The 72,089-nt window shown below is 34.1% G+C and overlaps 1 protein-coding gene across 1 annotated transcript; it reads left to right on the forward strand.

The window, feature by feature from the left end:
- The first annotated feature begins 15,424 nt into the window (after positions 1 to 15,424).
- Positions 15,425 to 42,085, forward strand: LOC124356568 (protein O-mannosyl-transferase TMTC2-like). Its single transcript, XM_046807647.1, is given in 12 exon segments — positions 15,425 to 15,608; positions 19,184 to 19,287; positions 27,590 to 28,298; positions 28,761 to 28,928; positions 28,930 to 29,551; positions 32,076 to 32,190; positions 32,336 to 32,421; positions 32,774 to 32,985; positions 33,836 to 33,961; positions 38,210 to 38,294; positions 40,826 to 41,004; positions 41,084 to 42,085. Coding segments are annotated over 11 exon segments (2,568 nt in total). The 5' UTR covers positions 15,425 to 15,608; positions 19,184 to 19,186; the 3' UTR covers positions 41,249 to 42,085.
- Positions 42,086 to 72,089: the final 30,004 nt, after the last annotated feature.

The raw sequence follows: 72,089 nt of genomic DNA on the forward strand, positions 1-72,089 counted from the left end.
TCATTTACATATCGAACCTTCATCTCAATTTCACATTTATACAGAATCAAGTTAATTTATTTAGTGACGGCTTAAATTGTGGCAACCCAAAAGTTAGTCCAGCCTGATGAAAGTATCCGTAGATGAAACGGGACTAATGGGGTTTCACGTGCACCGGCTGGGTTGCCGTGGTGACCTGAGAGCTTGTCATACCTTCATTACCAGCGGCCGGCAATTAACACGTGCCGTGGGCAGTCCAACTACAAGGGCCATTGAATAGTTGATTACTCCTGGTAAGTTAATGGAGAGTATGCACTTCAGTGGGCCACCACAGTTATTACAATACAAGAGATATTTAGCGAAGTGCTATTTGTGGTAGGCGTGGAACTGATTGAAATAATATACAACACAATTATATTTAAAATGTACAACAGAGGGTTGAGAAATAGTATAGTTAAATTTAATTCATATGACTATAGCAATGATATCGGATTTTATGAATTTGCCTGATGATAGAATTATTGATTCCGAAAGGCCTTGCAATGAGAAAACTAACATTGGAAAATGTGTATTCATTTACCAGTGCTTCATTTAAACTCTTCCAATGCTCCAAGATTCTTCATTCAATAACACCGGGAGTCAAAAAAAAAGAACTTCCTAGTTTTGAAAAACTGTTATTTATAGTAGAACACACACATTGCTATGACTAATACTTGAAATGAAAGGGGATATAATCAGCTTTTTAACAACAATAGGTCTTAATCTGCGACCAGTTTGTAGCCTTGTAGATATCCAACCGGTATTTCGGTTCCTGTACAGATATTATTTAGCAGATCACGTGTGTGACTGTTGCTGCTGCTGCGAAGATTATTTACGCTAGATGTACCTACTTTTGATTTTAATCCTGGAAACGTAGTATTAACACTGCTGTAATGCACGGCTGCGAAGTTTTCATTGTTTCCATGATTACATCATTAACCATGCATTAAAACACTTAAAAGCTTTCATCTTCAATATTTATTGACTGATTTTTATTATATAGTTGTTTGTTATATCGTTATTATATTATTATAACGTTTTTATTTTAATTGAGAACCTTTTATTATTCTTTAATAATTTTCATAATCTTATTAGTTTTTGCGGTATTAAGCTTGAAAGAGTTTACTCGTACTCCACCTTAAAAGGTGATATGATAATAATATTAATTTTTCTCTGACTTGAAACAACAAGAAAAATCATTGTAAAAAAAATCAAAAAAGGAACAGATACAGACAGACTACAAACAAAAAGAGAAGAGACAGGCCAATTTTGCAATTAGCTTTTCGCTCCATTGATCAAGGGAACAATATCCTAGAATTTGGGTAGGGATTTTTGTTACACGCTGCTTGTATTTACATTTTCGTATTATGGTCGTTTTTGATTCTGGATGATGTCATTAGGGAGAATCCAAAAAATCTTCCGGTAGATCCGTAATGAGGCCGTGATTTCAATGGTTAAATTCATATGAAACGAAGCATAGATAAGTATTGTTTGTTGTATAGTATTATTTGACGTATATTTAACGACCAAATAATGCATTTACCTGAACCAAAAGAAAGCCTGAAAGCCTTTGACTCACTCTTTATTAGATTCCTGTTACAAATCCAGTAACGCCGGGTGGATCGTGGGGTCCTGGCCGTCTACTCTGATAGTTTCGTATTTCCTCCACTAACAAGTCACATCCCCTGACCATTAGGACGGTCCATCTCGTATCGACCGTTGACTCCCCTTTCAATCTGTCGGGTCCATTTCACCATTTCTTGCCAGGCCATTGGCTTGTGTTTAGCAAAATACTCGTACTTCGTTTTACACCAAAGCCTCACAAGGAGGTAACCTATTATATATAATAGCACTTGAGTTTTTTATGTATGATATCTTAATTTATTAATTAATTTAATATATGCTATTGTAGTACCACCCTTGTTGATAAAGTGACTATGGTTTTCAACCTGCAAAAGTGGATTCTCAGACATGCCATACATTAATCTCAAATCATAACTAAACTTAATGAGGTTAAGTGGTAGAGAGGGCTTTATAGTCCTAACTTCGCCCCTAATAAAGGCATTTTTATTACATTTCATTTTTTACCCGTTAAACGTTTGTTATTGCCGAGGAAAAGTTCGAAAGGAAAATAGAATTTCGGGCAATTGTTATTTTATATGTTACTAGCCTTAAACCCGCGGCTCCGCTCGCGTGGCAGTAGAGAGGGCTACATCAATCAAGCATCGAAAAGAAATACTAATTTTATTATAACGTTTTTCCCAATTAATTTATTGCTCTACTAATACATCGTAGCATATCATAAAAATCTATTATAAAAGTTAACATTGGCAAACACCTTCCCGTTGCTGCAACACATTCCTAGTGCCTCGTTTGGAAATTTCCGTGCATGGCAATGTGGGCAAGTTACATTCATGTGACCGATATTCATTTTTGGGTGTTGATTGTAGTCTGCTGAAGGATCGTAATTAAAAGCTTGTTTATACATGTCATGTTGAAGTCGTGCATCGCCTGATCTGTTTGCAACCGCTCGATTACTTTGCATTCTCAATCTATCATTCAAATTTGATGTTTCTCTTTCTTCTTGCGACAGCATCATTCTTGATGCTGATGTTCGTATTCGATTCAATTCGTTTACCTTTGCGCGCTGGTCGTTGCTTTGATTATTACGAATTCGTTTTGTTGCTATCGCACGTGCGCTGTGACGGCTTAAAGCACTTTTTTTTCTTGGCGGCATTATGTTATTTTCCAATAAAATTCGTCAAAAAACTGCTCAAAGGAATTCTGTAAAAAAAAAATGTTGAGAAAAACATTCTTCAAAGAATATTTACATGAGAAAAACAAAAATACTTGCCTATTTTTTTTAAACCTTTTACTGATGGAAAATAACACTGTTCTTGGAAATTGTAAAAAAGATATCAAATCACGTTTATCAAAAAAATTTGACATTTGTGACACGTTGTAAATGTCAAAAAATGTTTGTTTACATAGAAACGTCAAAAATATTTATGTTTACTTAGTTACTGTCAAAAATAACAACAATTTTTTTGTCGCATTATATATGTTTACAAAGAACAGCTGATTAAAAATTTGAAAAGACTCTTTCACTTAATAACATATGTTTGCTGCAATGCATTTCTTACGGGTATTTCTGTAACCAGTGGGGCGGAATCCTGAATCGGGAAAGGGATAAAAAGTATCCTATAACCTTCTACAGATCAAGACGAACAAATTAAAAAAAAAATTAGGCGAATCCGTCCAGCCGTTTGTGAGTGATGCTGTTACACACGAACAGTTTTCATTTTTATATATATAGACAAAATGTAACACTACGTTTCGAGGATTGAAATCTTCTCTCTTTTTTGAGCAACTAATATTCATTAAGGATTAAACATTTAAGCATAAACAATTTAATAATTTCTTATGTAAATGAAAGAGTATGCATATGTTTTAAAACAGTCCAACAACCAATTAACCCAGTTGCTTGGGTTTCTTAGGTGTCATACTCCTCCATAACCTTCTACAGGGTCTAAACAGTGCGAACAATTTCATAATTTAACAGTCTTCAATTGGTGGTACCCCAAGAGGCTGGGATGATGAGACAAAGAACATTCTTAGAGATTGGTGAACTCTACAAACAGGTCAATATGATTTACTGTCTTTTAGACACTAGAAACACCTAGATACCAATAACTAAAAGTAGCAAAGAATTCCTTTTCAAGAATTTATGGAGCCTTGAAGGTCTCAAAAGGTTTTAGTTTCCAGAGGCCGAATGCTACCACAATTACCAGAAAATTCGAATGGCTGGACCTATAGCTACTGGAGGATTAAACTTATCAATACCGAAAGTGACACAGCAAACGTTTCAAAATTAACCAGATCACAATGTGATGACATATATTCCTAGCCAGATTTGTCAATGGCAGAAGTGAGTAGGCCTTAGAGACCAAATCAACCAAAAGATACGCGGTCCTAGAGGAAGACGTTCCCGGAACAAAGGTGGAGCATTACTTGGATGACATTAATCCATGTGTTTTCAGAATTGAGAAACTACTCATACACACTGAGATTACAGCCTTTTAAGGCAGATGGATTAGCAGGCCAGGTGGACGTTTTAAAACTTATCTTGAGCTGAGACAGATAAGACTGAATCAAATAAGACTGATATGACAGTGAGCTAAATGATTTATCTTTATTTACACTATTTTACGCTATTTTAGGTTATTGTTTTCCATAAATTATCACTGATTTATGTCTTAAGCGACCTTTATCAAATCCCCCAATAATTGTATAAGTTCATATTGTTTAGTCCAATTTTCTGGTGAACAACTAATTCTGTTGAACGAAACGAGATTTCCCCCAAATTTGAATTCGAATCACGTGAAATTTGTTACGGCAGATTACAAGTTTTCACACGAAGTACGTACACTTTTGATACAACATCCTAAAAAAGTTACGTGCAAAAGTGTAACACAGGGAAATAATTGCTAAATACTAAAAAATGTCTAAGAGATTGCAGCCAGGCAAGATAAATGCTGGACTAGATAAGAAGGGACGCTCTTATCTGTAACTCCTTATCAATCTGCGGCAAGGCGATCCGATATCAACTGAAGTATCTACAGCTTATAGTGAATAGTAGAAGTATTTAAATAGTATTTAAAGTATCAAATAGAAGAAGAAGCTTGGCTGTATTCACCTTATTGACCCTCTTTGATGAAGAGAAATCTATGTATCACGTTTCTAAAACCCTTCTGTCAAGACGGACAGACGCAATTTTAAAAGGACCTGCCTGGTTAGTAATTACAACCTTTGATTTATTAATACTGTTTTGCAAGAAAGTAGCCAGGAAAATTTGGGGGAGGGGAGAAACAATACAACTGACATTTTCCCAAATTGGACAGAAAGCAAGGCCCCATTTTGTTCCTTAAAAGGTTATTGACCCTTATATGTGTTGATAACGATCTTTCAGAAGTCAGTATCACAGAATTATTTTAATACGGGGTTCCGTAACCTTTGGACCCCCTCGCTGGCTACGTCCTTCTGTTTTGCAGTTGAAAAAACTGTAGCATTTTGTATTAAAGTTATTTAGACTCTGCCTTCTATTACTGTTGTGATTTTCAGGAGATTACTCTAACAATCTCATCAGATTTTCAAAAGATTACCAGTTATATATTCACGCTTCACGCAAATAATCTAATTTAATGTAATAAAATGGTAAATGACCTCGAATCGAGTGATAAGACGAAGGCAAACTTATTGCCCTACAGCTAACGATGGTTCTTGTGTATTATTATTAAATACTCTTGAAGTTGTTTAGTAATGTTTAGTGTTTCATACCTCCCTAATATTATAACAGCAACGATAACACACGGTCTCGACCACTTTAGCTGCGGGATGTGTGCATTATAGAATGTTCACTCTCTCTCTACCCACACCACATAATGTTTGTTATTGTACATGTACACGGTTGTTTATCACAGGACGGATAAAATATTCAGACGTAATCAGCTCTAATGGATTCCTCTGTTTTGTGCTCACGGTGGAGCGTTTCTAATGCCTCTCACCAGGATTAATATTGTGTTTTTGTCGCGCTGAAAGGAAAGCTATCCGTTATCGGTGTTTTATCGGAATATGGATTTTTAAGCGGTGATTTTTACTGGAATAACGTACAGAAACCGCTATTACTGTTAATGATAACTCAGTGTTTGCTAATGAATTGATAACCTCCGATCTGCAAACCAGAAACCGCTCATTATTTGCTCTCCCCGCTCCCATAATATTAATATTGAACATTCCGACCGTGTCAGATAATAATGTGAACTGTTCGGAAATAAACAGAGATTATTTTAAATGGTATTACTGTACGAGTACCAGTTCCACCGATTATCTCATTGCGATGTTTTATTAACGGTATGTCAATTCCCAACTCAATTCAATCACCGTGTGTACTTATTAGAGAATTTCGAAATGAATTGTTTCGGTTGACCTAATGTAGTGAAACTAAGCTTGGAATTACATGAAAGTACCTATTTTAGGATCTAATTGTCGAACACATTTTGTGCGAGTGTTTTTCAATGGTCATGTATAAAATATATGTATTACATAACCCCTTTAGAACACATAATGTTCTGATTCCAACACAGCTCTTTATGTGTTGAAAGATATAAAGGTATAAAGAATGCGTTTTGGGAGATTTATTTGGAAACCGTAATCTATTTTATGATTGTTTTTTGGGTCAAAAATTATTTTAAGACTTAATCGTCTTTATAGTTTAAATAGCTACCGATAAAATAAAACTTTTAAATTAAACTCAAAGATCTTTAATAAAAATCAATGAGAAAGATTAAATGAACTTGATGTACATAAATATCTGCATAAATTAAAAACTTATTACGCGTATAATATAATATGTATTGACATTTCCTTCTTAAAAACCGTGTAGTAGGTAGGGACAAGCTGTGAAAGCAAAACTTAGTAAATAAATACTAAACTTAAGAAATAGTTTTTAAAGTAGTTATTGGCTCTTCACATCCAGCGGAAGATGATCTATCTACATGGAGTTCGAAAAAGAATTAACTTATGCATAGCTCAAGATAAACATTATTATAAAAGGGAATGTTTAGTACAGATAAAGGGTAAGGGGAAAATCCTGGTATCAGTTTTGTAATTTTAAGTTTGTATTTTTATGTTGGGCTTTGGACTTAAGTTGATGTAAATCTTACATTACACTTTAAAACTATGGTATCTGTAGCTTTCCTAATCTAGGGATAATAGCTTACAATTTTATCTGGAGATAATAAGATTTTTACACAAAATACAAAATAGCAGCTTGCGGCAAAAGGTTTCTCGACCTATATTTATAGAACATTTGTTGTTTGAAATCATAAGTACTATCAGCCACAGAAGTTTTGATACCCTTTTCTAAACACTCTGTATGTGAATCAGTATTTATTGAGTAACACTGAATTTTACTAAAGCTCAATTAATTAAGAAAATTAGTGTTTTGATTATTACAGAAGTTTTTGATGTTGATGTTGCGATAGTTTTAATAATTGAAAGACTCGTACAATCGATTTATATTTGCCAGATTAACGAAATTGCCACTTTGTGTAGCATGACAAGTAAAATTGATCACTCTTTTGTTGAAGTTCACCTCACTACCTAAGACCAGTCTATCTCAGGATTGCTTTTTGGGTCAAAAATAATCACATGCGTACTCACGTGCTTGTAATCTGGACGAAGCAAGTCAGTACAGTTACTACCATTGTTTGTAAGCAAGTCAGTACAGTTATTACCATTGTTTGTAAGCAAGTCAGTACAGTTACTACCATTGTTTGTAAGCAAGTCAGTACAGTTACTACCATGGTTTGTAAGCAAGCCAGTACAGTTACTACCATGGTTTGTAAGCAAGCCAGTGCAGTTACTACCATTGTTTGTAAGCAAGTCAGTACATTTACTACCATGGTTTGTAAGCAAGCCAGTACAGTTACTACCATTGTTTGTAAGCAAGCCAGTACAGTTACTACCAATGTTTGTAAGCAAGTCAGTACAGTTACTACCATGGTTTGTAAGCAAGCCAGTACAGTTACTACCATGGTTTGTAAGCAAGCCAGTGCAGTTACTACCATTGTTTGTAAGCAAGTCAGTACAGTTATTACCATTGTTTGTAAGCAAGTCAGTACAGTTACTACCATTGTTTGTAAGCAAGTCAGTACAGTTACTACCATTGTTTGTAAGCAAGTCAGTACAGTTACTACCATGGTTTGTAAGCAAGCCAGTACAGTTACTACCATGGTTTGTAAGCAAGCCAGTACAGTTACTACCATGGTTTGTAAGCAAGCCAGTGCAGTTACTACCATTGTTTGTAAGCAAGTCAGTACAGTTACTACCAACGTTTGTAATCAAGTCAGTACATTTACTACCATGGTTTGTAAGCAAGCCAGTACAGTTACTACCATTGTTTGTAAGCAAGCCAGTACAGTTACTACCAATGTTTGTAAGCAAGTCAGTACAGTTACTACCATGGTTTGTAAGCAAGCTAGTACAGTTACTACCATGGTTTGTAAGCAAGTCAGTGCAGTTACTACCATTGTTTGTAAGCAAGTCAGTACAGTTACTACCAATGTTTGTAATCAAGTCAGTACATTTACTACCATGGTTTGTAAGCAAGCCAGTACAGTTACTACCATTGTTTGTAAGCAAGCCAGTACAGTTACTACCAATGTTTGTAAGCAAGCCAGTAAAGTTACTACCATTGTTTGTAAGCAAGCCAGTAAAGTTACTACCATTGTTTGTTAGCAAGCCAGTACAGTTACTACCATTGTTTGTTAGCAAGCCAGTACAGTTACCACCATTGTTTGTAAGCAAGTCAGTACAGTTACTACCATGGTTTGTAAGCAAGCCAGTACAGTTACTACCATTGTTTGTTAGCAAGCCAGTACAGTTACTACCATTGTTTGTTAGCAAGCCAGTACAGTTACTACCATTGTTTGTAAGCAAGCCAGTACAGTTACTACCATTGTTTGTAAGCAAGCCAGTGCAGTTACTACTATTGTTTGTAAGCAAGCCAGTGCAGTTACTACTATTGTTTGTAAGCAAGCCAGTACAGTTACTACCATTGTTTGTAAGCAAGCCAGTACAGTTACTACCATTGTTTGTTAGCAAGCCAGTACAGTTACTACCATTGTTTGTAAGCAAGCCAGTACAGTTACTACCATTGTTTGTTAGCAAGCCAGTACAGTTACCACCATTGTTTGTAAGCAAGTCAGTACAGTTACTACCATGGTTTGTAAGCAAGCCAGTACAGTTACTACCATTGTTCGTTAGCAAGCCAGTACAGTTACTACCATTGTTTGTTAGCAAGCCAGTACAGTTACTACCATTGTTTGTTAGCAAGCCAGTACAGTTACTACCATTGTTTGTAAGCAAGCCAGTACAGTTACTACCATTGTTTGTAAGCAAGCCAGTACAGTTACTACTATTGTTTGTAAGCAAGCTAGTACAGTTACTACCATTGTTTGTTAGCAAGCCAGTACAGTTACTACCATTGTTTGTTAGCAAGCCAGTACAGTTACTACCATTGTTTGTAAGCAAGCCAGTACAGTTACTACCATTGTTTGTAAGTAAGCCAGTGCAGTTACTACTATTGTTTTTAGTACTTCGTACCATGGTACATATACATACATGTATTTCAGGAAGGAATGGTGTGTTAATTAGATTAATGACACATTGGATTTTGGAGTGATTGTTTGTCATATTTCCAAGGCTACTTTAATTACTTGTAATTGTTTGTTATCTATAGAAAACAAATCTTTGATGACTTTGGTATCTGATTCAATAATAATATGATGCAAAACTAAAACCATCAATATTTCAACATATCAAAGTAGGTATCTTTTAAATAAAATATAGATATATTAAGTACTCACGAAAAGTGGAGAAATCACGTTTTATGAGATATTGCATTAGGGAATCTGTAGTTTTGGAAACTAATCTACCATGTAGACTGTTTCTGTAGTAATATATATTATATTATCAAAGGATTAACCACCTGTTGTGTGAAGGTCTTCTTACAATGGTTTAATTTCTTCTGTAATAAAATGAAAGTATTTTAATTGCTATAAGTAAATGGAGCCTTACGTACAAGTTCATTTGCGAGTAATTATTTCGCCAAACAGATATTCAACTGGGACTCACTGTAGCATTGCTTATTACTCCTGAGATAGTAGGAATGGGCAACATACAGTTTTATTTAATTCGGAACAAATAATGTAAGAGTAAGCTTAATAAGTACTGTTGTAGATACTTCGGTACTAAATTGGTTGTCTGGAGTCATAATTATACTAACCGCATTAGTTCTTGTTCGTAAGCATGATAATTCTGAACTCGCCTCGTTTTCTGTTTTAACCTTTCCGAATAATCATTTTGTACAAGACTATGATTAATTATGTGATTCAAATAAAATAGCATAAACATCCCAGAAAAGGACGATAAAGCTACAATTTAAAACCTATATCTTGGATTAGATTGAAATTATATTAAGGCATTCAGAAAACGATGGTTATATAACTCCTTTAAATAAAGAAAAATAATTACTGTAACTGATTTTTGAGTAAGATAAATTCTCTCATTTCATTACTTCTGCTCCAAAGTTAGACTACTATATCACAGTAAGTTGTATTCATACAATTTTCACTATTCACTATTCAACTGTCATATTTTGACTCAGCAGTTTTATTATAAACCAGTTGTAAGTAATAGATTTAGAAGTAAACGGGATTTTTCAGTTTGGGCGGATACATAAATATTTTCAATTTAATAAAAATTATATTACTAAATCTTTTGTTCAACAAGATTTTACTCCTATTTTACATTGTATGTATGTGTGTATGTAAATTGTATTTATCTTATGTTCAATACCTATTTGTAATATTTATTCCTTTGCAACACATTACTTAAAAAAATAATATTACATTTAAAATTTTTGCTCACGCAGGATAAGGAGCTAAGAAACCTCTAGTAGAAAATAGTCCTAAAGGACCTCTGCACTTGCTTTCAGAGTGACACGATATTCAGGATGGTTGGGGAAGGGCCGCCTACTGTCGAGATCCCATGAGGAGGGGTAGCAGGCAATGTCTTGGCACTTTGTAAGAAGACGACACTAACTCCGTTACAGCATCTTTCAGTCAACGCGGATAGGGAACAGCGCTATAGGTAGCTCCACCCACTCCAACAGATATGCATCCTCTAGTAGACCTATCGATTCACCTGCGTGGTTTACCATCATAGATATAATATATTTCAAAATAATCATTAACTTTCCATCCCTGTACTTCAAATTTGCAAAAAGAACCAGATTATTATATATGACTCCTCAGCTGGCAACATGAGAGGAATTAATGAAAATTAAAGTGAGCTTCAGGAGAACTTCAACTTTTCCAGTGCAATATTGACGTATGTCTCTTCCCGCAGTTTTATCCCGCACGAGTCCACGGTTGTATGAAACCATAGCACCGCGACACCCTCTCCCCAAGCGTTTGATCATCTACAATTTGTTCCTGGGCATGGCAATGTTCACAGTCTCTTTTCAAACTCTGATCATTGTTCGTTCCCTCCCCCCGGCATCAAATGGCAGCCAGGCCACCCTCCCCTCCCTCCTCCCTTCGAGTCGTTTTAATTTATAGGTCTGAAAGGAGCACGTGGCATTCAGTAGAATTGACGGCGTTTCAACTCACCGGAATTGAAAGGTCACTGATTTAATTAAATACTTTAGAAAACACCGTTTTTAGAGAAGATTGTTCACTATATTACAAGACGATTTCCAACAATAAAGTCGAAATTCCGGGACAATGCGTTATTCAAAATATAAATTGAATAACTCAAACACTTGGTCGTGGTATTGTAACACGATGAATAACTTTGGTGCTGGTAATCGCATTAATCGCTAACAAACGAGTTTCATATATTAATATAATAAACTATTATATTGGTTTATAAACTTTGTTCGACTGCATGGATCTCTTTATATTGTTGCCGCCAAAGAAATTCACATAAATAGGAATCAATTAAGTCTCTCCTGGTTCCGAACTTTTTCCGGTTTCGCATTTTTGCTGACACCTATTAAAGACTGCATAGGTAGACCGGGACCTGCGCCAATACCAGATAAAACCGGATTTTGTGATAAGATAAGGAACAATGAATACTGGTCGCCGCTCACTAATTACTGCTTACCTACTTTCGTGTATTGATTTAATACAGCTCTAAAAATGTGTTCATAGCATTAATCAGAGAAACACAATTATTAAACGTAGAAAACGTTTAAAGAAATGAGGTTGTATAACGCAAAAGACCCTTACAAACTTACGCAGAAACAACGAATATTTGTAAGTGTATTTACAAATATATATTTAAAAAATAGTTATACATTTTTATTATTATTTGGAATATAAATCAGAAAATATTGAATAAATATGTAGAAGATTTAAGTTCCTTGCACTGTAGAAAGCCAAGTGCTTCACACAAATTTAACTACTCTATCATTGTGAAAATCCCAATCAGGACCTTAATTCGTGAATCCTACAACCTAGACAGCAGTAGGAGTTCTACTCAAAACAAATACTGTACTCTGAAACAAGACAGGTATTCGAACTAAGAGGATAGTGCGTATTTCACGAGAGCCTCTTAAGCGGGTCTATTGGAAGTGCTCAATTAAAATAACGATTAGTGCACCAGAGACAAAGCCGATTACATTCCCGTTAATTAATCCCCATTCACTGTTGCTATGGAGACGGGGATTATTCCCTCACCCTCTCTCCCTGTGCGGGGACTCTTCGACAATTAGAGGGATTCTTCCTTAACTGATCGGCTTGCGCTTTAATTAAACGTCTTTGCAGTTAGATATCTTTGTTTATCTAACGATTGTTTACATCACTTCTTTAATCGATGGAAGATAAGTTAACTTAGTATCTTTCCATTGTTTATTTTGTGTTTGTAATTTGATGAAAGATTTTCCAGTAATTTTTTTTAGATAATAAATATTTATTTTTATAAAATTAAAAGAATATTATTCATTCAACATTGAGGTGAGCTGAAAGACTATTTAAATTATAGCGGTCATTGTATACTAGTAATCTAGCACACAAATCGGGTTTGTGTCTTCACTTGGACAAAAGATCTAAAGGCAAAGACTTTTTAAAATCACCTTTACAACACCGTTAACAGTCGTTACACCTGATAGCTTTTGCTTTTTGCCTTAAAATCCTTGCAATTTTACTCATTACCACACGTTTCTCTGTAAAACAGTTACGTTGTCATGTATCAAAGTGACACTACATAGTTACATTGAGATGCTTGATATAAAAAAAATAATAACAAAAAAATATTAAAAAAAAAACAGCAAAATAATATTTGTAATTAGTGATATATTATATTCTTTTGCTACTAGACCTCATTCCTACGTTGCTTTAGGTCCCAGGCATACCAGTAAATCAAGAGAAGTCTTAGCGATTATCGTTTTATCTAAGATATGAAGTTTATCATTGAGTCAGATCCATTGATGCAGGTAATAATAAAGGATATGTCAGATATCATTTCAGGTATTATACCTGATTTAGCTATAAACATATCTTAATTAAGGTATCTATCTACAGATCAATTAAGGCGTACAACTAAGATCAAATTAGATTTCGATTGAATGGCGGCAGTTGGAATTCAGAGAATCTGTGTTATCGCATTTTTACTACCGAGGCTAGACGACATATCCGAATATCTGAGGTAGTATGCAATATGAACATGATATGATCTAGATCATGCAGTACCTCAGCTACTGCCTTACCTCGTACTCAACTTAGGTACACATCTGCACTCTGTAATTCTGGCCAAGTGAAGGATCAAACACACGAATACACTCGACAAACGATATGGTCTCTATTCTTAAGTAAATTTGTAAGCTATTAGCGAAAGAGCAATATGTAGAATTTTAAATAATGAGAGACGAGTAGCTTTAACGATTTAATGTTACTGAAAAATGGTTTATTCACAATGTCCTTTCCTTAAATATTACTAAACCCAGTTATGCCAATCTCCTTAAATCCTCAGTCATGTTATGTTTTAACCAATCTGATTATACATAGCCGTGGAAACCTCAGCAGTAGTACATGTACTAGAGAAACGAAAAAAAGAAAGTAATGTAAATTATCTTGGAGCTAATTGTAATTTTCGTTTGAAATGGTCAGATCAAATTGAATATTTGAAACAAAATACATGAAAGTACATTTTCGTCTATAAGAACATTACAGATATTATTGCTGCTCAAGAAATGAAAAGGGTTTACTATGCATACGTGCAATCTTTTTGTATTTGGGGTCATTTCTTGGGGGGGGGGGGGAGGAGGCAGTTTACAAGTGTAATCTTAAACAATTGTTTGCAGTTTAAAATCAATTTTAAAAGTAGCCTTTAAAGATTTTCATAGATTTCTAATTAATATTTCACTTCTGCAAATTAGCATTTTGACAAAACAGCATGCTATAAAATTTACTTTAATTCTCATATACAAAATTTTGATGATGTGTTTTAAAGAGCTCAACACACCCATTATACATATTGTCCGAGATCTACAGGAGTTCTTCTTCTACAATTAACTAAGTCATTTTCAAGCACCAACTCTTACTACCTAGTTCACAACTTTTTGTAAATATCAGCAAACATTTTCCAAATTAAAATTTTTTTTGAATGAACTTTCCACATTTATTAAGAAAAGTTAACCAGTGGTGGTGTACATTTTGTCTGCTGAGGAGGCAGAAGCAGTGCTGGCTACGAACTACGAGCGACCAGTCTGACTTGGCCACCCCCCCCCCTCTTCATTATCCGTTATCACAAGACAGGCCCATTTTAATCTCCTGTGATCCTGTTATTTGTGTTGCTTATATATCCCATTCTAAATCAATATCATCTCACACTTTAGTACTTACAATTGAAGTTTACAAATTTTTTTCAAATTTCATTATATTTTTCAATATCAGTTTTCAATTATAACGTTTATTATATTGTATTATATTTTTAGTAACATTTTACGAATTAGCACAGTTACAAATCATTAAAGCCAGTTCATAGTGATAATTTTAAGGAAGTCGAAACCTCTGACAATGAAGGACAAGAAAATGGTTGTTTAAAGAATTAAATAAATATGCATGTTAACCTCAATACATATGGCTACAAAATTATAAAAACTGAAAATATCGTTACAAAGATATATATTACTATAAATTCAGACTTTACATTCTTTTAATGCAAAAAAACTAGTTATTGACAAAGTGTAATGTAAAAAAATCATAAATACGTACATATTAAAACGTTTACAATATTTTTATAACACAGAGGCTATTTCAGTGTAACCTAAATATTGTAAATACAGTAATGTTCATATTCAGAGCTGTTTGTGCTGAAGATAAGCGACATGATGTGTACATCTATCAAAAATTATGTAAAAGTTAAAGGCCGCCATACACGTACCGGCAAGCCGGGCAGTCGTGCCTGAACAGTCCGCCGGAGACCGGCGGAAATAAATGACTAAATAAATAAACGAAATAAAAGAGAAATAAATGACTACCCTATTGCATACTCATAAATGTTTGCTAGACCGGCTGTGTGCGCACCGAATTACGTCTAATGCCCATGTGTTACGATTAGTTTCCCATCAAAACCGTAAGTAGGCTTACAAGGGTCTGACGTCTGACGAGGATCCGTTTTTGTCCCGAGAAGACAAACAGAAAGTGTCGGGGATAAAAAGTGAGGCGCGCAACAGATGTTGACCGCTCAGTCAACAAGTGGTGTTGTACTAGTGTGAGTGTACGTGTGTGAGTGTACAGCGCGTGTGTGCGGGTGCGCGCGCCGCTATCGATCCCCCTCTCCGAGCGTTAACTCAGTGGCTGAAGGCCTGTCGGTCTGGGATACTCCTTGTCTCCTTCATTTTAATTTATCCTTAATTTTTACGTAATATGTGACGGTTCTAAACGTTAACTGACATGACAGTTCATCATTTCCACTGATCGCGTGTGAATTTCTAAACCTTGTTTAAACGCGGCGCGTAAGTAGTAAGTAAGATTAATTTGAAATTAGATTATATATTACTTAATATACTAAAGATTTCTTGGATGTACAAACATTTTCCTTGAATTAATACATTAATATGCTAATGACTCATTTTTAAATTAAATATAATATTAATACATAAATTCTGTAGTTGGCATAATTCGTATCTATTTGCTATTGGTCTAATAATAATGGCGTTATAGCTTATAAATCCTATTTAAATACTGTGTTATTATCTGTGTCCCTATCATTATTTGTTTGGCCTAATGGTATAAATTGTTAAACAGAAGTATGTGTATATTTATATATTTACAAATCTCAATTATTGAGTTTTTGAGTTTGTTTTGGTGAGTTTTCCAATCATTGTTTTTACGTTACAGAAAGTTGATATCTTATACTAATTATTACACTAAAACAAAATTCTTATTTGATATTCTAAGCATAATTATATATTTGTGACATTATTAATTTGTTGGTTGTGATATTAGTGTTATCAAAAAGTAACTAATAAATTTCAACCAAATAGTTATTCAATTGTTAGGAATTTAGATACTAATAAGTTAATAGATAAGTAACAGTTTCGGAACATATGAATATAGAATACAGTTTCATTCACAACTATATATTTATCTTAGTAACCATAGAATATTATAGCTGACAATCTTACGTATGTATCATACAAGTGTGTGTGACAGATACATTTTTGTTCGGTTTATCTCAACTTCACGCAACTATTTAACGATTGTTTCTTGGTTACATAATTTGAGTTAAGAACTTATACAATAACAAAATTTAACTCTTTTTATGCATTTATTTATAAAATAGTGCAATAAAATTTTGTGGATACTATAGTCGTATATTATAATAACAGTAAGCACATATTATCTCATTTCTTCACGCTTGAACTTAATATTTCTAATAATGATAATTATATTTGCGCTAAAATTTAAAAAATTATGTATATGTTTATAATTTACAATCTATTGGTTTTGTTACAAGCGATACAAATACATATGTGTAAATATTAGAAATTAAACTATAGCAACAAAGTTCACAAATATTATAATAAGTATAATTAGAGCACAATTTTCATCATGATTATATTTGTTACATATTAGCCGAAAAATAATGTTAATATAAACAAAACGTTAGTTCTATTAAAATATATGAGTTTTAAGTTGTAGTTTTTTAAATTATAATATACGTCCAAGAACAACATCACCTTCGTCCTTGGTTACAATATGATTTAAACCTACTGGAAGACGTCAAATTGATCTGGAGAGTCTTTAGCATTGCTCTCAGCTGTCGCTTATCACTGATAGTTTCAATTTTTGGGATAAGACTAGTAAAAATAATTTAATAATAATTACGAATGATTCGATTACTATACAAACGTTATTAGAAGACCATATTTCCATAACAAAATAGCTATAAAAAGTAGTATTTTTTGTTGGGAGCATAAATGTTAAGAAAACTGCATGTAAAACTTCAATTTTATTATTTATTGCATAAAATAACTGATTAATCCTGTTTAATGTTTAGCTCAATCTTTAAATTCATCTGTACGATAAAGCCGCTTGCATAATTCGTAGTTGCTAAACTATTTTTTCCGGATCGAACCAAATCAGAAGATTCGATTAATACGAGTATATTAGACTAAAAATGGCGCCCGATGTTAATGCAAGCTTATCTCAAGGTTTTAATTATGTTAGCTATGTTTAAACGTAGAATGACCAGAAAACCTACACCACTCTTACATAAGTTGATCGCGGTTTCAGTTGAAAGTTCAAAGTCCAGTTGTTGCGGTATTGAATCCACTGGCTAATCCAATTATGGCCGTGTTTCGTGAGTCGGAATCACCGATAACAAGGTAAACCACAGCAATAATCACGTTGCTCTTTAATGCCAGAGGAGTATGACGACAACACAATTACCAAACGTTCCTATTTCCTGCAGAGAGACTAATACACCACCTGCTTTTGTGTTGGCAGTTGCAGTTTTATAACCCAATTACCATCGCTGCTGCAATGAAATCAGCTTGTGATTTCCATTGACATATGTCACTGGAATTGCATTTTTAACTCGATCATTCATTAGCGGATAAATTGATCAAGCCTCATTACGTCAGAGTTGGACGAGTGATGTAATTATGTTATCGAGCGGCGAACAGTCATAATACAATTACTCTGAGTTTAAAATTGAGTTTCCAAATTCACCTGTCCAGATTAATAGATAGATTTGGTTATAGAGTTTGAAATTCATTTGGTTGAGAGAAACAATAACATTTAGTCTGATAGTAAGATTGGACTTATTGAGGCTGAACTAATGTGTTATTTAAGTTATATTTAATAACTTTAATCATAATTTGAGGTTGTTTATCATACTCGATAATTCTAGATATAAATCTTGTTCTTGTACCGCCTAAAATCAAACAATATAATGATCGTCTGATTGTGATATGATAAGGTTTACCCTAATGCATTATCGTCGGAGATCTGATGCGAGGTGATAGATGGCTAAGTCATAAAGCCTAAAAGTTATAAACAAGTAAAGATTTAACAAACAAATAGCAAAACAGAACACCAAGCACAATCGCACATATAAGTTGAGGGTGACAAAGAGAAATTACAATCAAAATATATTTAATTTTAATATTTGCTACCAAAAATAGAAAGGACAATCTCTCAGGCAGCACAACTAATCAGAATGATAACACCGCAGATTGGCCAGTACCAAGAAAGATATAACTTATCTCATTGGCCACCTGCAGTTAGCGCACCTCTCCGCAGCTTACATGTACTATAAAGAACGATCGTGTTTTTGTTGTGTTGGATACTATTTGTTTATTTATTTTTGTGTTGAGCATTAAATTTAGTGATTAAGCTATTCATCACCATGACTACAGAATTTTTGTATGTCAACTTAAAAGGAAGATCAACAATCAAATTTGAATGCGTTAGGAAAATACAGGGTGTGAGGTCTTAAGCACAAAAACAAATTCATAAAGTAAAAAAAAAGAAAGACAGACCGTGAACTAGGTTTGGTTTACATAGTATACTCTCAGAAAGGAAAGGAGTACACGGTCTAATTCCCATGTTACACTTCAGGTCTGGAACCATGCCTGACGAAGGAAGCCTTTATTGCTAGGAAGCTTGATCCCGTATGACTAAAGTATTCCCGTTTTTAGTTGTTGTATTCTGTCAATACAACTAAAAACTCAAAGCATTATGGGGTCCATATCAAATTGGAAGCACCAGAACGTCTTAGTGTTATTTACAAAGTACGTGTGAATTTAACACATTATAAACATCAGTTACACATGTAGTAAACTCAATAGTTGATGTTTTGTGTCTTAGAGAACAAGTTTGAAAACTAAAATATTTGACTTAATATTTAAGTAAAACTCATAAATAAATAAATTTATAACAACTACATATTTTCGGAATGTCAGTATAAACCTATGTAAAAACATCAGGTAAAGAAAAATATATATTTTCGAAATTATCTAAAAAAAAAAAAAACAAGGAAGTGATTTTTACAGCAATGGAGTCTTCATAAAGATTGTGGAATGTTGCAGGATATGGGCCTATTGTCGCTGGACTGGGATGGATTCGCTGTGTGTCTATTGGCTGTAGGCGTCTACGTCAACACCCTCGGCCACGGCTTTGTCTACGATGACAAGTAAGCAATAAATAATAATATCTCGCCCAGCAGGGGTCACTTCTGGCTGGTTTATACCTTCCAGTTGAACCCACAAATGGGCACAGCAAAAACCGATGTGTCAATTAAATCTGGGCAACCTTATGGATGTCCAGGAGCGGCACATCACTAACCGCAAATGTCGAGATTCTGGGGTTCATGGGCAATTCGATAGGTCTATTCTACTGTGGGAGATGACTGTTGGAGTTGGTGGGGTTTGTTCCCTAACCTCAGAGGTTCTTGCTAGTCTCAGCAAGGGTGTGCCACCCCCTGCCTGCTTTGACTGAAGAGGCTGGTTCAGAGCTGGCCTCCCCTTCTTCCAGGGAGACATGACTTTGGGATGTAGTGCCATGATTCTTCCTCATGGATCTCGATAGGAGGCGGCCCCTAATCCCTAACCTTATCCATCCTGAAAATCCTGTCACTCCGAAAGCAGCGCAAAGGTTCTTACAGAAGTAAGTGCAATTTATAAGCTTCTTGTCCTAATAGAAAAAAAAAACAATGAAATAATGTCCTATTATAGAAAATTACAATTAAAAAATTCAGTATTAACTTGATAGGTCAAAGGCTGTTACAGGCACACAAATTTAAACTTATTTCTCTGTTATTGAACCCTTAAGCTGATTCATACAGGTTAGGTTAGGTGAGATAAGATAATTATATAACTATTATATAAATATATAAAGGTTATGGCCCATCTTTTCCAAAACGATGGAACATCTATAAATTATTAGCTTTTCGAATCTGTCAAATTTGTATTAGTATTTAAACAGAAATAATCTTCATGTAAGTCCTATTAAAACCAAAAGTACTACGTTTTCTATCTGCAATAATAATTTTAATATTGACCCTTTACTTATCATAAACGAAATTGAGGTGCCAGCAGAAAATAATGTCAAATATCTCCCGGCTTATATGGGATCCGAAAAAATGGAACACAAATTATTTAACAATCTACCAAAATACCTTCGCTAGGAACAAAATCCCTATAAATTTAATTACATACTTAAAAACTTCCTGAAAACAGAGCTTGTTATTCTGTTGATGTTTTTTCTCAATACGTCATAAATTTTATGTAAATGCTAACAGTAATTCGAATTTATTTTATATTTTAAACTCAGTTCAACATGAAAAAAATTATTTTCATGTTTAGTTATAAGTGACTTGTGTAATACAATTGTAAAACATTTTCAATCTACAGAATTTTCCATTAAGATAGGTTAGGTTCTACACTGTTAAAACTACGGCGTATTCTTTGAAATTACTCGAGACAAATGGAAACGTTATCTCTTTAACGACAATGGTCTTACAACCGGTCAATTAATTTTGAAATACACAAAATCGCCGTCTCTGATGTAAAAACTTCTACATGATAAGCCAACTCTTCCAATAATTAATGTATTTATAGTATGCGGTATGCAGTTCACGCGCGTACATTCCGGGGGCTTGTAAATTCTTTTACAAGCACGTTACGGGCTTTGTCCAATATCATCTGTCTAAATTTGGCAAAGCTAAAACTATTAGTTATTGATATAAAGCGGAGTTCTTGTCCTACAATTTAGCCATTTCTTCAAATATAAACATTTCTTATCGACAATCAAATATGACAATAACAAACCATTTATCTATATTCAACAACATTAAGTTGTGTTATCACTGTTAGTTTTGAATACAAATATTTTTAACTGTTTTTGATAAACGTGTTTACTACAAATATATTAATATACAAAAATAAATGAAATAAAATTTGACTGAATTTAACCAATCTTGGAGATCTTGAGACTAAACGTTTCTAATTAAACTTAGAAATAGTAGCTGAATCTGGTTCCCTTAACATCAAAAGATGTTTAAGAACAAAACTATTTCGAAAGTTGCTACATAATTAGAAACAATAATACTCTCTTTCCGAGATTCTACGTAGTAGAACGCTACCTGATAAAGTAATCGATTCATCGCAGCCTTCACAGTTTGAGACCGAGTTAATGACGGCTCCGCTTTACGGTCGTGACGCTATAAACGCTATGTATTTTTACCTGATATAGTAATCGATTCATCGCAGCCTCCACAGTTCGAGAACCGAGTTAATGACGGCTCCGCTTTACGGCCGTGACGCTATAAACGCTATGTATTTTTACCTGATATAGTAATCGATTCATCGCAGCCTCCACAGTTCGAGAACCGAGTTAATGACGGCTCCGCTTTACGGCCTGACGCTATAAACGCTATGAATTTTTACCTGATATAGTAATCGATTCATCGAGCCTCTACAGTTCGAGAACCGAGTTAATGACGGCTCCGCTTTACGGCCGTGACGCTATAAACGCTATGTATTTTTACCTGATATAGTAATCGATTCATCGCACCCTCCACAGTCCGAGAACCGAGTTAATGACGGCTCCGCTTTACGGCCGTGACGCTATAAACGCTATGTATTTTTACCTCTCATCTCCAGGTTCGTATATTCTTATCTCTCCCCTTCAGAAGAGGTTCCCGCGCCCGAACCGCTCCGCTTGATAAACGTTGCCTGTTTTTTATAGCGGTATCAACGTTTCCAATTTGTGGCCGCCACATAAATTCCTTATTCTATAGCGCAATTCAAACAAATTCATGCGCATGGTATCAACAAAATCAAAGTAAATAAAGATGGCAGCTTATATTCTGAAGAACCTAATATACTAGTTAAAACTATTTAAATTATTAATTGTAAGGGATATATCATCTTAGCCATTGTTTAGATACTGCCCCATTACACATCTTATTCAATTTTTATCCATTTTATTATAATATTACATATGTAGTGCATAAAATACATAGTACAATTCAGGATGGTTTGTTTAGTTATAATTTACATGGGATTTATAATAATAAAATAAATTAAAAATGCACCTTATGCACAAAAGATCTTATTTAACAAAATATTACGATTCAGATACCAAAAATGATAATTTCAAAGGAATGTTAAAATGTGTTTTGTAGTTACAAACTATAAACTTTGATTTTCACAATTATTATGCTTTCCAAAGTGTTCTTTAGTTTGAAACTTATATGCATTATAAAATAATAAATAAAATATAATAAATACGTTATGGTCTAAACAATACGAAACGAAAATAATGATAATTAAGTTTAAAATTGAAATTTGAATGGACTGAGAAACGATCTTACAGAAAATAAATTATTATATCCTACAAAAAAAATAAATTGTCTCAGTCCTCTGAACGATAGGTTTAAATGATACTTAGACTAGTCAAATTCTATCGTTGGGCATTAACTATCAGAAAATTGAACTAGAAATGAAGGTTCATTGAAAATTTCTTGTTTATTGGTCAATTACTGGTTTTCTAGATGATGTGCGGACAGACATAAATATATCATAGACATTCTTCCAGCTACTCATGTGATCAGTTTCGCAAACGCTCAGCCAATTACTTAGGAAATACGATATTTGGAATTGACCTAAGCCAGAAATGGACAGATCAGAATTAACTAGAGTCTCAAATTTTAGCTTAGATTAAATAATTTCAATCTCCATTAATTACTCTTGCTGTCTTGAGTAAGATTGATCTTTCTTTCCATGTTGCCTTTTAATATATACAACTATCAGATATATATCACAATATCTAATGATATTTTTATACCTCGAAATTTTAGTTTTATTTGTTTATAAATAAATATTGTTTTTGTTTTGGTCTAGCAGGCTGTGCTGAAAAAGAGGTACAGTCTGCGCCTTGTCTAGTCGTATTCACATATAGTGTACTCGCGCCCCTAACCGAGACAGAAATTATCAAGATTGTAACGCCTCCCAATTCTCTTCCCCTCCCCATGGTCTTCTTTCTCCTTAGGGATTCTCTCCCTCCAACCAAACCCCAGTTTCCTACGACTGAGAAATTCTACCAGTATTTCTTAACAAACTCCTATTCATAAAATAAATTACATTCTTACAACATTGCTTATAATTTTCATAATTTTAGTATTTTTATGTATTAATTTTTTAACGAATAAATAGATAAATTTCACCTCCAAAGAAATGTATCTACAATTTATATATAATATCCAGTAATTATGTGTAATAGCAAGTGCTTTTGGTCAGCGTAATTGTTGATGCTATATTTATTACTTTATCCAGCCATAATACAGTACATATTATCTGATGAAGTTAGATAACTATACTTTATTAATATTTTATACAACCATTTTGTTAGGTTAAGTTAGGTTAGGGTAGGTTAGGTTAGGTTGGGTTTTGTCTCTTGCTTCCCACCAATCTGAATTTTTACTGTGACTAACTTAAGTTACCTATTTTCATAATGTCTGGTATACATGATGATTTATTAGTCACAATGACTGTAAAATAGAAATTAGCCCTTTATTGTGGTTATATATCAGTTATTTCTTATCCTTTTAGATATATAGACTGAAATAAATTAACAATTTCCAGTCACTCGAGTGTCAGTTAGGCTTCGATAATGCTCAGCCAATTTAAGTTATGTATATATCTCATTTTGTTAAAGATTTTTTAATTTTATTTCTCAAATATCTTCTTACATCTAAAAATAGACTACATATATATATATATATATATATATATATATATATATATATATATATATATATATTCCTTAAACAAATGTTTTACAAAAAACTAATCTTTAGTTGTTGAAAAGAAATTCTGAAACTATCGGATCTAGGGTTGAATTTAAAATACCGTTTTATTTCTAATTATTTGGCAGTCAATATTAAGATTCAAGATTAGGCTCATGAATGATTGCCTTTTGAATCACAGAAAAGTCATCTAAAATGCGAACCAAAATAATTGACAGTTCAATACAATTTTATTGTAGGTTTTATTTGATATTTCGAAATGAAATTCTAAGGTATATATTTTACAACATTTCGTATAACCGACATAGATCCTAGAGGTGGTGGTGTTCGCCTGGTGGAAGGATATAGTGGAAGGACACCTCGATGTTATCGCCAAGATCGCAACATGAGCCGCAGCACAGCACGTGGTGATGTGAGGGCGGTGTGGCTGTGAGGCAGTAGACCGTGTGATGGGGCCCGCCCGACCACCGCTCTCATTCAATCAATTTATCTCTTCCGGTCTCCATCCAGGACATTGCAGAACATTTCATTATCCAAGACACAGCGTTATTGAGTAAATAGGTCACTGGAATTGTCAGAGATTAGTGAATGATAAGATATAGCAAGTTCTGTAATCAAGGACACAAGTAGAAATGACCTGTTTTCCGTAATTGGAAATTCCGCATTGTTTGTGTTTTTATAGATAAGATAAGATAAGATTGTTATTGATCATTAAGGCATTGCTTGCGATAGATCATGTCCCAAGACTAACAATAAAATAATATCAAAACAATGTAAATTATACAGTCATCAATAGATTTCGCAATAATCTACATGCAAAATGATATTATAATAATACAATATGTTAGTGAAACAAAAGTGTACTATTTTAGCAGAACGATACACTAAAAAACTATCCCATTGATGTCAGATAATAAAAAAACTATCACATGCCTTAAAATGGCCTTTCTACCAGTCACTTATAAATTTTAATCAAACCCTTTTAATCTTACTTAATGTGACACTCTGAACATTCAAAGGCAATTGAGTGAATACATTTATTCCAACGACCACATATGAAGATTGAATTTTAGAAAGTCTTGTGAAAGATTTGCTGATCAGGTTAGCGCCCCGAGTATTGTGAAAATGAATGTTCTTGTTTAGTGTCAGGTTTTGAAAATTATTTTTGACATGGATCAAGCACTAAAAAAATGTAAATATTGATAACCGTTAAAATGGGTTCTTTTTTTAAACCGGCTTTCAACGAGCATTGAAATGAGCACCCGCTACAATTCTCATGGCTTTTTTCTGAGACATTTAAAAAATGTATCAATACCAGATGCATTGCCCCACAAGAGCAGACCATAACTAATGATGCTCTGAAACAGTGCAAAGTAAACCATTCTTAGAGTATCTTTGGAAACATAAAGTTTTAGTTTTCGCAATAAATATACCACACTGCTCACCTTAATATGAACATAATCAATATGTATATTCATTAAAAGACAGCATAGGATCAAGAAAAATTCCTAATAATTTTACACTCTCAATTGTTGTTTCTTTCAAAATTGCTCTATTCTGAGTAAATACCAAGTGTTGGGTCTTCTCTGTGTTCATAAATAACATATTAGCTTTATACCAGACATCGGCTTGACTTAAAATAATTTTAAAATCATTGACAACTAACTTTAATGAAGGTTGAGTTGTAAAAAAGTAACGTCGTCAGCAAACATAAGTGATCTGAAATTGGCATAGGCGTCTAAATCGTCAACTAAGACTAAAAACAGAAGCGGACCCAGAACGGAATTGAATTTCCGCATTGTTTGTGTTTTTATAGTATATTTATTGCATTTGTGGGGTGTTTTGATAATACCAATAAATGCATTACTATTCAAAGATTTAAGCTATTTTACGTTAATCTTTTAAGTGTAGCTAACTGCAGTTTTATAATTAGATGTTAGAACAAGCTATTAGTAGACGTTAATATAAAGTTATACACCCTCAGTAAATGATATTTGAAATTTTCAAAATTATGTTCTAAAAATATTTATTCAAATTAGGAAAGTTGGACCTTCGTGTTAATAATAAACCGTTTAATAATACATCAAATCAAATATACTCTCAAACTTACAAACTAATAAATAAAATAAATTTTACGTAACTACAAACTGAGGACAGACATATTTTTTTAAGTAGTTGTGGTTGGATTAAGGCAAGGCAGGTGTCACTGTCACCTTGTTTAACATCAACGAGTGAAGCAGGGTGCAAGATCATTGTATAGAATTATAGAAGACAGTATGTAAATGATAATCAGGCGAGTGTAGGATTGAGATGAGGCACGTCCTGACGTCAAAGGCCCATGTCAGTGCCATTTGCATAGCAAGCAGCTGCCATAAGTGTGTTCAGTAACCCACTTAGTCGAGTTACCCCTCGCCATCATGCCGCGCCACGCAACTTCTACACCCAAGACAATTTGATTTGTAACATGTCACGCGTGGGATGGATTCGAAACAGTCACTCCGAGGCTAAAAACTTAGTGAATTGTTTCACCGCTTTCTTGGTATGGCTTTAGATATTAGCCTTAGAACCAACGTTTCAGTTGAACGCAAAAAATTACAAAATCGACGTTGCACACGAAGACATGTCCAAACGTCTTGATTCGATTTTTATTATGGTGGTGCAATAAATACAGGGGTTGAAAACACCTTTTTATGTTTAATTCATTACGCTTTAAGGTAACTTCTCTAACTCTCTCTATTTTTGAAATTTGTATTACAAGCGAAATTAAAGCATTTTAAGTAGAAGATGTAGGGATATTGTAATTTGCAATATTAAAGGTTGCTTTAAGCGTTGGTTTCACATACTTTAGAAGCGTATACTGGGTCCTGTAATAAAGTACGAGGTACGTGGACCTTTTCTGGAAGGCAAGGACTTGTAACACTACCGGCAGCTATAGGGAGCGGGGCAGCCAGCTTTGAAGAACGAAACAAAATCTCTGTCCACGGAAGTATTCGACTGTATTCACCCGGAGACTGATGCGATGATCGAGAAGAGCTAGCTGAAGTCTTCTTCTAACCATTCTAAAAGCAACAAGTAATCACCAGTAATCAAACAGCTGATCTAGCAACGAGGTTAACAACCCAGTCCTCGCAGAAGACAAGACCAGCTGTGGCCGAGAACAGAAAAAAGGGTCAGCACAGCTACTGACCCGACCACCGGCCAACAAAATAAAAGTGGCAAACGCCACAAATTAATCGCAAATGGTCGAAGAAAAATAAAATTTGTAGGGAAGATATACATGAGGTACAACTTCAGGGAATTACAATTATGAATAAAAAATTGCTACTAAAAGAAAATCAAATACATGTCGTTTTATTAAATAATAACTGTTTTGATGTAATCTGAATTTAATTTAATTAAATCATAAATAAATAATATTTGACACTCTCTGAAGCTTTAATTCGTGTACAGGCCACACAACTTCACATGTTTATCTTCCAACCGTTTCTATTTTGGCTGGATTACAAAACGCCAAAATATGTTTTAATGCCTGTACTTTCACGTGGAGTGTTGAAAAAAATGTTATATTTATTATATATTCAGGAAAGTGATCCTAAAGAGCTATACATTTATCAGAAAACTATTGCCAAACCTAAAATTGATTGCACCATTAAATCCAAAAGTAATTAAATTCAACTTGTTTCAGTCGAGCCATCTTGACCAACCCAGACGTACAGGCCTCCAGCCATCTCACCGACGTCTTCCACAACGACTTCTGGGGCACTCCCTTGTCTTCCTCCAACTCGCACGGTTCCTACCGCCCCCTGTGCACCCTCTCCTACCGCGTAAACCACTGGATCTCAGGGTTCCAACCTTTCGGGTTCCATCTGGTCAACATCTTCCTCCACGGGCTCGCCACTCTCCTCGTCCTCGTGACGGGCAGAGGTCTACTCCCCGGCAGAGCCTCCAGCCTCGCCGCCGCCCTCTTCGCTGTCCACCCTGTCCACGTGGAGGCGGTCGCCGGACTCGCGGGTAGAGCAGATGTCCTTTCTTCGGTGTTCTACCTGATCTCGTTTCTGTGCTACCAAAAACACGTGAAAGTGCGCGACTATGTTCTTTCAACAAAGTTACCAGTAACAAAAGAAGTTTTTGTGAGAAGTACAGTGACACAAAAAAGAAGTGCGTACCATAAAAGGACGGAAGAAACGAATTTTACTAATGAAAAATACGTGTTTAATTTTAAAACTGTTTATAGCATACCTTTATTCCCTAAAGGCGAATCAGTTTATTTTAGCCTTTTCTTGGTGTTTTCTGTCTGTGCATTGCTGAGCAAAGAGCCAGGAATTACTGTCATACCATTGGCAATCTGCTATGACATTATCCTGCATCTTCGTTCAAAAAGACTACCCACACGAGTAAGTCCTGATTTGTGTTAATAGTATATTAATTTGGCCTTAATTACAATATAACACATTATAAAAGACGAAAGAGCTTGTGTTTTATCTGAAGCTTACTATATTGAAATTTACTTAGAAATTGAAATAAAATGGATTTTTACACATTTTTATAGTATGATAATAGCAGGTTGTAAAGGACATTTATAAAAGTAATTAATTGTTGACCTAATTTTAATTTAAATTTTAATGTGGATTAAGTAAAACTTGCAGTACATTACTTCATAAAATTTAATTAGATTTAAACCCGACTTTTACAGTGGAATACTTTCTTTACACTTAGAGACATACACATTTTATATTGCATTTACCGTATAAAGTAAGGATACAGGCTACTTTACGTAACTTAATTTAACATAATAACATAATAGTTAATATATTATCTGTACATTTTAACCTAAAAAGATGTATCTTTCCTTTCAGGGCCTTGGAGCATTTTGCAGTGCCTCTGCATCCTTGATTTACTTCAGTTTGATTCTTCTCTGCCGTCTATACGTTATGGGACTTCATACTCCCAGTTTTTCTAAGGCTGACAATCCAACGGCAAAAGAAGCGTCTATTTTAACCAGAACCCTGACATTTTTGTACTTGCCCGGTCTTCAACTTTCTCCTACTAGTCTGTCCCAGGCAGCTTAGTTTCGATTGGTCCATGGATGCCATTCCCAGGATAACCTCCCCGTTCGACAGTCGTCTACTTCCGACTGCCTTGTTCTACTACATTTTATACTACACTGTACACAGCTGCGTGCGGCACTACCGAAGTAAACATCACAAGAGTGTCATGAAACGCCAGTGCTGCAAAGTCTGCAAACAGAATCCCGAGGAGGATCACCACACCATCTGCAAGATCGTGAACAACAACAACCTCCCCGCTAGCTGTCACTGTAAGAACTCTTCAAACCAAACCTTGTCTAAGAATTCGATCGTAACGATGTGCCTTGCTTTTATAATTCTTCCTTTTACTCCGGCGACTAACTTGTTTTTCTACGTGGGTTTCGTGGTGGCCGAGAGGGTTCTGTACCTTCCGAGTGTGGGATTTTGTATGTTGGTAGCCCTTGGTGCGCATGCGCTGTGGAATCACTACAGAAACTTTGTTCTTGGCGGTATCCTTCTTCTACTAGCTGTTCTCTCGGCACGTACTTTTCAACGGAATAGAGATTGGGCCAGTGAAGAAAGCCTTTATAGATCAGCTGTTCACATAAATCCCTCCAAAGGTTGGTATAACATTGAAATATTTCACTTTATAACAGCTAAATTCATGATACACTAGTATAGGTAGAAATATTAAGAGATACTTAACGTTAACCCATGTATTTAGGTAATCTCTGGCTTGCAATCACCCAATAAGAGGTTTTATCGTAACTGCAGAAAAAAATAATTATACATACGATAAAGAAAAACAAAACCATGTCTACCAAATATCAAAACCTTTTGTTAGTAAGACGCAAAATAAAATAAAAGGTTCAATCAATTTCTTTGTGTAGAGGCAGTGGATGATTACAAATGAAAAGGTTTTACATAAAATTTGACTGTGAAATAACTGAAACATTCTGTATTTATCCTCTATCTAATTTAAGCAATATGAATCATCTCAACACAACATAAAACAAGATTTTTCATAAAACTGGTTTTTGATAATTGTTATACAATATTTACATTTGATTCTTTGTATATACCAAGTGAACAAAATATATTTTAAAATATATCTCCACCTGCAAAGACTAGAGATCACTTTTCAGGTTTTGTAACGATCCAGGTGAAGTGTTACTTAGAACAAAATATGTAATATATTCTTATAAAAATATTATTTTACTATATTTGCACATATATTTCTGGTCTATACCGTGAAGGTTTTTTATTATTAAGAATATGTTAAACAAAGGGTTTAGTAAAAAAATTAAAAGTACATATTTTTAAGTTCCCCTCCCCCCAAATTCAAAGTCACAGGGGCACAAGCCCTCTTCCTTAATGTATTTGAAGGGCAATAAATTGCCACAAAGTTTATTTTTCATTGACTAAAGTATAAACGTTATAGTAAATAATAAAAAAAAACTTAACTTAAAAAAGAGTTTGCATGCAAAATTGCAAATCTACAGCTACATGTGTAGTGTTACCTATGTCACATGATAAAGTGTCATATGATTGTACTCATTACGTTTAAAATTTATTTATTCTGTGACTTTCTCATTGCCATCATGGTTAGCTATAAATTAATATAAAAAGGTTTTGAAACACCCAGCAAAGTCCTATGGAGCGTGAAATGCACCATAAATTAAATCAATGCGACTTACATAGAATTTACTTTTTATGCGAAATTTAAAATCTACAGGTTAGTTTGCTCTCCATATATCGTGCGGACAGACAGACAGGCAGAAATAACATTTTTTTAGATCCTCAAGTGATAAGCTTCCCTAAATATGAGATGATAACCCAACAATTCCATAAGGAATCTCACAAAAGTACATACTTATCCGTTCTAAAGTATGTTTTTAACAGGCAATGTTGCGTTGCAAAATGAAACATGAAAAAGATGATATTACGAAAACCAGCGTTTAAGACAATGTTTTGCACAGAGTGAAGCAATAGAAAAAAATTTGAATCTAATTTAAAACATTTTAATATTTAGATATTCTTTCAATTTTACAATGAGATAACATGTTTTGGATAGCATTTTTGTTTAAGTAATATAATAATTATATATGCATAGCTTTTTAACAGACTATAAATTGTAAAAACAGTTTCTCATTGAACCGGCGTAATGTGATTGTTTTCACATTTTACCGTGTTGGATAAATAACGGAAACGTAACTGAAAAACCAAACAAGTAGTGATGGAATTTCCAAATTGTTTACATTAGTTTAGGTTTCATTATTTATTAAATACGTTCGATAAACATGATAATGTTTGTTTTGTTTATTACAGTTTGTAAATAGTTTGAACGCTATAATTAATTCATATTAAATACCCAGATTCATTCTAATCCATTACATTAAAACGCATTTATATTTATTGGGTAGTTTCAAATAAAACAAATATACACATGATGTATTATTTTATAACACTTCATGAATTCAAAGGATAACAATAAAAATATGCCAAATTTAGGAATCGCCACACGAAGCATGAACAAATACGTTAGACACAACCTTTTCATGCTACAGTAAATCATTCACTTTTACCTAAGTATATTATATTATAGGCATTATTGCCAATCGAAATAACAATTAAAATTTAGCGAAATTCCATTTCGCGATAATGTTAATGATAACGTCTGTTGCAGCTTACGGCAATCTTGGGTCAATCTTGAGCACGGCAGGACGCCTAGAGGAGGCTGAGACCGCTCTGAGACGTGCTCTAGAACACAGGCCCAATATGGCAGATGTCCACTACAACTTCCATTTCGCGATAATGTTAATGATAACGTCTGTTGCAGCTTACGGCAATCTTGGGTCAATCTTGAGCACGGCAGGACGCCTAGAGGAGGCTGAGACCGCTCTGAGACGTGCTCTAGAACACAGGCCCAATATGGCAGATGTCCACTACAACTTCCATTTCGCGATAATGTTAATGATAACGTCTGTTGCAGCTTACGGCAATCTTGGGTCAATCTTGAGCACGGCAGGACGCCTAGAGGAGGCTGAGACCGCTCTGAGACGTGCTCTAGAACACAGGCCCAATATGGCAGATGTCACTACAACTTCCATTTCGCGATAATGTTAATGATAACGTCTGTTGCAGCTTACGGCAATCTTGGGTCAATCTTGAGCACGGCAGGACGCCTAGAGGAGGCTGAGACCGCTCTGAGACGTGCTCTAGAACACAGGCCCAATATGGCAGATGTCCACTACAACTTGTAAGTTAGCCTTTGCTAAAGTAACTGTTTGTTACGTAACTTCTTAAACGTACAGACAATTCAATCTCTAAATACGATCTTTTCAAATATACTAAAATATCACAATAAGTTACGTTTGGTTTTAACAAAGTACTGGATTTTACAGGGGTAACCTATTGAATCGTCAACAGAAATTTAATGAAGCGTTGATCAACTACCAATATGCAATTCAATACAGACCATCTTTGGCAGGTAAGACTCCTTCAGACTGTAATTTTTTAAACTTAAATTATATAATTGTCGCTTACTGACAAAATTAACAGATTACCTCATACATTTGACAAACATATTACAAAAAACGTTAAAAACAGATTTATATTAATTCACGTACGTATTTCATTACAATAAAAGTACATTGTCTTGGTTTATGCCTTGTCAATTTAAAAACGTGTGTTTAGTTACCTAATTTATCTGGTACTTACAAGTACAGCAATGTTTTACTGATTTTACGCATTACTTCCTCATTAAGGCTTGTCTGTAAAATTGATATTTTCATTTTTTCTGTTGTGATAGCGTTTTATAATTTAAATTTTTGCATTTCCAGTGGCGCACCTGAACCTCGGCCAAGTGATGGAGACCCTGGACCGCTGGGAAGAAGCGGAAGAAGTTTACCGCAAATGTTCTCAACTTGACGTCACCGGACTGAAAGATCCAAGGTCACATGAAGAGGCAAGAGCAGCCTGCCTCCGCCAGCTGAGTCGCCTGTGTGACGAAAGAACATGCCAGCCGGAAGTAGTGCACTTTTTAAAACAACAGGTACATATAATATGTAACTATTTTAAAATGTACTATCCAGATGGGTTGAAAACCGAAATAATTAATCCAGTTATAGATCCAAAGCTGTAATTTAAAGTAGGAAATAAGCACAGTTGCTTTTCTAATCATGCTTTCTTTAGTGATATTTGTTTACGTCTAATGTTTATATTAATGAGTACACTTCTTAAATATATTGTTAGAATGTATACACACTTTCCGCTATTGATAAGCGTTGAAAGGAACTGTAAGGTATATTTCTTTTTACTTCGCAAATATTTTTAAATTCTTTACTTTTATTCCTCTTAATAAATGTGAGGAAATATGTTCGATCTCTTATTAATACACTGAAATCATTGATGAGATTTTAGTGCTTGATTACTGAGTTTTTTTTTTTTTTTTTTTTTTTTTTTTTTTTCCTTTGGGATATTGGGGTGGATTCATAGATCCTCACACGTCAACCTGAGCTTATTGTGTGCCCCTTTGATGTTAGAGGGGTAAGCCTATCTTCGTGCCCTTAATTAGGCTAAGAAGCTTTTCCCCGATACTAGCATCTGGTTCGTCGCCTGGTTGTTTATCACAGAAAAGAGCCCTTCTCCTTGCTCCCAGTCTCTCACAGTCCAGTATTATGTGTTTTGCAGTCTCTTCAGACTTATTGCAGAGTCTACACTCCGAGTCCTCATTTCGTAAACCTAGAATGTTTAGGTGTTTCCTGAAGTGGCCGTGTCCAGTGATCAAGATTACTGAGTTAGTAAAATATCTATTAAAAACCTTTCACTTAATGTTATTAAAAAAGTATCGAAGCGTATATATTTTTCTTGAAGAATAATAAATAGTTCTTGTTTTTTTTCAGATAAAATCCCAGAACAGCTTATTAAATACGAGAGGTCATTCTTCATCTTCAAGACTATCGTTTAATTCCATTACTTCGGAAGACAACAGGAGGTCAGAAGGCTACACGAAGCTTGCCGCTTTAAACGTAATGATAAATTATTGAACTTATTTATTTAGTATAACATGATTAATATACATTTCGTTTATGTCATTAAATCTTTCTTGAGCACAGAGAGTGAAACACCCATAGGATTTTATTTATAATTCATGCAATATTTATGTTGTAACCTAGTTTCAACCAACGCTTGATAAGTACAATGAAATTTTAATTAATGATATGGCATTGTGGCTTTTTTGAATTTACAAGACAAAATGCTTGATAGAAAAACTATGTTTTTAAAATATATTAGATAGTTGGTTATAAACAACTTTTATTCTTTTACTTCTTATGTCCCTCTTAAGGTTTCAAGATGGTAAGGCTTTTAAAATTTTGAAGTAAATAGTTATACATTAGTTATTATGTATTATAACAAAAAAACCATCTTTTATTTATTAAGTAATTTACAATAGTGTTTGAAGGATTTTGTATGTCTAGTAAGACTTTAAGATCGGGAATAAAATTGTGAACATTATAACTACTATTCTTAATTATTCTTAATAGGTTTGGATAAATCTAGGTATAGGAGAGTATTTGATTATTGCTTGTTGAGTTCGTTAACAGTGTTAATCAATAAAGTGTTTCAAAATGGCAGTCATTCGCATTTGGGCAACATTTTTATCTTGGGTATTTCCCGATATGAATCGAAATTAAAACTTTTCTAAATTTGTCAAGCAATCACAATAAACATTTATTCTTACTTATTTTCCGATAATTCTTCAGGTTTCAAGATTGTGGTACATTTTGCAGACGCTATAGCTAGCTATGAGTCACTTTCTATTTTACTAGGGTTAGGTTTACAAACTCTTTATCTTCTTGGGGGAGATAAGGCTGACATTACCTGAGTCAAATAATACGCTGACCTGTTAGTGACGCTGAATTAATTTAAAGCGTTGTTAATTAAAAGCATATACACTCCCTAATCTATCTTCACAACGCACATTTATACTATTTACACATTCGCTGCTGACAAAAATTTTTTTGGTTATGATAAATGTGGGAAAAACTTTTTTACTTACCCAAAATGAAGTCAGAGCAGCCAAAAAAGTTGTACAAGGTTGTCCAGGTAACCCCACAGCCAGATTTGGTGACGTCATAACTGTGACGTCAGCCGCACCTGACGCCGGTCCCCGCTTAGTCAGTACCACAGGGCACTCACGGAAGCCATTGTCAATTGCTCAAGTAGTGAACAAAATTATTGAAAACAGTCCATAAACATGGACTGAACTCACATCGGCAGAACTCTCTGAACTTGAATCGTCCTGTTCACTGATAAGTCTTCCACTAGTTCATTGTCGTCCTCCATATAGCCTAAATACAATAATAAACACACATACACAGTCACCTTACACCATACACTACACACAATGAACAATTCAGCACAGCCAGCGAACGGAAATTGCGAACCAAGAACGGATTGCGAATAAACAACGTATGAAACATTAACGTCACAACATTAAATTTCACGGCAACTGTTAGGCTCAGACTAAGACATTGGCGACCAAGCGAGCAGATGTCTGCTGTTGTTGTCATCCGCGTGGCGCGCTAGTATCGCATTACAATTTTTACCCGCAGCGTGTATTATAACATAAGATATTTAACTTACATTTAATACTTGTATTAATTTCTTCATGGCTAAACGTAAAAAAACAATTAATTACATACAATTTTAAATATTTACAGAGCAAATTTTAATATAAAGCATGAATCCCGTAAATTTGATAAAATTACGTAAAATATTATATAAAAATCTAATGGTGTCACCTGTGTTTTTGAGTATGTTATTCAATCACGTAAGTATTCCTGGACCGTATGAACTGGAATTTTGAAGGACATACTTACGGTCCATTATTAAAGTCCTATTCCTATTTTGAAATTCCCTCCGGGTTGCACCCCTTTGGTCTTGAAAAATTAGTAGCCTTTAAAGTACAAAGTACATGATTGGACCTTCCCGGGATTTGAACCCGTGTTCTCTCGGTTAGAGATCCGAAACAATAACCATTGGTTTGCACCTGTATGAGCACTTCTGGTTTGAGTTAATTATATTTTGATGCTAATGATGAGTTGAGCCTTCTTGCCACGATCAAGGAAATATGTTAAGTGTGTATTTATGGCCATTACAATGTACTCCAGTCATTGTACAAAAAAAAAGTATTTCTTTTGTTCCGTAGTTGAATTTGTCTTTTTTCGAAATCAAGGATATATATATGCGCGCGCGCGCGCGCGCGCACACGCACGCACACACGCACGCACACACACACACGCACGCACACACTCACGCACGCACGCACGCACGCATGCACTCACGCACGCACGCACGCACGCGCACACACACGCACACACGCGCACACACCCGCACACGCGCACACACGCACACACGCACTATGTATATATATATATATATATATATATATATATATATATATATATATATATATATATATATATATATATATAGAGAGAGAGAGAGAGAGAGAGAGAGAGAGAGGCCCTGAAAATCACACTTCGTTAAAACACAACTAATATAGATTCCATAACAGTCTCAACAATTATTATAGTCAAGTTAGACTACTTTGTCTTTTATATCTGCACTTCTAGCATTTACTCCCTACTTTGCTCGCAATTTAGTAGACGTTGCACGTGTATGACCACTGGGGTTTGAGTGAATTATGTTTCGACGTCATTGTTGAATTTCCCTTTTTGCCACAATAAATAAAAACGCATAAAATGTATATTTATGGCCGTTGCAATTTACTTCATTCTTAGTATTTTTTGTTCTATGGTTGATTTAGTCTTGTTTTCCCATCAAGAAAATATATATCACAGATAAGAGAAACTTACAAAAAAGTGTTTTATAACAACTTTAAATTTACGGTATTGTAAAAGTTAGGTAGTATATTTGTCTTTGATATCTAATGCTTAATATTTACTAAACATCTACAGACAATTGTACATTAACAATGACACTATTTACGTGTTTGTTTCTCCATAAGCTGAACAATACTGTAACTATATTAGAATACTTAAAGCTGGAATTATTAGTTCAAAAGCACAGTCTAGCGAACTTTTATTAAGCATAAATCTTGTAAATTATTTCAATAGGAGTCTTCGGAGTCAAATTCAGGCCATATTTTGTTTTTGAGAACATTTTCTAAGGAAGAATTCTAAGGTAGAGCACTCACCTAATCGCTGAAATAAAAAGAACGGCGTGAAAAGTAATGGTTACTCCTTTGAAACTTTACATTCTATAAATTTAAAACTTTTTAAATATTTGTTACATTAATTAAAAATATGGTTGTGCTGTCGTAAAACAATGTTTATACATAAGTATTGATTACATTTGACAGGCGCTTTCAGTTAAAATTTCACAAGTTTACAAACCAAGATGGGGATGTTTATTACTACTTTAAAGACCGGTGGGGCGTAGCGCGGAAGAATTTTCGAAATAAACATAAGCCTACATTCTTCCCAGCAACCGCAAATGTCCATGTAAAATTTCCTTGCAGTCGATTGAATAGTTTAAGCGTGAAAACAAAACAAGGGAACAAACAAAAGAACTCTCGCATTTGTATTATTATTAGGATATTTATGGACATTATATTTATCCATTAGCAGATCGTAATGTGTTATAATCACCTGTAAAAGACTAGAACAATAAGTATAATATTTTATACACATTTAAACAGGTAAAAGTAGTCAATGTTTGTCATTGTTCATTTTTTAAAGTCAGTTACACTTTACATAAGTCACGCTACGTGCAGAAGCTTTGTCTGGGTTTGGGAAAATATTATTTACATCATCAGTGTCTGAATTGAAAAGCTAAGGATTTAGACTTTAGGATTTATCTACTCTGGCCTAGAATAGTTCAGTAGTTATTGAAATGTTTGGAGTTCTCTAATAAAATATTGTTAAATATTATGACAGGAATCCGAGAAATTACAGAGGTGCTTTATTTTTAAATCTATAATTGGTCAAAAGATTGAAATATCCTTCAGGGACTATCACTTACCTCAGGATTGGTAGGAATGGCATTGAAAAAGAATATGATCATAGTGTCCCTGTTTTTATTTATTTATTTTTTTATAAAATTGCTTGCGTAGCTGTGGTTAACTGATAGTTGCAAAAAACTCAGGTTTGAACTAAAGTTAATTTTCGTTTCAATTAAAGCAGTATTTAACATAGTTTAGAATCCACTTGCTGAAAAATTATTTGGTTGAAACAAGTGCATTTTTTCAGAAAACAAAGGCCTCAGAATCGGAGGAATTGTTCCTTAGAGCCATACAGAACTCGCCGGACGATCCTGCAGCCTACGTAAACTATGGTAAGTACCATCATGAGTAAGTATGATATGGTAGTGATATCTTATGAACCTATAATATGATACAACATGTACTCAGTTACAATAACACAGGAAGTTCTAAATTTCACGATGGAGTACATTGTATAAATATTTTTGAAAAAACACCGGAGGAACAGTTACTTTTGTTAATGTTTTATTAAAACTTGACCGTACTTCCCAAAGAGACGTCGGTGGGATAAAATAAAAACATATCAATGTGGAAACAATTCACAAATAACTGGGACATATCACTATTTAGGTGAGATGATAAACGATGATTTATTGATTAATGACACACACAATGCTTGATTGGTCAACAAATCAGAACATTTAAATATTTGTACTTTTCTTCGAAATTTAAATAGTGTACACTTTCAATGGAGATTGCGTTCTGGGCTGTATTTAAATGGTTCAACCCAGAGGACAGTAATTTGCATTATATGCCTAATTACGTAACATAATAATTAATTCAGTAAATTTATAAAAAAAACTCACTTTGTTTTTTTCCATTTTTTTGAAATAAATTATGGGAAGGCACTTGGCAAAACAAGAATAAAGTCATTACTGTTGCCTTAACGTTTAAGAACATTGCATGTATTATAGGACATTCACAGTTTTGGCCTTAACATCAAAATTTTAAATAATTGCCTTTTAAGTAGAAATTGTACTGTTCTCGATGGTCAAATTTCATAGTTATATACCTGTACGCCATAAAAAAATATATAAATACACTTGTCGGAATTGAAACTACTTTATTCATCAGTTACAACTACTAAATTATTAGCATGAAGATACTTACTGACATCACTTACGCCATTTTATAACAAGTACGTTACACACTATATCAATGAATTAGCTGATACAGGTACGTAATCAGTTTATTAAATTAGGTTACAAAATAAGTTAAAAAACTTGCGCGAGTTACATTTTTATACACCATATGTTTTTGCTTAAAACTATTCATTGATACCGTTCAAATATTAGGTATCCTAGGTTAGATTACATGCAATCATTAAAGGATTTCTAAAGGTAAAGGTAAGAGTCCGGATTTGAATTTGAGATTCGGCGCCCTTTAGACATTTTCATTCCCTTCAAAGAATCAAAAAGTGTATGTGGATAAATACATTCAATATTTCAATTTTTATATTGTAACGATAACTAAGAGTTCCTATAGTATGGAGTTCCGTTAACTTATGGAAATCAGAACATTTTAAAAAGTTATAATTTCTAGCCTAAATTGGTTCCATGATTTCTGGAGCAATAATAATCTTTGTTGATAGATAAACACGGGACTAACAAAGCCAACCAGTCATGGAAACACGGCGTTAAAGCTACTAAATAAAGGCAGTAATAAAGGACGGGAACACAAAGTAAAGCCTAACACAATGACTAAGGACACTCCGAGCCTCTCCTCTCCTCTCATTAGTCATTTTGTTCCAGTTAATGAAGGTTTGTGTTGTGTAGCCGCACCCAAACCCCCCGCCCCCCCATCACCCCCCACACAACCCCCCGTGGTGACAACCACTGAGCTACCATTCTTCTTGTCCCACTTTTGTAATTAATTTTGCTCGCCCCAAACAGTTTGTCATAATTGTGGCCTTTTGTCGTGACGTCATGACGTCACATTGCGTCTTTCACAACCTCTAAAAACAACAGTTTGCCAAACCGTGTAATATGGAATGTGAGATCTTTGATGGCCTTTGTGTGTTGTTTTTGTTAGGTACTGTCCCACTAGAATTAACTAATTTCCATCGTTATTTTATCGTTTACACCAATAGCTTTACATACAATCCAGGCTTTTATTAGTTTCAAGTGTAATTGATAAAAGAATAAAATTTATTCTTTTAAAACTTAACACTATTAATATTCTTAAAACTATTTAATAGTTCCATTTATTTATGATCTGATGTAACCAATTTTTCTCACGTAGGTAACAATTGATAATAATGCTTTGTTCCAGAATAAATACAGGTATTTTACAGAGTTGTATAAAGGAATTACACTGCCACAGTTTCAAGTTGAATATTCGAAATAAGAATAATAACATATAACACTTATTGACTTTACGTAACATAACTAACCTAATCATTAAGCTGTATACTAATTTAACTTATCAACTTTCATCATTATTACCTACGGTTGGTCGTAATTACTAATTCAACCTTTTTTCTTTCTTTCTTTAAGAGAAGAAGGTTGATATACTTGTAATAATTAAACTTTTAATGATTCTTACTTTTGTTTAACTTAAATTGTTCATATTTATACCTACTAAGTAATCAATACTAAATTATAGATTAGTGACACTTAATCTATAGATTTGTCGTTTATAATGCTAACCAGATGCAGATTTGTCATTTATAAATGAACGGGGATGCTATTGAGGACTTTAAAACAGTAGGCTACTCTTAAAATTGTTTTGAAAACCCGAAGAGTAAATACAGTACTACAAGTTTTGGTTAGCAGAATCTATTTATAAACATTCCGTTCGGTAATTCCACATACACTGCCTACAGGGCAGTTGTTGGTCCAGCTGGGGAAGGTGGTTGAGGCGGCGGGGGTTTACCTGAAGGCGGCAGAACTTGCCCCCCGCCAACACGCCTTGGTGACCAGTGCGGCCATCGCTCTCAGACAAGCCGGCAGGTTAGCCGAGGCCGAGGTCCTGTACCGGCAGGCCCGAGACCTGAAACCAAATGTGAGTAACACGTCAAACTTCGTGTACACATAACTGTCAATGGAAATCTAGAGACTGACGTTGTTTATGTGGTTTTTAGGACGCCACAAGCCACAGTAACTTGGGCGCCATATTCCACCTCCAGGGTAAGTACCGCCAGGCGGCCAGTTGCTACAGAGAGGCCCTGAGGCTCGCCCCCGGGGACCACATAACAGTCACCAACCTCCACAAGCTGAGAAACCTGTTGGCCAGGAACAAGAGGTGATAACAACGGACGTGCTGATACTACTACTACACGACACACGTGACGTACGATTCTCTAGTCAAGCCGTAAGGGAATCTGCATGGAAGAGAAAAGAGATTATCTGTTGATAAATCTCATAAAATACAACTGCCATGTAAAATGGAGTCAAGAGAAAAATAATTTCTTATTTATAATTGTCGTACATCGAATTAGCCACAAACACTGACCTTTCAAGACAAATTTTAACAATGATTGTTTAAGTTTATAAATTAAAGGAGTTACTAAAATGTAGTAGTCCAATACAACGGGAAAATTAATTTCATTATGAAGTGGAAAATTAAATACTTCCCTTTTAATTTCTAAAAATGGGATATTGTACTATTGTAAATAGTCTAAATAATTTTGTTAATTAAATCACTTTTACCATTTATAAGCATTAGGACATTAAATCATAACACGTATGTTTGGATATGCTGCATCCATAAGAAAACATGGTTTTAAATGAACAGTTTACAGAAGTTAAATAATGTATAACTGCAATATTGTATCAAACATTACAGGTGGAATCCAAGACTTATCCATGGAATCTATTTACTTAAATTATTACAGTTTAAACCTGTCAAAATATACTGCTTGCAATTAAACATATTCGTTTTAAATTTCAACCTACATGTACGAAAGTAAATCTTTTCACTTTTAAAAGTTAAAGTACAAATCGATAATTAAAAATCTGTAAATAATTTGTTGTTAAAACAGTGATATAACTTTTAGCAACTGTACATTCTAATGTAACGCATCGAACAAACGCTTAACATATCGTCTGCTTTTTGAATGAAAATAAAACAATATTTTTATAAACTGCTGTTTTATTTAGTCCTTTTGCAAGTATAACACAATCTATATGTTTACAGGAGAGTTGTATTAGGTTTTTTACGAAATGCTAATGCGCCGTCAGCATATTCTGCTGGTGAATGGGACCAACTCACCGGCCCAAGCATTACTCCCTCTCAGATTATCAAACCAGTGTAAGTTGAATGCGTTTCCAGTGTGGCCAACGAGACAGCCAACAATGAAATCGACTGTGTGCTGACACAGTTTATCTCTCTCTGACTTTATGAGAGACAGGTGTTGGCCCTTCCATCGATGTCTTCTTGCAAGAAACGCTTATACATATTCAGCAGCAGCAGCTATGGACGGGTTCAAGCTACCATCTTGAGCACTTCCTCCCGGACACCATCAGTCCAGGCGTCTTACAGGACCGCATCCCTCCGAAGGCCGGGAAGAATTGGAAAAAGGGGATCTTGCCAGGATCGACTGGGATATCCTCGTATTCCCTGACCGGGTAGGTTTGAAACAATAAACGGGTCGGTTGATTCAAAACGAAGTCTGCGCATTTAAACTCTCCCCCAAGGGTCGATGTTCATGACCTTTATCAACTCGGTCCACTTATCGCTTTTGCACATGAAGTTTCCTCGCTTCAAAGCCCTCCTTGCTGTACTAAAGTAAATTCTTCGGAGAAGTTCTCGTTTCACCAGTACCTGGAGTTCTGCAATTCCTTGGCTATTCTTTTAGGCATCGACGCGTCACAGCCCCTTACACCAAGCTCCGTCGTAGAGTTTACAGTGTCGCCGGCGTTTATCATAACTTCCAGGATAGCGTCCTTCTCTTTAAGATAATCTCAACTGGCAGTCTTTAACTTAGCTTGGCGACTTTCCAACTTCCAACTCGTTAGCGTAGTCCAGATCTGAACTTCTGATTCCTGGGCACAATATTGACGGTTGGATACTGGTGGTTAGACCCAGTAAAGGCCTACTTAACCCTGAAGTGATTATTTAGAAGTCGTTTTCCACCGCTAAAGTTACACCCAGAATGGTTAAGGTTTATCCCGGCCGTCGGAGACCGGTAGTGTATCCCAATAAACCACATCCAGACCAATCTATGCAGCCATATCGAGAATGCGACGGCATATAATGGTGCGCCTATTCGGCTGGATCAAGAAGACTATCAGCATCACGGGGTCAGTTTCTAGATCTCTAACGATCGGCGGCCTTGATTACCTCGCATGAGGTGGGACTGTGGAGGTCTCGGATTTCTAAGGCCGCCGTCGGCTTTAGCCTTTGGACATTGAAAAGGTCACGGTTTCTGGTTTCCCTGCCAAGTTCTAACAAGATACCTCCAGTTCTTGTCTTCAGTATGGCCCAAAATCCCAGTGCCCGAGTCATCAGGTTCTACTTTCCCCCGAATCTCTTTTGGTAGGTCGGCATAAGTCCTGCTAGTCGATACTATAAGGACCACCTCCGGACGGACCTTCTAGTGGGCTTTTTGTCTTGCTAGTGTCATCTTGGGCAATATAGAAGCAAGCTTTCTCCGATTTAGCCCTCTGCTACTTCTTCTTGAGGTTACCCTTGCTGAGGTCTCTGACTGTCTCCGTCCTCAGATTGATATTCATGCAGGGATCTTCAGCGGCCCCTTCTTCGTGTTGAAGGTGAGTCTGAACAACCCATGTATCGTGGCCGTTCTTTTGTCCACAACCGCCTTCTTTTCCTCAGTGGCTGCGGAGAGGCGTTGGGCAAACCCTTCTTCTTCCGGGACCCCTGCTCAACAGGATGGATATTCTGATTCATCACTGCCCTTTTCTGTCCCATCGCCTTCTGCCCGATGGATCAACATCCCTGGAACCCACTCAGTGAAGTAGCCCACTCCCGTCTTGTACCGACGTCACTCTATGATTAGTCTGACAGACCGCCTGCACATACTATGACCGCCTGTCTTTTTGAGTTATAATAGTACAAGTAAAAGTAATTGAAATAGTAAAAATGTAACATAGGGAAGCTATTCTATGCGCAAAAATCCATCCGAGTAGGTATTAAATCCATATCAATATTAGTATTTAGGACTCCAATTAAGACAATGATGAATTAGTCTCAGTAAGAGCCAGTCTGTAACCATCAATCACTAACTTTCTCAGATTGATAACACTTATAAATATGTCATAAGTTTCCGTGAAATATAGGAATTGTGCGATACAAAAGTCTGCTTTATCCCGTTACTTTTATAACTAGTACTTTTTAACATTTAGCTGTAGTTAACCTTGGTTAGTTTCTCAATTGTTGTTAATGTCATAAAATTTATTAATTTGCAATTGATAATGGTAATCACTATAGTACTTAGTATAAGTAATAAGAATGAAGTACCTTAAGAAGGAAGAGTGCGTTGCCTATCAAGTTCTTTAATGAGTTAAAGGGACACAATCGACTGCGAGGGCAAAGCTTAAGGTATGAAAAGGGTCCAAGGTTGACACTACCAGATTGTGTAGCCACGCCGCTCCGTATTTTCTCTCCTACAGAGAGCACATATTACTCTCGAAGGGATTAATTAGCCAATGCCAATCGTATAGTCCATTGGGATATTGAATATTTATTAATAAAGACTAGGAAATGGAGAGGAACAATAATTATTAGTGTTATGAACAAAACTTTCCTTTGCAAGCACGAAGCTAAATTGCGTACTATTTATTAGAAAGGATATTTGGAAAAAGAAGATAGTGTTAAAACAACTTCACGCCATTGAGCTTTTTTATTTTTATTAATAAAGCCAGTAAATTTTGACAATGAATTTATACTTCTCAAAATAAACTCAATCATATATTAAGATAAAAACTGTTTTAATTAAGTTAAAATAATTAAGTATTAAGATAAATTCTTTTATTCTGTGGACTTGTTGTAGTACTATACTACGGCTTATTATATTGTATCTGTATAATGTTTATTATTTTCCTTTGACATTTATTTAGTAGGTACGTGAACTACTTAGCATAAGAACTTCACTAACCACTTCAGTGTCAACGATACACTGGGAATATCCCGAGGGATGGGCGGGAAAGCTTGTGTTCCCAATGTAACTTGATATTCGTAGAGATATGAGATGCAGGCAAATTGGTATCATCGTATTAATAGCCCATGAGTGCGGTGATACACGGCAGTTAACAAAACCGATGGTTGCAGTATAATGAGCGTCCACCACCACAATCGAATCATGACTCGATTTATCGAAATTCATGAGTATCGAATTATCGATATTCAGGACTATCTAAAAATACAGAAAGCAAAATGTTGAACCAAATTACGTAATATACAGGGCGTTTCAAAAAGCACTTTACAACTTTGACAATTCATATAAATTTTATTAAACAAGGTACAGAGCTGGTTTGGTGTTATTTTTATAAAAAGTATATTTCAAATGAAAATATACTTTTGATGGTTTCAAATCTTAAAAATTAATATATTACTGATAATTAAAAAACTATCTACAGTACAGTATATTTATAAAATGTTACAAACAAAACAATGTGACATTTACTTACTTTATACTAGTTTCAAGAATAAACGTGTCTGACCCCTTGTGCGACACAGAACACACGCACATTGTCTTTGTACTTGCCAACATTAGTCACATACCAAACACATTATTTGACTTTGAATGAATTTGGAGCAATAATTTCAATTGAACTACGTTTTAGGTTTTCGAAATTGTATTTTAATGAAGCTATATAAAGTTTTGGGTTTTATAATGTAACTAAACTATATTTTAACTAAGTTTGAGCAGCGTAATACTTAAGATTACTTTAGCCAATATGAAATATGATTTCTGCATTTATTGATGACGTAAAACCTATATTCATTAAAAGGTCATAGTTTGTTTGGTTCCAACTAAAATAGTACATTACTTTCAGTATATTCATAATGGCAAATTTAGAATGTTCAAAGTATAGTCTTCTTAAGTGCGGTTTTTGCAACACCGTGTATGTTCTAACTTTTCTTGCAGCGAAACACTAATTGGTTTTTACCTTTTACTCTAGTTTTTTTTATCTCCTCACTACAAGCTGGACACTTCGGAATTTAAAACATGTTCTAATAAATTTTGAGACAGTAATTGCATGTTCATCGCCGAAGTAACGAGCCTACTCAGTACGTAAATAAAATAAACCAGCTGGCAATGATTAATTATGAACATAATATATAGGTCCAATATTGTATTCGATAATTTAGATATTTCTAATCGATAATCATGATTCGATTGTAGTGGTGGCCGCGTATTATACTGCTACCCAAACGGCATACTTTTAATTTTATTGTGAGACTCGTTGCTGGTGAAGCAAGTACATACCAATTTTTCTATAAACCTATTGCGATAGAATACCATTAATGTGTTTCTATTCCCAGTTCTAGGGTAGTGATCATAATTCCATGTCGATGCCGGTATGTTCTTAGTGCAATTGTGAAATAATATTTAGGTGATGTAACAATAATGATTTTATTTTAACACTAATGTGTGGCTGGCGATACAGAATACAAAGTAGTGCTGAGGTCAAACTTGTTATTAGCTTGTTTCGTAGATTTGAAACTTGATGGGTATATTTCAGCTATTACGCATCTAACTAAGCAAAAATATAAATTATAAATACACATATTAAACTTCTAAAATATTAATGTATCTTTAATCCGATACTTCGAAGTGACAGCCACACATGGAGTCAACCTTTCTTCCAAATACATATAATTTGATTGCATTTGTTAACGTTGTACTAAACTTATTCTTTATCAATATAAATGTTTAGGTGACAGCATATGAATGTACATATGCAGTGGCAAAAAGGCAGAAGTTTTATTTCTCAATGACTCTAATTGTTATTAATTGAGAATCAAAACTAATTCTACAGAGCCAAGCTACACCACAATCACCTTGGACAAATTGGTCTTCTAGTTAGTTTAATACATCCAATTGAAGCAGTTGTGGCAATTGCGGTCCCTCTCTCTTCAGAGCTGATTATTGTTACTGCAAGTCAACAAAAACTGTCGTGTATTGTTTGAGGGAGTGCAACAAGCTTTTTGGCAAGAAATCTACAGATTCTTAACATAACAATGTTTGTCCCTTACCTTATGTTTTATTAGTAATTTTTAAATGCTACACTGTGAATTTTACTCATAAGCTAATAAAAAACCCTTATTTCATTTTTTATAAATATATGCATCTCCACTCAACAACTGCATTTCCTCTGCATTGCTTTTGATGGTGCATGGATTTGGACCAAAATTATCATGGGTAGTTAGTAATGGACTTACATTCTCTATTTTAAGAATTTTCTGAGACTAGGAGTTTCCAAGCACAAAGATACTATAGACGGGAAACTTTCAAAGGATATAGTTTCTAGAGGCATTCAGCTAGTAAAAGCAAAGATCATTGGGGAACCAGGAGCACACAAAGGCTACAAGTTATAGGTTTCTGGGTATACTATGGGAATGCAGACTTTTCGCACATTTAAAAATATTGCAGGGTTAATCTTTATAAGATCGGAAGCTTCAAAATGCTTGGAGTTCCGAGAATTTTTAAACGTTAAGATTCTGGGAAAATCCAGAGTTCAGAAGATCCACAGAAGAGTCGGAAACAACAAAAATATCGGATATAAAGTAAATTGACATTTCGATGGCTATGACCTTGAAAGTTTCCAGAGACTGCGGGCTTAAAGGGATCAAAACTGGCCGGGAAATTGAGAGTTCCATGAGTTCTGAACTTGGGATGTCCAGACATTTTTCAGAGGCACGACTATTTCAGATAACAGGATCTGAACAATTGTAGTGAACGGAACATTAAGAGGGTGTACAAAATACAAACATTTTGCTCCCAGAGGTTTTAACTGATCCAAATACATCGTAGGAATGTCTTAGATCGGAAGCTCATTTGGGGTAGGAGCTTCTCAAAGCCGGGAACACCATCAATAAGAAATTAAATCTAAATATCAAAAGTCGGAAATTTTCAAGGACTGTATATTTTTAAAGGACATAATTTCCCTTACCCCAAAAGCTACTTCCTAGAGGCCGTATATACCAATAATCTGGGAGCTCTCTGGAAGCTCATATATAAAGAAACCTCTAGAAAATCCTCAGAAATCATGATCTCTTAAAGCTTCTAGACACAAAAATCATTACTGGCTGGATAATATTAGAGGCTACACCTCTCCTAGAATTTTCATTGACTTCAGGAAAGAAGAAGAAGGTGCTTGAGTTGAGGCAAGTAATAATGTTAAACGAATATTGAGTTATAAATTAAAAAAATAAACTATGAGGAAAGATGACGTTATTCCAGATACAATTTCTGTTTGAAACCAATAACAGTTGAACCTTAGAAATATTTATCAAGGAAAACAAATTATGGAGACCAGTCGATCAGTTATTAACCTTATAGTCTTAATCTTACAGTTCGCTGTAAGCAATATATTTCAAGTAGCCGGTGTATTCCCTGGGGAATTATTACTTCGTAATAACTAGTAGTGTAAACTAGTAATATTTGCTTTGACTACTCGTTGAAGCATAAATTTTTACCACTAGTATTTTTAGGGGTAGGGGTGACAGAGAGTTTCAGAAAAAATTATGATTTAATTTCGATTGAGAAATATATATTTTTAGTGATATCCTTTCGAATGATGTTTAAATAGATTTATTTATAAAATCAAATATATCTCTTATTTGAAATGTGCTTACTAATCTAATTAATTAACGAATTTGACCTATGGCCTCTCGAATCGGCTTGTCTGCTCAGTCACAACCTTGCTAGCTTTTGCTTGAAGTGCCACGTTGTTGTTTTAAAGAATGCATTTATTTTTGATTTCAGATGTGGAGAGCGCGTCCCATAATTTTAACATTTTAATAACGAATGTACAGTCAGCGATCAAACTGGAGGGAAAAGTCTCCTTGAATTGAAGTTATTAATGAATGTGTTACACAAAATTAATAGTATGCGACGATATCATTTGCTGTGTATATGTACCAAGTGCCCTACGAAGGAGGTTTAAAAGTTTGATTTTATATTACTTGCCCATTTATGCACCGACCGTTTTCAAACTCTACACAATTCATTAAATAGGCTTTAAAATATTCTGTGAAAATTAAAGCTTCCTAACAATTGTATAAAAAAAATTGTGACGAATTAAAAATGTTACCATTTTGCTTCCTATAAAAATTCATTTTTTGAACTACCTGATTTGATTACTGCGATGCAGTTTTAAAGAACAGCTGTTTAACAACGCTCATTGTTGAAAACAGTTGTTTGATTGAAGAATATTGTTTGTGCTCTAAAAACATAACCTAAACTCCTCCATTACAGTTTTACTGATATCGAAGTTCGAGAAATGGATTTTAATGTTGAACAAAAAGTGAAGTGTTGTGTGTGGACTATTGCTTTTGGCAACATTACAAAAGCAATTAGAAAATTTCAGGTGATGAGGAATTAAAGTAATCAATTAAAGAGGAACTTCTCTGAATACCGCAGAATTTCTTTGTAAGACCATACGATTCATTTGTTAAGCATTGTTATCAGTGTATCGCTGTGGATGGATTACAGTTCGAATAATTTTAGACTGTAATTGTACGTTTCTTATAAAAGGCTATGTTCTAATTTTCTAATTGAAATGATTTATTTCTCTAGAATATAACTATAAGTAATTTTACAAAAACAAAATATGTTTTTTTTTACTGCTAGGGAGCTGAAATTTCCCACAGAACATTTTAAAACTATAATTAATGAATTGTGTAGTTTGAAAATGTTGAGTGCATTAATGGGCAAGTAATATAAAATCAAACGTTTAAACCTTTTCGTGGAACACCCGGTATTTTAACACTATTTGACTCCCAATATTTAATTTACTGTTATATTTAATTTTGGTCTGCGTGCTGGATCAATGTTGGAGTAGGAACGATTAGATTTTGTTTTGTATTTATGTTTATTGATTATGTGACCGAGATGAGTTTGTTGTAATAAAAACGTTTTTCATTTAAGTTTTTTTTTTTTTTTTTTTAAGGATAATCTTCAGATTTGTACGGCAGTCCATAACAAATAACATTGTATTTTACGAAGCTGTGGATATTCTGTTCAAAAAGGAATTATTCCTTAATTGTCAACTACTTTTGTGAATTCCAATTCTGGAAAGTTAGAAATGGAATATCACACGTTGTGGGAAACCATAATCGAATCTAAAATAAATAACTGAATTAAATTAATTTACATGAATAAGTGTAGTTATTAGTTACAAGGTTTACTGTTTTATATAGTATTGGGTTTAATAGGAATTATTGGTCAGTGGTCGTTCAGTTAATTTGACCACAAACTGTTTAACTTTCGTCCATTTGGCTTTGTGACGTACTATCGAACTTTATTATTATTGAACCGTTTATAGCTGTTTCACTATAATGTCAAATTATAATATGTATGATCCATCTAAGGACCGATATAATGTCCAAAATCTGCATACAATAAATAAAGTTCATTATTATTTTACTGTACCTTTGGTGTCTAGATAGCTCATAACAACAAATGGGACCAATTACAGTTGCTATTTAACGTAATTTATAACCCCTCATGAAATTAAATATGTAAGTAAATGTAAAGAGTGTGACGAGTCAAATCTCACGTAAGTTTAAGTGAACAGAATATTTGTTATAATGTTATGTAAGTCTAATATGTTATTCCTTAAATTAATCGTTTTAGCAAGTCAAATCAAACAGCAAATTTAAATTTATTGAATATGTATCAGCAAGGTCAGGTCTGATAATCTTATTTTGAAGTCGCAATCGGATTTGCGAAACCCGGTTTATGTGCGCATCTATTCCTGGTAGCATGACAACAGTAGCTTTAGTCATAAGTCATGACTCAAGTCATAGGTCAACAGGTCATAGGTCACGAGAGGTCATAGGTCAAATTCGTTAATTAATTAGATTAGTAAGCACATTTCAAATAAGAGATATATTTGATTTTATAAATAAATCTTTTTAAACACCATTGGAAAGGATATCACTAAAAATATATATTTCTCAATCGAAATTAAATCATAATTTTTTCTGAATCTCACTGTCACCCCTACCGCTAAAAATATAAGTGGTAAAAATCGATGCTTCGACGAGTAGTCAAAGCAAATATTACTATTTTACACTACTAGTTATTACGAAGTAATAATTCCCCAGGGAAAACACCGGCTACTTGAAATTTATTGCTTACAGCGAACTGTAAGATTAAGACTATTACATATTTAAGTAACGCGTTTACATCGATATGTGACAGAAAATTGCCGTGCTGCTGAAAAAACATTCTAAAACAAGAAACATGCCGGTTATACACATTGCGATCTGAGTGTGAGGGAGTAAGAGGTAGAAGGGGTAGCTGCGGGGAGTCTACCCTTCGCCAGAATACTCTACTGAATACCTCGCGTTTAATTAGAGACTCCCTTAGTAATCTGGCCCTTTGTAAGGTAAGTCGTTAATGGGTCCATCGTCTATAGTGCTTCACTGGCCCGTGCTAAAGCTCACCATTGAGTGGGTGAATTGGTTATTGTTTGAATATTCAATTACACGATTTGTACTAATAAAACAGCTTTTAAAATATGCCAAGTGATTCGTTACATAGTTATGCAAATGGAATTTACGTTAAGGCCTTCTTTCAAAGTACATACTGTTATTTATAATTTAAGGGCTTACAGATATAGGCTAGTATTAATTGGTGGCAGGATTGTATGTCATATAGACCGTACTGCTTGTGCTAAAATCGTGATTTGACCGCTTGATGCGGCCTGGACAGAAAAAGCGGAATAGCAGAAAGAACGATATCGGAGGACCGCTTGTGTGATAATTATACGTATTTTCATTTCATACTACACGAATTGAGTGCTCTTTGGGTGTTGATCAAAACTCAACTAACTTCACCGATTGCACTTTTTATAATCGTGTTTATAACAAAAATACCAATTTAAATAATGTGTGAGAATTATTTTTAAATATCAATCCATTTAAAGTATTTAGCCTTTTTGTTTCGTTTCAGCCACCGCTGTAGAAAACTAATTAAGACAATACAGCCTATCAAAACCACTATTTTTTATTCGTGGAATCTATTATTTCTAATTGATCACATTAAAGTCCAAGTAAAAAAAATGTCTTATTTTACCAGGCGATGTTAGGGCTAAGAAGTCCTCTCTAAAACTTAACCTGGGGACCAACGGCTTAAAGGTGACTTCCGGACCACCACCAATGGCCGGGCAGGTGGACTGCTTGCAAGGTCAAGGTCGCTCAGCAGTCACTATCCAAACAGCAGCCACGCTCGACGCTGCTTGATTCAGCTATCTCGCCGTACCCACTACAATGCGCAATTGGCATTTTTAATTTGTTTCCATTTAATTGGTTACCTGAATTTGGAAGTAAAATGTTTATACTTGTTTATCCTTTGGGTTACAATAGAACTGTACAAATGTTTTTGAGAAGAGCCCGAATTTTATTAGAGGATATTTACTGATAGCGTCTCCTAACAACGCAATGTCTCGTCGGAGATCGAGAACGAATATGATGATGGGTTGTAACACATTTTAATACTTACTGGACATAATGTGTGGACACATGTTTTGGAGATTTAGCTATATTTCAGTAGCTTCACGCAACATTTTACACAGGATTGCCGAGTATGTTGACTACTTTTCACAACTGTATAAGTGCATAAGAGGTGGCTAATTTTATTATTTCGTAGGGAACAATAGCACATAATATTTTTGTATTGTAGGTTTTAGTGTGACTTAATCTAGGCGACAAATTTTTTCCAAAAGTTGCAACATTTTAAGTAATTCGTATTTAAAAATTTACATTTAATAAAATTTACATTCAATACCCCTAATGTATCACTTTTAATTCTACAAATGTAACTAATTAATTAATTGTATATTCATGAGAGCTATAAGCTAAACAATTAGACAATGGTGTTTAATAAAGTAATATTGACATTAAAATTACATTCTTTATGTAACCTGATCATATAAGCTGACAAATGGACAATCTTACCATAGTTATTTAAATACTTTGCATAATCAGGAATAATGAAAATACATTACAAAGTTAGTTCACCTTCTGCTTTGTAGGGAAGTTCACCGAACTCACAAGGCACAGACCACAAAAGGCAAATTAATTAATTAGTTAAAGTAAACTTCCCTTAACTTATCCTACCTGAACAGCTCTTTGTTAGCTTTATCTTCTCGGGTTCAGCAGTATTTCAGATATTTTATATGGTGTTTTGTCTTTTATTTGTCATACAGAGAACTCTTTTACGCGAAGAAATGAATACAAATCCGTTACGTGTATTATGAATAATAATTTATTATGATGTCTGATATGTGAGAATACTGAACCTATTGATATATATGTATATATTGATAGAAGTGGACACTACACTAAAAATAAAATAGTCAAGAAAATATTACTTTTTAAAAATTGGATAATGTCAGATATATGTATCTTGCTATCAATCTGGCGGCCGTAAGTTTTGACCATCATTTGATTGCCACCTCAAATAAAAGAGTATATTAAAATATTTTAAATATATCTTGAAAATTAATTAATATAAAATATAAAATCTCATATTATATAACTGCAGATTGACTAATAACAATAACTACGTACCTTAGTCTAACTGTTCAAACTGTAGTCATACACTACTGTAGTTTCGACTTTTAATAAGTAATCTTCTGGTGTCATAAATATTTACATGACTATACAACTAAGGTCAAAGAATTCATTAACGACAACAATAGTATTAGTGAGTTATCCGAGGATCCTACTGGAACATGTCAGAATAAAATTTAAAACAAATTCACGAATATTAGCAAGTATAGATTTACTGAAGATGTAATCAAATACCTGCGTATGATAAATCCACCAGCTCCAATCATGCGCGGCTTACCTAAAGTTCATAAGGATGTTATTCCCATTAGGCCTGTCGTAGATTACAAATCAGGGCCACTTAAAATTGGCTAAAACTCTGGAAGCAATCTTGAAAACTCTCATTTAAATAGATAACAATTTCAGTTTAAAAACTCCTTTGACCTTATAGAAAAAAATAAAAAAATTACAATAACAAAATTACATTATATGTTAACACCATTTGATATCACAAATTTATATACCAATTCACCGGTTTCAAGAAACGTTAAATAACCATCTAAAGACATCTGATTTGTGCCAGAAACAATATCTGAACTAATGATTCTTCTGTAAGAGGTTCTGAAACGAAACTATTTTGAATTTAATGGTAAATTTTTTACACGCAACATGAAGGATTGGCGATGGGCACCCCTTTATCTGGCTTTTTATCAGATTTATATATCAATCATATAGAAAACTAATACATAATTTCGGATGTAAATAAATAAAAGAATAAAATATTTTTTTACCATAGATAAGTAGATGACAATATTGTACTTTTTAATTGTAATACCCGCCAGTTACATCTTTTCCATAAATATTTAAACATCATTGCCTCCAATCTGAATGTCACCATTGAAACAGATACAGCAAATCAACTGAAATTTTTAGACCTCACCCTAGATAAAAGCAACAGTAATTTTGAATATGGCATTTACCAAACATAGGTGGTAAACATACATCAGACCAAACTATCCATTACACTTCATATCATCCATACACGCCAGAAATGGCCGCTTATAACTCCATGATTTACTGACTTCTCAAAGTACCACTGAATGTAACCAATCATAGCAAAGAATTAAATATCATAGAACATACTGCCAAGGCTAACGGTTATTACAACACTTTGGTGAACAAAATACTACTCGGTAATAATAAGGTAAATGAACAGCAGGACAAGAAGTACATTTGCGTTGAGTGTAGCCCGATTATACAGCGTTGCACTAACAATACCTTAAATCCCATGGCTAAGACAAAAACCCACAATAGGAAAATTTTAAGATGTAAATCTTAAAATTTGGCCAACAAAGATCAGACCTGCGTTTATAAACTAACTTGTTCTGATTGTCATATTTTTTACATCGTACAGACAGACAGGTCGTTTAGCCAAACAGAGCATTTCCCAAAACGAAAATTACATAAACAGTCTTTATCATTTACTCAACACTTGATGGATAAAACCAATTCAATAAACGGAATAATGGAAATATATAAGTGTTACATCAGTGTCGCAAAGGCAGCAAATTAAACACGCTTGAAGTATATATGACATTTATGAACATTCTAAAAGGAATTTATTAGGTAAACTCATGTTAAACGAGAAGCTAAAATTCAGCCTCCATTATTTGTTCAACACATTACTCCATCGCAACAGCGTCTCGCCAACCGACCGATCAGCTGATAACATCGATGTACCAGGAACTGGTATCACCTAGTGTCAGTTGTCCTGTCTTCTGTCGGCCGTGATGTTTTGTGTTTTGTTTAATATTCGCGTGTGATAGGCCTATAAAGTGTTGTGTTTCTCGTACTATTTATTCGTTATATTTGTACTGTGTCCATGAATTTAAAGTACGATGACTCGAAATGGAATATCCTCGCTTTAGGCAATATTTTTTTGATAATTGCTCAATGAAGTCCGAGGAAGCCTTTTATGAAGAAGAATTCGGAGAAGAACGAAGAATGGTTTAGAATTCCGAAAAATAAGGAAAAACGTTACGAAACATAATCCGAATTTAATTGACAGTCAACAGCTGTTGACTCATTAAGCAAGTCCACCCAATACGAGTATACAGAAACCTGTGCTTAGATTTAAATTGCACAGCAAAGTACATAAATCTCGATCAGTAATGTAATAAAGATAAAAAGACAAGGTTATCCTGTTCAAGGTTGCGCCAGTGACGAATTAAAAAAAACTAACGTATTGAACATACTTTGTTGAAAGATCTTATTAGGCCATACTATTAAGGCCCACCTTATAACAGCTATACATGTTTGTAAATAATGCTACATGAAACTGGTTGGCTTTCTTAACATTAATATATTGCATTTTAAAGTTACGTTTTAAGAAAACAGAGGAATGAACACTAACATGCCTCAACGAGCCATTATCTCTCGAAAGACCTTTTATAACTCAAAACCTATTATAAACCGAAAAGCATGCCCTTTTTAATAGAAGTAGGGTCCAAAGACATAAATATATATAAATGTTCATGTCGGAGCAATAAAGGAAACTCAAATTGACTCCGTCAATACAGTAGACTGAAAGTGAATTGAAACGCCCTATATATATATATATATATATATATATATATATATATATATATATATATATATATATATATATTATTGATCCAGTTAATACAGGAAACAGAACTGTGACGCCATAAATAAACTCTATTACAAGTGAATTTAAACGGAAAGAGACATTTTTTGACCAAGGTAAAATATTTAGTCCTAAGCATGAAAAAATATCTTCTTCATCGGAGAAATGAGGCCAACTCAATTATAGCAACTGAAATATTTGAGACCAGTAATAGAATGTAAAGGCTGTAAATGTAACGGGGACTATGTATTTTCTTGATCGGAGCGACAAGGCAAACTCAAGTGTGGCGTTGGCAATGTAGTGCATTCGAATCGGAAATATATGCCTCTACTCGTAAAACAATCTGAAATATTAACCAATAATAATTTTAAATAACTTTTAATCCCTTAACTACGAACAGTACAATAATGAGTACTAGATATATATATTACCATTATCATATGGGTCAATCATAGATGCTTATATTGCGAAGGCATCGAGTTCAAAAATTGCGTATGAAATTGTGGGTAACTTCTAGTTTGACAATAAAAATTTTAAAATGTTTAGTGATAGGATTACAACTTAGGATGTTCGGTATTTCATTGTACTTGGGTTTTAGAACCCGTATGTGTTTAATTAGTTGTACGGTATTGTACAACAGACAAAAAGTTTTAAAATTTAGAGAAAGGATTACCCATGTTCTTCGTTTATTAAGAATAATTTGAAAAAACTAACTTTATATTCGACGCCCCCCCCCCCCCCCACCCCCCCCCCCCCCCACCCCCCCCCCCCCCCACCCCCCCCCCCCCCCACCCCCCCCCCCCCCCACCCCCCCCCCCCCCCACCCCATAAGTGACTGGTAGAAAGGCCATTTTAAGGCATGTGATAGTTTTTTTATTATCTGACATCAATGGGATAGTTTTTTAGTGTATCGTTCTGCTAAAATAGTACACTTTTGTTTCACTAACATATTGTATTATTATAATATCATTTTGCATGTAGATTATTGCGAAATCTATTGATGACTGTATAATTTACATTGTTTTGATATTATTTTATTGTTAGTCTTGGGACATGATCTATCGCAAGCAATGCCTAATGATCAATAACAATCTTATCTTATCTTATCAATAAAAACACAAACAATGCGGAATTTCCAATTACGGAAAACAGGTCATTTCTACTTGTGTCCTTGATTACAGAACTTGCTATATCTTATCATTCACTGATCTCTGACAATTCCAGTGACCTATTTACTCAATAACGCTGTGTCTTGGATAATGAAATGTTCTGCAATGTCCTGGATGGAGACCGGAAGAGATAAATTGATTGAATGAGAGCGGTGGTCGGGCGGGCCCCATCACACGGTCTACTGCCTCACAGCCACACCGCCCTCACATCACCACGTGCTGTGCTGCGGCTCATGTTGCGATCTTGGCGATAACATCGAGGTGTCCTTCCACTATATCCTTCCACCAGGCGAACACCACCACCTAGGATCTATGTCGGTTTATACGAAATGTTGTAAAAATATATACCTTTCCTTTGATTCAAAAGGCAATCATTCATGAGCCTAATCTTGAATCTTAATATTGACTGCCAAATAATTAGAAATAAAACGGTATTTTAAATTCAACCCTAGATCCGATAGTTTCAGAATTTCTTTTCAACAACTAAAGATTAGTTTTTTGTAAAACATTTGTTTTAAGGAATATATATTTGTATATATATATATATGTAAGTCTATTTTTTAGATGTAAGAAGATATTTGAGAAATAAAATTAAAAAATCTTTAACAAAATGAGATATATACATAACTTAAATTGGCTGAGCATTATCGAAGCCTAACTGACACTCGAGTGACTGGAAATTGTTAATTTATTTCAGTCCTATATATCTAAAAGGATAAGAAATAACTGATATATAACCACAATAAAGGGCTAATTTCTATTTTACAGTCATTGTGACTAATAAATCATCAATGTATACCAGACATTATGAAAATAGGTAACTTAAGTTAGTCACAGTAAAAATTCAGATTGGTGGGAAGCAAGAGACAAAACCCAACCTAACCTAACCTACCCTAACCTAACTTAACCTAACAAAATGGTTGTATAAAATATTAATAAAGTATAGTTATCTAACTTCATCAGATAATATGTACTGTATTATGGCTGGATGAAGTAATAAATATAGCATCAACAATTACGCTGACCAAAAGCACTTGCTATTACACATAATTACTGGATATTATATATAAAATTGTAGATACATTTCTTTGGAGGTGAAATTTATCTATTTATTCGTTAAAAAATTAATACATAAAAATACTAAAATTATGAAAATTATAAGCAATGTTGTAAGAATGTAATTTATTTTATGAATAGGAGTTTGTTAAGAAATACTGGTAGAAATTTTCTCAGTCGTAGGAAACTGGGGTTTGGTTTGGAGGGAGAGAATCCCTAAGGAGAAAGAAGACCATGGGGAGGGGAAGAGAATTGGGAGGCGTTTACAATCTTGATAATTTCTGTCTCGGTTAGGGGCGAGTTTAAAGAAGACGAGTACACTATATGTGAATGCGACTGCACAAGGCGCAGACTGTAGGGTCAATCGGGGCTAATGTGAAACACACAAAAATTTGGGGTTAATGTGAAACATGTAAATAATTATTAAGTTTTTGTTAGATGGATATCTAAAAAAAATGTCATTTTGTAGCTTGTATATTACTTAGTTTAAACCCATTTTAAACATACATAGAATCCACTTATGTATATACAGAAAAAAATAAAAATCATAGTCATGGAATTTTACGTAAAAAAAACTTTTAAACGGAATGCAAAAACTTTTTCTCAGTCATAAAAAATAACTATCAAAAACCCAATAACTAAATTGTTAGGCATTCTAGAGGAGTTGGTGAGTATTTTTAGCTATTAATGTTTGTCTTAAGTCTAACATAACCTAAAATATTAACCACCAAAGTTGAGGGGCTAATATGAAACAGTGTTTGGGGCTAATGTGAAACAGTGGTTGGGGCTAATTTTGAAACGCTGACCAGGATTATTTAGAAACAAAACTTGAACAACACTATTCTACAACATAAAATTTGTATCCACCCACCACATTTGAACACAAATAAATGCATATCTTTTTGATTTTTCATGCAGCTTCTTTTTTTTACTCTGTGTTAAAGGTGGGAATTTTTATCAGCTGGTAGTTCCCAATCAGCTGTTTCACAATATTGTCTAGTTTCATTACCATTTGTAGCTAACCTCAAAACACCCGATGTGTAACTAAGTGTTGTGTTTGTTATTTTTGAAAATGGTGCGCACTTACAAAAAGAAAGGAAGTAGAAGAGTTTATCCAGAAAACATTTTGGATGAAGCTAAGAAAAGAGTAACTAAAGGTGAATCATTGCGTAGTGTTGCTAAAGTACTCAGTATTGAAACAACTTTCTTGTTTCGTTATTTAAAAAAGTGTGAAACTGCAGTTGATTTAAGACCTCCAGGTCACAAACATGCTTTGAGTAATGAGATTGAAAATAAATTAGCTGATCACTTGAAAGTCATGGCTAAAAATGGTTTTGCTCTGAGTAAGACTGAAGTTTTTGGACGTTGTTAAGGAATATGTTGAGCAAAATTCGTTAACTGTTCCATTCAAGGACAATCGTCCAGGCCATGATTGGTACATTGGTTTTTTGCAAAAGGCATAAACTAAGCTTAAAAAAAAATGGAGCCTCTGGAGAAAGCACGCAAAATAAACACAAGTGATCCTTTTCTAATTTATGAATTTTACGATTTGCTTGAAAAAAAAAATAGAGGAATTGGATATTGCAAATAAACCATCACATGTGTACAATCTTGACGAGACATCATTCTGCTCGGATCCCTCAAGAGTCAAGTTTGTATCAGGCATTGGCCAAAAAGCTCACCGTACTCAAGAAGGAACTGGTAGGGACAATACTACTGTTACTGGGCTGTTGTAATGCAGCAGGAGTAGTTCTTCCTCCTTTAATAATTTTTCAAGGAGCAAATTTATGGTCCTCTTGGAAAGGGCAATATGATTTGCCAGGCACCTTCTATGCCTGTAGTGAAAAGGGATGGATGACATCAAATATATATTTAATGATTTTTTTGTGAAGTTCTGCCAAGAAGTGAAAGAGAGACCTCTTCTGCTGATTTACGATGGCCATATGACCCATCTAGATGTTCACACTGCTATGTATGCTAGACAGAATCAGGTTACAATAATTAAACTTCCAGCACACACTACAGACGTTCTCCAACCTTTGGACACAACATGTTTCAAAACATTGAAATATGCATGGGACTTAAAAGTAACCGAGTGGTACAGACTGAATCAAAGAAAGATGCAAAAGAATGAGTTTGTCGATTTACTCTGTCAGGTTTGGCATAATGGTTTGACACCAGATAACGTTAGAAAAGGCTTCAGCCATGTAGGCATATTTCCATGTGATCATGCTAAATATCCTGTATCACGCTTTGATGCGGAAAAGCTGGCCAGGTATAGAGCTTTTTAAACAAACTGGTAGGTCCAACTGTGATGGAACCAAGAATGCATAACAGCTGAATCTTTTGAAAATCCAAATACTGTCACTGAGTCTCTGTCTCTGGGCAATGTAACACCTTGCACTTCGACATCAGATAAGCCACGAGATCTAGAAGTATCATTGTCTACATCTGATAAAACAATGTCTAAGCCTAGTACTAGCAATTCCGAGTCTCTTATTGGATCACCTGTAGGTGATGGGTCACAGTCTTCTTCGTCTTTTGAGATGTTACTGCTCCAAAAAATTAATAGAACTCTTGCTCCCCAAAAAGAAGAGAAAAAGAGTAGACGCAAGCTCAAAAGTAATTACAAGCGATGAATGGATTGCTGCCGAGCAATTGAAAAAAGAGCAAGAAAATGACAAATTGAAAACAAAAGAACTGAAATGTCTTGGTAAGCTAAATAAAGGAGAAAAAACTGCTAAGAAATCTAACGCAAACAAAAAGATTAGCCTAAAAATAAACAAAAACCTCCTATCATCTATTCCTCTGGGTAATGGTAATCCTCTAACTTCAAATGCTGAAAGTAAGAAAAACCAATGCAGAAAGTTAGATGAAATATCGAGTGGTAGGCCAACAGTAATTACCCAAACTGACAACCAGTTGTATCTAAAAATGGAAAACAGTAGTAGGCCCATGAAAAAGAAGCAAAGAAAGGCAGGACATATCAAGATAGAAATAGATGAAGATACCTCTGATAGTGATGAACCGTCTCTTTGTGATACTGACGAGGAATCGTTAAGTGATTTAATTTCCAACTCCAAAAAGGACATAATCAACCCTGTTGCATATGAGGCACCTGTTTTTCAGGAAAATATAAAGAAAGGGACTTTTGTTTTAGTTGATGTTAAAGGTGGTAAGAGGAAATCAACCCATTACAAATATGTCTGCCTCATAGAACATGTCGATATGGATGATGGTGAAGTTACCGTACAAGGCTTAAGGTGCTGCAATGATGAAATTACCGATTTTGTGTACAATGAAGGGGACATATTCAATATTGATTATATGGATATAGAAGCTGTGTTACCTTTCCCTTTGACCACATTCAAAAATAGAAAAATTACCTATGTTTTCCCTGGTTGTGTTAATGTTTTTGAACAATGAATGAACAAAGATGTTGATTTTATATCGTGATTTCTGATTTTTAAGCTTTCTATTTCTGTGAACCATTATTTTTGGCCTAATTTATAATAAAACATTTACAAATTTAAAGCTTGAGAGTTGTTACTAATTTCCCTTAGATTATTTATACCTAAATCCATTTCAAAAAAAATTTTATCCTTCCTTATTTTCGTATTAATTAGTGAAATATTTTAGTTTCCATATTAAAACATGAAAAAAAATCATTAAAGATAAAGTTAAGCAAATTAAAGGTTATGGAAATAATAGATTATATATATTTCTATAAGCTGATATGTTTTTAAGTAATCAGATGCTCATAATATGGTAATTATTGAGATGTTTCACAATAGCCCCTTGGCTGTTTCATAATAGCCCCTTTTCTTGGGGCTAAAGTGAAACACTGTTTATTTTTTTCATGATTTTATTTTATGACATAAAACATTATTGATACCATTAACTTATAGAGGAAACAAAGCTACAAATTGCTGAATTTTTTGTTTGTGGGTTTTAGGGCAAATAGATTAAAAGTTATATTGCAAAGTTTACTTTTTTGTTTCATATTAGCCCCGATTGACCCTACCTCTTTTTCAGCACAGCCTGCTAGACCAAAACAAAAACAATATTTGTTTATGAATTAATAATTCTAAAATATTAAAGTATAAAAATATCATTAGGTATTATGATATATGTCTGATAGTAATAAATTGCATTTATTAGAAGGCAAAATGGAAAGAAAGATTAATGTTACTCAAGAAAGCACGAGGAATGGAGATTGAAATTATTTAATCTAAGCTAAATTTGAGACTCTAAGTTAATTCTGATCTGTCCATTTCTGGCTTAGGTCAATTCCAAATATCGCATTTCCTAAGTAATTGGCTGAGCGTATGCGGAAACTGATCACATGAGTAGCTGGAAGAATGTCTATGATATATTTATGTCTGTCCGCACATCATCTAGAAAACCAGTAATTGACCAATAAACAAGAAATTTTCAATGAACCTTCATTTCTAGTTCAATTTTCTGATAGTTAATGCCCAACGATAGAATTTGACTAGTCTAAGTATCATTTTAACCTATAAGATTGTTTCTCAGTCCATTCAAATTTCAATTTTAAACTTAATTATCATTATTTTCGTTTCGTATTGTTTAGACTATAACGTATTTTATTATATTTTATTTATTATTTTATAATGCATATAAGTTTTCAAACTAAAGAACACTTTGGAAAGCATAATAATTGTGAAAATCAAAGTTTATAGTTTGTAACTACAAAACACATTTTAACATTCCTTTGAAATAATCATTGTTGGTATCTGAATCGTAATATTTTGTTAAATAAGTTCTTTTGTGCATAAGGTGCATTTTTAATTTGTTTTATTATTATAAATCCCCTCTAAATTATAACTAAACAAACCATCCTGAATTGTAGTATGTATTTTATCCACTACATATTTAATATTACAATACAATTGGTAAAAATTGAATAAGATGTATAATGGGGCAGTACCTAAACAGTGGCTAAGATGATATATCCCTTACAATTATTAATTTAAATAGTTTTAACTAGTATATTAGGTTCTTCAGAATATAAGCTGTCATCTTTATTTTACTTTGGTTTGTTGATACCATACGCATGAATTTGTTTGAATTGCGCTATAGAATAAGGAATTTATGTGGCGGCCACAAATTGGAAACGTTGATACCGCTATAAAAAACAGGCAACGTTTATCAAGCAGAGCGGTTCGGGCGCGGGAACCTCTTCTGAAGGGGAGAGATAAGAATATACGAACCTGGAGATGAGAGGTAAAAATACATAGCGTTTATAGCGTCACGGCCGTAAAGCGGAGCCGTCATTAACTCGGTTCTCGGACTGTGGAGGGTGCGATGAATCGATTACTATATCAGGTAAAAATACATAGCGTTTATAGCGTCACGGCCGTAAAGCGGAGCCGTCATTAACTCGGTTCTCGAACTGTAGAGGCTGCGATGAATCGATTACTATATCAGGTAAAAATTCATAGCGTTTATAGCGTCAAGACCGTAAAGCGGAGCCGTCATTAACTCGGTCTCGAACTGTGGAGGCTGCGATGAATCGATTACTATATCAGGTAAAAATACATAGCGTTTATAGCGTCACGGCCGTAAAGCGGAGCCGTCATTAACTCGGTTCTCGAACTGTGGAGGCTGCGATGAATCGATTACTATATCAGGTAAAAATACATAGCGTTTATAGCGTCACGACCGTAAAGCGGAGCCGTCATTAACTCGGTCTCAAACTGTGAAGGCTGCGATGAATCGATTACTATATCAGGTAGCGTTCTACTACGTAGAATCTCGGAAAGAGAGTATTATTGTTTCTAATTATGTAGCAACTTTCGAAATAGTTTTTGTTCTTAAACATCTTTTGATGTTAAGGGAACCAGATTCAGCTACTATTTCTAAGTTTAATTAGAAACGTTTAGTCTCAAGATCTCCAAGATTGGTTAAACTCAGCCAAATTTTATTTCATTTATTTTTTATATTAATATATTTGTAGTAAACACGTTTATCGAAAACAGTTAAAAATATTTGTATTCAAAACTAACAGTGATAACACAACTTAATGTTGTTGAATATAGATAAATGGTTTGTTATTGTCATATTTGATTGTCGATAAGAAATGTTTATATTTGAAGAAATGGCTAAATTGTAGGACAAGAACTCCGCTTTATATCAATAACTAATAGTTTTAGCTTTGCCAAATTTAGACAGATGATATTGGACAAAGCCCGTAACGTGCTCAAAAGAATTTACAAGCCCCCGGAATGTACGCGCGTGAACTACATACCGCATACTATAAATACATTAATTATTGGAAGAGTTGGCTTATCATGTAGAAATTTTTACATCAGAGACGGCGATTTTGTGTATTTCAAAACTAATTGACCGGTTGTAAGACCATTGTCGTTAAAGAGATAACGTTTTCCATTTGTCTCGAGTAATTTCAAAGAATACGCCGTAGTTTTAACAGTGTAGAACCTAACCTATCTTAATGGAAAATTCTGTAGATTGAAAATGTTTTACAATTGTATTACACAAGTCACTTATAACTAAACATGAAAATAATTTTTTCATGTTGAACTGATTTTAAAATATAAAATAAATTCGAATTAATGTTAGCAGTTACATAAAATTTATGACGTATTGAGAAAAAACATTAAGAGAATAACAAGCTCTGTTTTCTGGAAGTTTTTAAGTATGTAATTAAATTTATAGGGATTTTGTTCCTAGCAAAGGTATTTTGGTAGATTGTTAAATAATTTGTGTTCCATTTTTTCGGATCCCATATAAGCCGGGAGATATTTGACATTATTTTCTGCTGGCACCTCAATTTCGTTTATGATAAGTAAAGGGTCAATATTAAAATTATTATTGCAGATAGAAAACGTAGTACTTATGGTTTTAGTAGGACTTACATGAAGATTATTTCTGTTTAAATACTAATACAAATTTGACAGATTCGAAAAGCTAATAATTTATAGACGTTCCATCGTTTTGGAAAAGATGGGCCATAACCTTTATATATATTTATATAATAGTTATATAATTATCTTATCTCACCTAACCTAACCTGTATGAATCAGCTTAAGGGTTCAATAACAGAGAAATAGGTTTAAATTTGTGTGCCTGTAACAGCCTTTGACCTATCAAGTTAATAATGAATTTTTTAATTGTAATTTTCTATAATAGGACATTATTTCATTGTTTTTTTTCTATTAGGACAAGAAGCTTATAAATTACACTTAGTTCTGTAAGAACCTTTGCGCTGCTTTCGGAGTGACAGGATTTTCAGGATGGATAAGGTTAGGGATTAGGGGCCGCCTCCTATCGAGATCCATGAGGAAGAATCATGGCACTACATCCCAAAGTCATGTCTCCCTGGAAGAAGGGGAGGCCACAGCTCTAAACCAGCCTCTTCAGTCAAAGCAGGCAGGGGGTGGCACACCCTTGCTGAGACTAGCAAGAACCTCTGAGGTTAGGGAACAAACCCCACCAATTCCAACAGTCATCTCCCACAGTAGAATAGACCTATCGAATTGCCCATGAACCCCAGAATCTCGACATTTGCGGTTAGTGATGTGCCGCTCCTGGACATCCATAAGGTTGCCCAGATTTAATTGACACATCGGTTTTTGCTGTGCCCATTTGTGGGTTCAACTGGAAGGTATAAACTAGCCAGAAGTGACCCCTGCTGGGCGAGATATTATTATTTATTGCTTACTTGTCATCGTAGACAAAGCCGTGGCCGAGGGTGTTGACGTAGACGCCTACAGCCAATAGACACACAGCGAATCCATCCCAGTCCAGCGACAATAGGCCCATATCCTGCAACATTCCACAATCTTTATGAAGACTCCATTGCTGTAAAAATTACTTCCTTGTTTTTTTATATAATTTCAAAAATATACATTTTTCTTTACCTGATGTTTTTACATAGGTTTATACTAACATTCCGAAAATATGTAGTTGTTACAAATTTATTTATTTATGAGTTTTACTTAAATATTAAGTCAAATATTTTAGTTTTCAAACTTGTTCTCTAAGACACAAAACATCAAGTATTGAGTTTACTGCATGTTTATAATGTGTTAAATTCACACGTACTTTGAAAATAATACCAAGACATTCTGGTGCTTCCAGTTTGATATGGCCTCCATAATGCTTTGAGATTTTAGTTGTATTGACAGAATACAATGTCAACTTTCAATTCTCATAGTAGCCACCAGACATTCTTTAGTCATACGGGATCAAGCTTCCTAGCAATACGCATGGTTCCAGACCTGAACTGTAACATGGGAATTAGACCGTGTACTCCTTTCCTTTCTGAGAGTATGGTATGTAAACCAACCCTAGTTCACGGTTTGTCTTTCTTTTTTTTACTTTATTAATTTGTTTTTGTGCTTAAGACTTCACACCCTGTATTTTCCTAACGCATTCAAATTTGATTGTTGATCTTCCTTTTAAGTTGACATATCAAAATTCTGTAGTCATGGTGATGAATAGCTTAATCACTAAATTTAATGCTCAACACAAAAATAAATAAACAAATAGTATCCAACACAACAAAAACACGATCGTTCTTTATAGTAACATGTTAAGCTGCGGAGAGGTGCGCTAACTGCAGGTGGCCAATGAGATAAGTTATATCTTTCTTGGTACTGGCCAATCTGCGGTGTTATCATTCTGATTAGTTGTGCTGCCTGAGAGATTGTCCTTTCTATTTTTGGTAGCAAATATTAAAATTAAATATATTTTGATTGTAATTTCTCTTTGTCACCCTCAACTTATATGTGCGATTGTGCTTGGTGTTCTGTTTTGCTATTTGTTTGTTAAATCTTTACTTGTTTATAACTTTTAGGCTTTATGACTTAGCCATCTATCACCTCGCATCAGATCTCCGACGATAATGCATTAGGGTAAACCTTATCATATCACAATCAGACGATCATTATATTGTTTGATTTTAGGCGGTACAAGAACAAGATTTATATCTAGAATTATCGAGTATGATAAACAACCTCAAATTATGATTAAAGTTATTAAATATAACTTAAATAACACATTAGTTCAGCCTCAATAAGTCCAATCTTACTATCAGACTAAATGTTATTGTTTCTCTCAACCAAATGAATTTCAAACTCTATAACCAAATCTATCTATTAATCTGGACAGGTGAATTTGGAAACTCAATTTTAAACTCAGAGTAATTGTATTATGACTGTTCGCCGCTCGATAACATAATTACATCACTCGTCCAACTCTGACGTAATGAGGCTTGATCAATTTATCCGCTAATGAATGATCGAGTTAAAAATGCAATTCCAGTGACATATGTCAATGGAAATCACAAGCTGATTTCATTGCAGCAGCGATGGTAATTGGGTTATAAAACTGCAACTGCCAACACAAAAGCAGGTGGTGTATTAGTCTCTCTGCAGGAAATAGGAACGTTTGGTAATTGTGTTGTCGTCATACTCCTCTGGCATTAAAGAGCAACGTGATTATTGCTGTGGTTTACCTTGTTATCGGTGATTCCGACTCACGAAACACGGCCATAATTGGATTAGCCAGTGGATTCAATACCGCAACAACTGGACTTTGAACTTTCAACTGAAACCGCGATCAACTTATGTAAGAGTGGTGTAGGTTTTCTGGTCATTCTACGTTTAAACATAGCTAACATAATTAAAACCTTGAGATAAGCTTGCATTAACATCGGGCGCCATTTTTAGTCTAATATACTCGTATTAATCGAATCTTCTGATTTGGTTCGATCCGGAAAAAATAGTTTAGCAACTACGAATTATGCAAGCGGCTTTATCGTACAGATGAATTTAAAGATTGAGCTAAACATTAAACAGGATTAATCAGTTATTTTATGCAATAAATAATAAAATTGAAGTTTTACATGCAGTTTTCTTAACATTTATGCTCCCAACAAAAAATACTACTTTTTATAGCTATTTTGTTATGGAAATATGGTCTTCTAATAACGTTTGTATAGTAATCGAATCATTCGTAATTATTATTAAATTATTTTTACTAGTCTTATCCCAAAAATTGAAACTATCAGTGATAAGCGACAGCTGAGAGCAATGCTAAAGACTCTCCAGATCAATTTGACGTCTTCCAGTAGGTTTAAATCATATTGTAACCAAGGACGAAGGTGATGTTGTTCTTGGACGTATATTATAATTTAAAAAACTACAACTTAAAACTCATATATTTTAATAGAACTAACGTTTTGTTTATATTAACATTATTTTTCGGCTAATATGTAACAAATATAATCATGATGAAAATTGTGCTCTAATTATACTTATTATAATATTTGTGAACTTTGTTGCTATAGTTTAATTTCTAATATTTACACATATGTATTTGTATCGCTTGTAACAAAACCAATAGATTGTAAATTATAAACATATACATAATTTTTTAAATTTTAGCGCAAATATAATTATCATTATTAGAAATATTAAGTTCAAGCGTGAAGAAATGAGATAATATGTGCTTACTGTTATTATAATATACGACTATAGTATCCACAAAATTTTATTGCACTATTTTATAAATAAATGCATAAAAAGAGTTAAATTTTGTTATTGTATAAGTTCTTAACTCAAATTATGTAACCAAGAAACAATCGTTAAATAGTTGCGTGAAGTTGAGATAAACCGAACAAAAATGTATCTGTCACACACACTTGTATGATACATACGTAAGATTGTCAGCTATAATATTCTATGGTTACTAAGATAAATATATAGTTGTGAATGAAACTGTATTCTATATTCATATGTTCCGAAACTGTTACTTATCTATTAACATATTAGCTTGTAACCCAAACATTTTGTATGCGAATCCAAGAGTATCTAAATTCCTAACAATTGAATAACTATTTGGTTGAAATTTATTAGTTACTTTTTGATAACACTAATATCACAACCATCACAACCAACAAATTAATAATGTCACAAATATATAATTATGCTTAAAATATCAAATAAGAATTTTGTTTTAGTGTAATAATTAGTATAAGATATCAACTTTCTGTAACGTAAAAACAATGATTGGAAAACTCACCAAAACAAACTCAAAAACTCAATAATTGAGATTTGTAAATATATAAAATATACACATACTTCTGTTTAACAATTTATACCATTAGGCCAAACAAATAATGATAGGGACACAGATAATAACACAGTATTTAAATAGGATTTATAAGCTATAACGCCATTATTATTAGACCAATAGCAAATAGATACGAATTATGCCAACTACAGAATTTATGTATTAATATTATATTTAATTTAAAAATGAGTCATTAGCATATTAATGTATTAATTCAAGGAAAATGTTTGTACATCCAAGAAATCTTTAGTATATTAAGTAATATATAATCTAATTTCAAATTAATCTTACTTACTACTTACGCGCCGCGTTTAAACAAGGTTTAGAAATTCACACGCGATCAGTGGAAATGATGAACTGTCATGTCAGTTAACGTTTAGAACCGTCACATATTACGTAAAAATTAAGGATAAATTAAAATGAAGGAGACAAGGAGTATCCCAGACCGACAGGCCTTCAGCCACTGAGTTAACGCTCGGAGAGGGGGATCGATAGCGGCGCGCGCACCCGCACACACGCGCTGTACACTCACACACGTACACTCACACTAGTACAACACCACTTGTTGACTGAGCGGTCAACATCTGTTGCGCGCCTCACTTTTTATCCCCGACACTTTCTGTTTGTCTTCTCGGGACAAAAACGGATCCTCGTCAGACGTCAGACCCTTGTAAGCCTACTTACGGTTTTGATGGGAAACTAATCGTAACACATGGGCATTAGACGTAATTCGGTGCGCACACAGCCGGTCTAGCAAACATTTATGAGTATGCAATAGGGTAGTCATTTATTTCTCTTTTATTTCGTTTATTTATTTAGTCATTTATTTCCGCCGGTCTCCGGCGGACTGTTCAGGCACGACTGCCCGGCTTGCCGGTACGTGTATGGCGGCCTTTAACTTTTACATAATTTTTGATAGATGTACACATCATGTCGCTTATCTTCAGCACAAACAGCTCTGAATATGAACATTACTGTATTTACAATATTTAGGTTACACTGAAATAGCCTCTGTGTTATAAAAATATTGTAAACGTTTTAATATGTTATTTATGATTTTTTTACATTACACTTTGTCAATAACTAGTTTTTTTGCATTAAAAGAATGTAAAGTCTGAATTTATAGTAATATATATCTTTGTAACGATATTTTCAGTTTTTATAATTTTGTAGCCATATGTATTGAGGTTAACATGCATATTTATTTAATTCTTTAAACAACCATTTTCTTGTCCTTCATTGTCAGAGGTTTCGACTTCCTTAAAATTATCACTATGAACTGGCTTTAATGATTTGTAACTGTGCTAATTCGTAAAATGTTACTAAAAATATAATACAATATAATAAACGTTATAATTGAAAACTGATATTGAAAAATATAATGAAATTTGAAAAAAATTTGTAAACTTCAATTGTAAGTACTAAAGTGTGAGATGTATTGATTTAGAATGGGATATATAAGCAACACAAATAACAGGATCACAGGAGATTAAAATGGGCCTGTCTTGTGATAACGGATAATGAAGAGGGGGGGGGGGTGGCCAAGTCAGACTGGTCGCTCGTAGTTCGTAGCCAGCACTGCTTCTGCCTCCTCAGCAGACAAAATGTACACCACCACTGGTTAACTTTTCTTAATAAATGTGGAAAGTTCATTCAAAAAAAATTTTAATTTGGAAAATGTTTGCTGATATTTACAAAAAGTTGTGAACTAGGTAGTAAGAGTTGGTGCTTGAAAATGACTTAGTTAATTGTAGAAGAAGAACTCCTGTAGATCTCGGACAATATGTATAATGGGTGTGTTGAGCTCTTTAAAACACATCATCAAAATTTTGTATATGAGAATTAAAGTAAATTTTATAGCATGCTGTTTTGTCAAAATGCTAATTTGCAGAAGTGAAATATTAATTAGAAATCTATGAAAATCTTTAAAGGCTACTTTTAAAATTGATTTTAAACTGCAAACAATTGTTTAAGATTACACTTGTAAACTGCCTCCTCCCCCCCCCCCAAGAAATGACCCCAAATACAAAAAGATTGCACGTATGCATAGTAAACCCTTTTCATTTCTTGAGCAGCAATAATATCTGTAATGTTCTTATAGACGAAAATGTACTTTCATGTATTTTGTTTCAAATATTCAATTTGATCTGACCATTTCAAACGAAAATTACAATTAGCTCCAAGATAATTTACATTACTTTCTTTTTTTCGTTTCTCTAGTACATGTACTACTGCTGAGGTTTCCACGGCTATGTATAATCAGATTGGTTAAAAACATAACATGACTGAGGATTTAAGGAGATTGGCATAACTGGGTTTAGTAATATTTAAGGAAAGGACATTGTGAATAAACCATTTTTCAGTAACATTAAATCGTTAAAGCTACTCGTCTCTCATTATTTAAAATT

This window comes from Homalodisca vitripennis, chromosome 3, assembly GCF_021130785.1.
Source record: "Homalodisca vitripennis isolate AUS2020 chromosome 3, UT_GWSS_2.1, whole genome shotgun sequence".
NCBI classification, from domain to species: domain Eukaryota; kingdom Metazoa; phylum Arthropoda; class Insecta; order Hemiptera; family Cicadellidae; genus Homalodisca; species Homalodisca vitripennis.